The following is a 72,089-nucleotide window of genomic DNA, read 5'->3' as shown; positions in this document are numbered from 1 at the left end:
ATCCTCCTGTATTGGGGTATCTTTTTTGACAGTGATTGTACTCACTCTTGTCTCTCCACCTTGCAGTGAGATGTTCACCTTCTCCTGGCACCATTGGCTCAGAGTCACCACCCTACTTGAAGACCTGTTTAAGGAATAGGCAGACAATTTGCAGTCCAAACAATCACCATAAGCACATGTCTTGGAGCTGCTGCAGACAGTACTGTCAGACATTTCCTCTAAGTTTCTGGAGTCTGAAATGCCAAGCTTGTATAATTTGTCAGCCATGAACTGCAAGTTTTCATGTGTCTTACATTGGCACGTCTCTCTGTCTCTCTCATTTGGTGGAACCACCCAAAATGGTCTCTGACGGCAGAAGAAAGCATAAGAAATGTGTTGGTGCTCAGAAACATATTTCTTGTGGAGGTTGAGCAAGGAATCAGACAGTAGCCTCCTCTGTCTCTTAATCTTCTGAGAGTTAGTGTGTTCTTCCTCCCTGTAGTCAGTCTGCTGATGTCATCCCTGAGAAAAAATTGTCTGACAGATTTTTGAGTCTCCTTCTGTATGCCAGTTTCTTGAACTTGCTTTGTTTTTCTGATGATTCGAGAATCACAACCGATGAGCTTCTTGCAGTATGTCTTGCATTTATATTTTTTGATCACCTTCTCTGATACCAGCTGTGCAAGACTTTGTTTTGACTTTGTGTCTCTAAAACTTTTGTATTTGTGTTTCAGCGCTCCCAAAACAGCAAAGTGATATTTCAGGGCTTTTCTGACACTGGTGTTGACTCGCTGACCTTGAAGAACTTTTTGTGTTTTAACTTCTGGGCTGTCAAGATTTGCATGCTGCAGTCGTACGTTACGTTTCTTCACCTTTTCATATCTTCGTTTCCAACCGATGATCTCATCTTTCAGTTTCTCTATTTCCCTTTGTGCATCTCTCCTACGTTGTCTCCTCCCTTGTTGTAGTTGTCTGTAAAGCAAAAATATTTTCTTACATTTTTTCTCTCATTTTACCCTAGCTTGTTTCTCTCTCTTGCTGCTCTCACTTTATGTGCAAGTATGTGTCTCTCTTTTTCTGTGAGAGAGAGAGAGAGATAGAGAGAGAGAGAGAGAGAGAGAGAGAGAGAGAGAGAGAGAGTAGAGAGAGAGAGAGAGAGAGAGAGAGAGAGAGAGAGAGAGAGAGAGAGAGAGAGAATGTGGAGGCACTGTATGCTATGCACTTTTATAACTGTTTCACCATTTATTTCTGTATTTGTAACAGTTAAGTTACCTTGAAACACTGGGTGATCTATCTGGTGATGATGGGGGGGTCAATGCTCCTGCTCTGACTCTTTGCCTGCGTCTTTGCTGACGGACCCTCCATGCCTTTCGCTCATATCTCTTCTCCCTTTCACTCAAATCACTTATTCTCTTTCTTTTTTGTGTGTCAATGTCACTGACATAGCTCTGTTTCCTTTTCTGCAAATACTCTGCTCTGCGTTCAGGATCAGCATCCCTACGCTTTCTGTATAGTCACTGTTTCTCAGCTGCACTCAGTTTAGCCATACCCTCAATTTAGAAATACCTGACCAAAGGAGAATTAACAATGATAAAGAAAAGTTAGAATCACAATTTTAGTGCTATTTTATGCAAAAGAACTAAATGAATAGCTTTAAACAAAGTTTATCTATAAAATGGAGTCACTGGTGTTACCCATAAGGAAGGTAACACCAGTGACAGTAACACCAGTGACAATTTTAATGAAAACTGCTTTTTACAAAATGGCTGCTGCAAGGTATCAAACCACATGTTGTCAATCATGGTATACTCACTAAATTAAGTAATTTAATCCATTTGTATTCTAGTTTTTTACAATTCCCAAACAATAAAGGAGGTCATACCAGTGACTTAAACTAAAAGCTTCATATGAAATCATGAGATAAATGAGAATATTTTTGATAACTGAAAAGAGACAGTGGACTTACCATGGCTTCTCTTCATGGATCTCCAGGAAATTGGAAGAAGGAAGTCAAGTGATGTCATCAGTGTGATTTCTATTTCAAAATAAGAGCTTTTTTGTTAAACGGTAACACCAGTGACACAACTCCAGGGGACCACTACTTTCATTATATATTTTTTTATTTATTTAGAATTTTGTTTTTTAATGTAATTTACATCATATATTTGATAGTTATGGACACATTATTGTATTTTAAATGGAAGAAAACACTGTTTTTGACCTCTTAATAAAGCATTTTCCCTCTGTACATGACTGTGGGGACGAGCACTTCTGTGGCGCTTGGAATTCTAATTAATTAATAAAAATCAAATATTGCCACATTTATGGCTAAAGAAGGTGTAATTGTTCAAATAACATATTGTTTCATTTTAACATATAAAGAAATTGTAATCCTGAAGTGTTTTTTAAGTGTAATATTTCTGTAAAGGCTAGGGACAGAAAAATGGACGTTTCTGTAGAATGACCCAGCTGTATATGACACATAAACATTTACAAATTACTTCTAATGGTAGGAAGAAGACATTTCATACTGGACTGTATTAGGTTGTGCATGTGTTGTGACCACTGACTATGTGATGCTGTGCAACTCTCTTTTTTTTCGCCTAGCAGTTTTCCTTGGACTAGGGTGGCCCCTAAATCATGGCTGCGGCTGTCGCCGTGGTCCTGCTACACCCTGCTACGCCGTGCAGTTCCCTTCTACGTCCTGTAACGCCCTGCTACGCCATGAACTACTGCAACTACTATTTATAGTCGTAGTTCAATTATCTTTATTGTGACTATTATTGCCACTGTTCATCACACCCCCAACCCAATGTCAGACACCGCCTACCAAGAGCCTGGGTCCGTCCCAGGTTACTTCCTGAGAGGGAGGTTTTCCTCGCCACTGTCGCACTAAATGCTTGCTCCTGGGGGAATTACTAGAATTGTTGGGTCACTGTAAATTATAGTGTGGTCTAGACCTACTCTATTTGTAAAGTGTCTTGAGATAAATCTTGTTATGATGTATTAAAGTTGATAAAGATGAGACTTTATTGATCTGGTGGTGAAATTCACAAGCTACCAGCCAAGTCAAACTTCGAAAAGTAATGCAAAAGTAGTGTAAAGCATTACAATTCAGAGACAGTAATATTGTAATATAATTATAAATTACTTTATAAAGTAATTATATTATATTAATTATATTAAATGACTTAATTAAATTACTCTCAAATGACAGTAACTAGTAATCTATAATGAACTACATTTTTTACAACAAGATACTTTTGTGATTGTGTGTTCATTTTGTGAAAACTAAATATATTTATTGATTGCCTCCCATATGGGGCAATTGGAAGCCTTTGTATGTCCCTCCTTCCTCTGGAAACTGCCTCCTGATTGCGGCCACAACACAAGCTGGTATTGCCTTCCTGATCTCCCTGCCCAGAAACCCATATGCCCATCGGACCACCTGCCTGTAGGCTGTGTATCGGAATTGCCTAGAGAATGATAGGGGTGCAATGTTGATATTGATAATCCTGTTAACGTAGTCAATATGATCAAGAGTGATAGACATATTTGATGTAACATTTTCAGTTATTCTATTCCATAAAGGTATCGGAGTTTAAAAATCTGCTAAACCCTCAGCATCAATAATGCACATTAGATTAGATATTGTCATTGTGCAGAGTACAAGTACAAAGACAACAAAATGCAGTTTGCGTCCAACCAGAAGTGCCAAAAAAGCATAAATATGGCTATGTAGGGGAGACCAGGGACAGTTGTAACACTTTTTGCAATTTTTAGCAATACCTCAAAAACCATTTACACTGGAATAACCAATGTGTTACATCATAAACTTCAATCTGTCAATTGCTGAAAGAATGTATTTAATTGGTTTTATGAAATATGTACAGGTTGCAAAATGGATTTGAATACAGTCTCTCCGCTGTTACAACTGTCCCAGTGTACAGGGACGGTTGTAACACATGTCAGGGACGGTTGTAACATGTCTAAAATATACACAATGAATCAATCATATACTCAAAATGGAAAATATTATTTATCAGTCATGTTATTATGACTATTCATTTCATGTGTTTAAGTAGTGATTACATTTTTTTCATACTACATGACAAAAAAAGAGGTAAAGCCATCAAATTAGAATGCAATAAAATGATTTCTTGGGTAGAACACCAAAATAAAGTTTAAACATGAACTCAAACATTCTTTACAACAGCGAGAGGGCGGATGGGGGGCTCGGTAGGCCTAGTCCGAGTCACAGTTGTGGCAAGTGTAGAAATCAGGTCCATCTGTGCAGTCCTTGTGTGCCCAGGCTTTACAGGACCAGCACTGGAGCCAGACCTCCCTTGGCCTGGAGAAGCTCTCCAAGCACACAATGCAGTATTCATTTTCATCATCAGACGAGTCCTGAATTTTCAGCTTCTTCGGTTTGGATTTTTTGTTGTTGCCGAAATTCACTTTTCTTTTAGCTGCAGACCTGCTTTTCTCAGCCTCCAGTTGTTTTTTCATGGGAGTTTCTGTTAGGACAGCGGTTTCCCTTCTTTTCCTGCCCTTTGTCGTCTGCTTTCTTGGCCCAGCTTTTGGGTGTGGACGGATGGACACGGGTGAAAAAGTTGTGTCCATAGCAGAGGAGGATGGCTCAGGCTCAGACACCATAGGTGTGACAGGGGATGATGCTCTAAGTGGCATGGAGGATGCCACCGTTGCCACAATGGGTGAAGGAGTTGTAGAGGTTGACAGAACCTCTGGTGTCACAGCAAAATATGCAGTTTTTTTTTAGCTTGATAAGTTTTTAAGATATAAATGAAAGTTGGTTGGTGATACTGGGGCGGACGTGGCGTTACAACCGGCCCCATCCATATCAAACCATATCCATGTTTCATCTCATGTGAGCTAGCTAAAATGCTAGTTTGACACTTGTTAGCCATTTCTATTTTTAGCTTACAAAACAGTGATTCTAATAATACTTGTATGAATTCATAGACACTTGATCTCATAACAGCATCCAAAAAAGTACATCACAAAGAAAAGTAGTTTTTTTTACCTCAAAAACAACTTTTGTTGATAAGTCAGTCAGGAAGTTTCAAATGTGGCTCCCTCTTTGGGAGAATGGAGGGAAACTGACAGAGCACAAGCACAGTGAGTGTCATCACTCTAGGTTGTTTCTGATTGGAGGAATTCAAGGTGTTACAACCGTCCCCTGTTACAACTGTCCCTGGTCTCCCCTAATGAACAACATGTACAGATATGTGCAATTTAGTAGGAGTAACATAGTAAGAATAATATAGATATATGCTGTCAGGGCCCCACCTCCCTGAGCTGTCTCCCCTTCCCTTTTGTGTGTCTCCCTTGCCTCTGCCCCTTTTTGTGTCTGTGTTGTTTGTCTCCGTCCGTCTCTTTTTGTTCCTCAGTTTCCTGAATTCCCACTACCACTGAAGGCACCCCGGCACCAAGGCTGCTGCAATCACTACAATCTACTACACCTGCTCCAGTCCACGCACCTGGGGCTGATTGCCACTCTCCCTATATTAGGGAGAGGTCTGCTTTCAGTCCCGGCCAGATAATTGTTTCAGCCACGTAACTATCACTTGCGTTCCTGTGCGTTATTTAGCTATCTCCAGTTCTAGTTATTTTCCTGAGTTTCCCGTAGTTTTGCCTTTTCTTTTCTCATTGTGTTTTTTGTGTTCTACCTCCTAGACGCTGTTCTCCCTCCACCACCGGCCACTGCCTTTTTCCCCTCCTCAACTGGATCATCTGTTTGGACTCCCCGTGCCGACCACTGCCTTGCTCTCCGTGTCTCTGGATCCCCCAGCCTGTTCCCGACTATTCTCGCCTGCCGTTTTGTACTTCTGCTGAGCCACTACCTACCCATACTCATTCCCATAACCTCCACGACGGAACACCATCTACATTATTCATTTTTTAATAAACTGTAGTATTATTGATCTCCCCCTGTGTTCTGCTTTTGTGTCCTACCCCGTCCAGAGCTTGACATATGCAGGGTATTAACAGAATATATTATAAGAAAAACAGAATAAATATGGATATTCAGTATGAACCATATAGACAGATATGTACAGTGTGATAACAGTACCATTGTAGTGCATAAACAGTAACGTAAGAATAAGTGTACTGTATGTGCAGGAGGAATAGTATGAAGAGCAGTATGTACATTCATTTTGATACAGTTTATTTGTGTAGAAAACTGACGACTTTAATAGAAGTATATAATAATAATATAATAGTGTGATAAATTAGTCTTGTCTAAACATACTCTGGTCTGTTGGCTGGGAGAGGGCCATACTCCTGCCTGAAGTTGAGGTATGCTACCTGCAGCGAGAACGGGTTGAGGCAGCAGGCATCAAAGCCGGGATGGAGCGTCAGGCAGGTAATGTCCGTGGCCGGGACTAAATCCTCAGCTAGTGCCCAGTAGGCATCCACCTCTCGACAACACATGCTGTCCACCGCCGACGCCATAGCCTCACAATGTCCGCAGAAGCACCTAGCCAACAAAACGATTATGTGCTAGTGCTAACCTGCTTCTCTTAATACATCCATGGCTTGGATGGACTCCACAGTCCCTGTCTCTGCGTTAAAATCTTAGGTTGTAGAATATCACAAGACAAAACGTTGCTGGCTTAAATTTAGACAATCTACATGTATGTTTAATCTAAAACAAGGTCGAAAGTATGTTTGCTAAAGCAGATTTATTGTATAACACCAATGTACTAGCCTAGATGTACCAGCATTAGCCACCGTACTACACAGTAAGTCACCAAGTCACTTGCCCTATTCGTCACTGGTTTGCAACTGTACTTCTCTCTTCTGCCCATTGTTCCTCCCCCTGATCTCCCCATAATCTCCCCCTGACCTCTATCTCTTCTAGGAGGCTCATAATTAGGCCTGGGGGCATCATAGGCACGCTCGCCAACGTTGGAGAGCTCGGTTTCTTCATCCACGTCCATTGTAATTTGAGCATGAACTTGACCAGACTCCCTCGCGTTACGTCACTTCCGGTCAGTGATAGATAGATGCTGATAGATAGATATCTCAAAATATCGTTTATGGCGGTTATATCTTCCTCCAGTTTTGTAAATTTAGTTGTTTATCATTAATATACACTATGCTGTATAGGGGTGTCCAACCTGCACATTGCTCTTTAAGCCTAGCTTTAGGCACCATCAGGAGCAGCTGGTCAGCTGACCTGAGAGATCGGATAGGAGTGTAGGGTTGCAGCAGCTCAGAGAGGTAAGTTGGGGCAAGGCCATTCTAAGGCTTTAAAAACAAATAAAAGAAAGAACAGTCACCCACGTGCCCGGCTGCTCTGGGTCTGCCGGGGGACTGCTAACAGAAGCTACAGTATGTTGGCCCGCACCAGCTACAGGGCGCTGGCTAGCTACGGAAGCATAAAATTTTGATTCCATGGTGTGGAGCAGTGCCTCAAACTCACTAAGCCTTGCCTCCGAAGCAGCGAATAAACTACATTTATTACATGTATCTTTATCACTAAAGGAGGCAGAGGAATAGCTAAACATTTGACACACAGAGCAAGAAAGAGCAGGAGAGGGAGAGGAATTAGCCATTGCTAATGGCTAAGCTAAAGTAGCTAACATAGGGTGACCAGACGTCCCAGTTTGACCGGGACAGTCCCGATTTTCAATTGTTTGTCCCGAGTCCCGACAAAAGCCTGTCGGGATGCTAAAATGTCCCGGTTTACACCAGGAGCGGCGTCAGCCGATTTTGCCGGGTCTTTAGCCCCGAATTTTTTGAGTTTAGCCCCGAATGTAACTTTGTCCAGTTTATTTTTCCGAGGCGAATAGAATGGGCAGCTAAGTGCGGGGTCCGACCATGCTGTATTTGTTGCTATCACCTAGCAACCTTCTCTCCGTGAGGAAAGCCGGGTGAAGTTTTGGGAGGAATCCTAGCCAAATCAGTCTAATACATTGATGCCATCAACACAAAGTTTAGGAGCGCAATGCTAATGATTTAGTTTGAGGTTCCTGTGACGTGACTTTTCCAGTCTATGGTTCAGACTCAGACACACGGAGCTCTGAAGCAGACCTGCTTGTGTCCACTCTTTCTGTATAATGCAGCACAGCTTCAGGTTTACGGATGGGCTCAGCTGTGGACATGCTGCGGTAGATGTGTTGCGTTTGTGCTCCGTGTATTTCTGTAGTTTCCGTTTTCCACCTCCGATGTAGAGCAGCGTTCAGTTACTTCTCTAGCTAAACTATTTGTCTCATTCAGAGACCAGAGACCCAAACGGGGCTCTGTCTGGTCTGAGATCTGCCGTCTCAGCAGAGCTATCACGTAATGCACAGCAGACTATATGGTGCAGGTATAGATTAGTTTCTGAAATATAGTGACTTTATTCTTGTAATAGCCTACTAACCTAACTTTATTTTTCTCAAAATGTCACGACTCATCGTCTCTTCCAAATCACAGAGAACACAGATATACTGTATTTTGAAGGTGCACAAAGTTTTGGACATGAGCAGATATCTTGCTCAAACACATTTGAAATATTACAGTCCAGGGGTCTATTATAAATTAAAATGAATTAATGTATCATTGAGGTGAATAATTGTCATATGCACATTTAAGGAGGTTACTTCCTCACCAAAAGACGCCAAACAGGAGGGAGGAGTAAATGATGCCTAGGCTACAGATATTTGCAGGTTGCAGTATACATTGATTCAGAATAAGGTAGAAATATGTGCATAAAAATTCACCAGAATGCAGGAAATGAAGTGGTTATGCTCAAAATGTTCAATAAATCATTTAAATTATTTTGGTGTTATTGGAATAAATAACACTTCAAAGAATCTTTTTTAGAAAAAATCTCAACATAAATCTCACACTAAACTGAAAAAGGCTGTTGCTGCAATTTTGTTAATTTTACAGGAAAAAACACTGTTATTATTAGATGAGGAGCCTACGATCAAAATAATGAAGTTACTGTCTGTGTATATGTCTGACCTGGGCTGGCACATGTTCACGTTAAAAAGCGTGTGCGTGCACGAGCACTACGGTCACGTGCAAAGTGTCCCGGTTTTAGCTCCTGGAAATCTGGTCACCCTAAGCTAACAGCGTTTTAACAATTGTGAGATCAGCGGGGAAGTCACTGTAAGAGAAGAGAACTATAAGTGCTTGAGTATAACTGGTGTAGTTTAAGTGCAAACCAGGCAAATAGTCGCTAAATTAAACAATAAAGCAGAGTTGAGTAAGTTTTTGCTGGAGCAGCAAACTAGCGTCCGTAACACGGGAACACTGGAAGTGAGACAATACGCTTACCGTACACGTTAGCAGCATTTTACTATTGTTACTTAGTTTATGACAAATCGTTTCGGCTGTGCTTTCTAACATGTCATTGTGCTAACCTAGCAACATTAGCCTTTACAACAGAGCCTACACTTGTCAGATAATGTTAATTACAGAGTTCTCTGTTGATTTGTGTTTGTCGCTGAGTGCTCTTGGTGTAAAATGAATATAAACAAAGTCAGAAATGCAATCGTTTCGCCATCAAAACAGGAAGTGGGTGTAACTTCAGTGTACATTGTCCAATTGGCTCGAAACGTTTCATGATTCATAAGAGTCCAACCCTGAGGACAAATAAAGGCCGATATTTACTTAAAGTCATAGCGCCCCCTAGTGGCAACAGGAAGTAGGCCTAAAAGTCAAGGTGCTATACTTTAATGAACTCCTCCTAGAGATTTCATCCGATGGACTTCAAACTTGGTCTGTACCATCTCAACACCTTAATGATGAAAAGTTATTAAAAGAAAAACTTTTCATCCAACGGTGTGGCCGTGGCGTGGTCGCCATTTTGAGCATTTATCGATGAACAAATAAGTTGTTATAACTTTAGTGTATGTTGTCCAATTTGGCTGAAATTTTTCACGATTGACAAGAGTCCAGGCCTGAGGACATCTACAATTTTGGTCATAGCGCCCCCCGCTAGCAACAGGACATCAGCTTTATACGACAAACATCATCCGATTTACATTAAATTTATAATATGTGGTCTACATATGATACTGAGCCGCCCCCTATACTTTAACCATGCCCACTTACTCAGACCACACCCCCTTTCATAACATTTGAACTGTTTAAGGTAGAGTCTTATGTGAGGTATCAATGAACTCAACAGAGACTTCCTTTTTTATTGGTAAAGGTTTGCCCCGACCCCTATGCTTTGTCCACGCCCCCTTCCACAGCTAATGAACTGTATGACGTAGAGTCTTGTGCGAGGTATCATTGAACTCAGCAGGGATTTCCCTTTTCATTGGTGACAATATGCAGTGTCTGAGTGCCGCGCAAATGCACGGTCGCAAGGAGCGGCGTCCGCCACTAACCCTGACGCGCGCAGAGGCGCGAGGGCCCGTCCAACGCTGCTTGCAGCTTTAATTTTAGTTGTAGCTCGAAAGTATGTTCAGTGAAGTTATTTTTCACAAAAAACTCAAGCTCACCATACATTGTGTAATCTTGCCGCTATAATTTATCGTTAGCTGAAGCCGGCTCACACCGCCGCACACGTGTAGTTACCATAGTTAAACATCTGGTCTGAGGCATGTGATTGGTGAGAAGCCAGTTTCAACCTGGCCTCCCTCTGTATACGACCCAAAACGGCACCTCTGATTCATAACTTAATAACTTTATAAAAATAACTAGTAGAAACATACCATCTTTTGGAGCTAAAAGCTAACAGTCGCCCCGTTCTGCTGATGTCTTTGGTGTCTTCGTAGCCCTTGCAGAAAGTTTTGTATCCAGCCTGGAAGTCGGGGTCTTTGTGCAATCCATACTGTTACCTTACTTTACCTTACTGTTATCTCAGATTGCCGCTAGCTCTAATGCTAACCATCCATTTTGTTTCCCATAATGCTTTGGGAATGCTTGTTTTTGTCTTGTAAACCAATGGAAGGCAGTCATCTGAGGGAGAACAAAGATAGGTTATTGTGAGTAGAGATCACTAACACAAGTCCGAATAGTCAAATGTGACCAACGATCGTCTATTACCGTTCAAAACCATTCTACAGAGAAGAATAGCATAACTGTTTTGAGTTTTGGCATTAGTTTCGGCCTTTTTTGATGAAATGTAAATAGTTTGTCCTTTTATATGAGTTATAATGTTCATTATGTTTATTTTTGCAGTGGATGACTCCAAATATATAGAACTGTTTTAGACAACACATATGCTTGTGTAGAGTTGCTCTGTGTGTGATATCAATAAATATGACATTATTATTTTGAGTATTGGCATAAGTGAATGTCATGAGGGCAAAAGCTTCTGGACTTCTTTTGAAAAAATTTTGATATTTTGTCCACTGCATCATTAAGTTATAAGTTATAATGTTTATTTTTTCACAGTTTGACTAATATATATGAGAAGTGTTTTAGACAGGAGATTTGCTTAGCTTTTATTGCTGTGTGTGTGATTATCAAAACATACATATATGTATTTGTCTTTTTGGTCCTACAACCTTTCTAACATTCAAGTGACCTCACTGCAGCACAAATATTCTAATAGGGGGCGCTGTTTCGCTCTACAAGCTAAAGAAGAAAATGATAATGATGTTTTGATAAGGGAAATGGCAAAATCAGTAAAACACACAACTGTGGTAATCATTAATTTTGTTTTTATATTTTAAATGATGTTTTATATTTCTATGGGGATGCCAGGCTTTCTTTGGCCTCCTAGAGAACATTGAATCATCATTTTCACCAATATAGGAGAGCTAGCATGAAGTAAACATTAATACTGGCCATTCCTAAACCAGCCCCCAGCAGTTAAACCGAGGACCGAGAGGTGAGCTAACCGTCCTCCTACTGCCAGCACGGGGGGAAGTGCGTGAGAAGAGCCCGCTGGGCCGGAGGGAAGGTCTGTCCAACTTCAAACTAACTTCACCGCAGTACAGAGGCGCTCAGGCGAGAGGAGGGGAACGGGTCTGGGTCCGACAGCGGTGAGTCCAGCAGCTTAAACCACTGGGGTTAACAGTGAATCAAGACTTCAGTGTTTTTTTAGCCTCCCTTTGTTGGGAAACAGTAAAGAGGAAAACGGGAAGCTAGGATGTCTTTACAAAAGCTCCCAGGCTCTTTTGGAGCCATGTTCCCAGCGTTCTCTCTGCCCATTAAAGCGGAGCGCAGTCGGAATAAGGAGCGGCTGGAGGCCAGCCTGGCCGGCCTGTGTGAGCTGGAGCTGCTCAAACAGAGGCAGGAATGCCGGGTGCTGAGCGCTCTGTGCCTCGGGGACTCTCCGGCTCCCCGCCGTCCGCCGTGGGGAGCTCTACGCTCGGCACGCTGCGCCCTGGACGCATCAAACGGCGACGCGTCGGATGTCTACAGCCTCAGGCTCCAGACTGTAAGTTACCGGATGATGTTTTTCTTTTTGATTGATTGAGAGCAGTATAATGGATTGATGTGAAGAACAGGCAGTGGTGCAGCCTATACATGTGATGTTGACTAAAGTGTCGTGGGATCCGTTTCTAATACTTAGCAGATGAAGTAAGGGTGTGCAATGTGATCCTTTAGTGATTTCAGAGCAACAACTTGATAAGGTCCGGTCTTATCAGACTGCTTTTTGTTGTCAAAGGTGACTGACCCATGAGTCTGCTGCAGATGTGAACAGTGTGACTTTGAAGGATGAAATGTGCCATGGGTTTGAATCATTTTCCTGTTCTGAATCTCTTCTTGGAACTCTGAAGGTCCCTGGACCCTTCCATGGAAGCTGGGTCAGATTACCGAGCACTGAGTGTAGGCTATGTGAAAATGAAAAGAACCTCAGTGTGCAGATATGGAAACGTAATGTCAGGAGGCCCCTGAAGTCACACGTTACCATTTAAGGGCACATTTTGGGGAGCTTCATTACTTTAACCATTTCATGCTAAAGTCAATGGATTACCCAGACATTAATTCATGACTCATTTCTCAAATAGGATAAATAATCACATTCATGAAGACTGTTGTTACTCTTCCAGATTGGTTCTGGATTGCATCAAACTTTTTGGAACTCTGAAATAGCCTACATTCCCAAACCAACCAGCATTCTCAGCTACTGTACATTAGCCGCTGGATAGGGCCTGTTCTGCTTAAAATACAAGACAGCAGTTTGGATTATCAGGCAAATGCCAAATATGTAGCATTTAACAACACACTGTTTCCAAAATTGCAACATAATATCCGTATGATTCACACTCTACCGGTCTGAGACAGACGTAAAGCATGGATGCCGTGCAGCGGATAAGAAGATGCACTGAGAAATGTAAGACTGTCCACAAGAAACAAGATAGATTTTTTGGGGCTTTTCCATTTATTATGGAGTGACAGTGGATAGACAGGAAAGGGGGAGAGAGATGGGGGATGACACGCACAAGTTCCAAAAACACAGACACTATAGAAACAAACTGACAAAAGAAAAAACAAGGAGGCTGACTCAGTTTAGGACTTTTCATCTGTCTACAGAATTTAGAAACATTCCCAAGCATAAAGTGCAGAGCAGCAATATATAATGTAATAATATATATAATAGAATGTTGCCCCCTGGATGCTGTACATATAGCTGTCCATTTTACTGTGTATGTTACAAATTATGAATAAAAGTTTAGTTAAAAAAAAGAAGTTTAGTTATAAAGAACTATAGCAGTAACAGTGAGCAGCTGGAACAATAACAGGACGTCATTACTTGTGACGTCATGGCAACCAAATAAACAACAGCGCGGGTCTCAGAGAGACAAACAGCGACGAAAGCCTTGACAGCTAACTTACCATGAAAACAGCGCTCACGCCGTTCCCGTGGAATATGACAGCCACAGTAGCTTGGAAAATGGAGTTATGGACTCTGAATTTGATGAATGTACTGTTTATCAGACCCGAGGTGGGACAAGAAGCTAACGTTAGCGAATCCTGCGGTTGCTCTGACTCTGTGCTGCAGGAGACATTGTATTCCCCCGACGCAACGTCTTTACATTAACTTTACTGTTCAAAAAACGTTTTCCAGGTTAGTGGGAATGCATGCAACCAACATGAAAAAAATGTTTCCTCAGCATTTGTTTTTGCTAAACTTTGTGTAAAATGAGCGCTGACATTAAATCACCCATTTCACTTATCCTAAGGTGTCGTGTATTTGCTGGATTTTCCCTTAGCGGTTGAGAACTTGAAAATAAGCCCACTGACACAACATTATTGATCATATTTTGGCACAATTATGTTAGTGATGACAGCAGTGGTCATATGAAGTGAAAAAAGGATCTGAGATGCACATTGAAAAATGTGTTATGTAACGTTATCTGGAATTGTTCATTAGCTGTGTGTGATATCAAAAACTGAATAAACTCAAACAGATTTTATTCTGATTCAAAGACTATCTGTGGACACTATATACTATAAGACACTACTATATACTATATGGACACCATATCCTGGAACGTAATTATAAGACATTATGCTTTTAAGAAACGATTGCAAATAAAGCCTGCTGCTGGAAAAAATCCTAACGGAAACACTGTATGCCGTGATATTGATATTGTTGGAGGAAACCGGTGCTAGTGAGTAATTTAAGCGCTAAATTTTTCCCTCCCTTATATGTAGACTATTGTTTAATCCCTTAACCATGACACAAGATCTCTGGTGTGCACGGCTGCAGGCTTGTTAACTGTCGACTGATGCATACTTGAAATGGCAGGAATTCCTTCTGTGAGGACTTGACTCCGCCAGTGTTTGGACTATAAATGAACTATAATCTGATGAAGAAAATTTCATTTGCCGCACATTTCTTGGACATAAATTCTGAAAAACAACAAACTAATCTAAAAGGCATAAGCATATAACAACTGAAGCACAGGACTGCGCTCTAATCATCACCAGCTGAATATTTGTTTAGAGAGAATGATTTGAAACCAAGGTTACAATATTGTAACTACAGATGGCGTTAATGTTATTAACGTTTGACTTTCCTGAACCCTTCAGTACTGAAACCCTAGATTGTGAAGTCAGTAACAACACTACCTACATACTGAATGCTCTTCCTTCTTTCCTCAATTATTTATCAATGAATAAATCAAAGATGTAATATGTTTACTAGCGATCACGTGCAGTGAATGGTTAATATGCTTATACGTCTGTTTTGGTGAGCCCAGAGGGAAGATATGGCATTTTAAAAGTTGCCTACATTTACGGTAGCTGGCTAACGGTAGACTACAGAGAAAGGGTGATATTTTTACGTCCGTTTCGGAGAGACAGAGGGAAAATATTTTAGTCGACACATTAAATAGAACCGAAATGAAGATCCAAAATTTGCGTTCTAATCCAGTCCGATTCCTACCGGTTGCATAGTAACCTGTTCCATAGTAGAACCAGGTTTTGGTACCTAACCCTATACACGATGGCCCACCACATCATTTAAATATACCACTATACTGGCACTGAAGACGGTTAGGCTTAGGGCTGGGACAATTCGTCGACATAGTCAACGTCATGGATTATGGAAATGCGTCGACTCTTAATGCCAACAACAACGTGGTAGTCTGTAGACTTTGTAAAATGCATCCCTGATAAGGATCCAGGATAACAGCAGCAAAACACCGTACGTTCTGATCACCTTTTATTCCCTTTCCCTCCCAAGTAGAGTTCAGATTCTCTGCCCGAGCCCGAACTTGACCCACGGGCCGGGTTGGGCCCATATGTCCCGCCACTATCCTCGGGCCATGCCCTTCATCAAGTATTTGTGTTTTTTTAATTATTACTTTATTAGCCTAATTGGGTGGGCAGAAAGCTATGCCTCTCCAGCTTCTCCCGTAGCTCACCGTATCCACTATGTCCTGCTCTGACTGGAGTGGGAGGTAAACTGGGCTGTGTCTCCCCCATCTGGAGCACTGGCTTCCATAATTGCGCAACCAGGCCAGATTGTTTCAGATATCTCACGAGTCCTTTTCTAAGGTCAGTTATAACGGCCCACGTATTAAAAAAATTGTCGGGTTTAAATCGGGCTCGGGCTCATAATTCCCTTAGAAAGGAGAGAGGAAAAAGTTTTTACTGTTTTTTTATTTTTAAGTTTTTTATTTGTGTATTCCTCCTGAAAGTGACTTGAAATGTGAATGTGTTTTATTTTTGGATTTATTTAATACATCTGATTTCATATGTTGCTAAAATTGCACCTTTTTTAACTTTAAGACTAAAGGGAGAAGAGCTTATTTATTATTTTAGCTACTACTATTAAAAAAGGCAAATACAGGCTACTCTTTTTGCACTTGCTCTGTTTACTTGAAGTTTTTATTTCTGTATTCCTCCTGAAAGTGACTTTATTTTGTGGTTGGATTGATAGTCTACATCTGGCTTCAGGTTGTACTACAAGTTCATTTTACTGGAACAGTGCAGTGTTAAAGTATTTTAATAAATAGAGACTTTTGTTTTGTGTAAATTAATCGTTAGAAAATAGGGTCCAAGTTGAAAAATCGGTAGTTACCCTTTAAAACTGCTCCAGGCTACAGTGTACATTTGTAGCTACAGTACTTCCTATAAAGTTTCACCTTTTACCAGGCAACAACAACAAATCTCTTGTGTATACACCTACTGTATGAATACCATAAAGGCTTATAGACTCCCAAATTTAATTTGTAAGCCTATACAAATACTGACATAAAGGAACAGTTTGGAGCGTATGGAACTAGTGCCAGGTGGTGCTAGTTTAGCAAGACAATCGCAAACTGAAATGTAAAAGCACTGTTGGCTGGGCACAATACCTTTCACCGGTGGAGACTGCAGGAAGGATAGAATCATTCTACATCTAGTAATCAAGGTTCTGAGTGTCCACAGTCAGACAGTGTGAAACAAGATGTGGTCTTCTCCCCCTGAGACCCTCTGTGGTGTCCAAGGCACTCCAAGGCCATGGCTGCACGTCCGAAATCATTTCATTTCCGAGGCCAGTTGGTGTTTTAGATGCTTATGCTCTGTGTTTCTCAGCTCATGCTAATCTCACAGCGTCTTCACCATATTCTTCCTCTGCCATTGTTTGAATGTTGGGTTTCCAGTAGTGAAACATTTTTATCCCCTCTTGTTCGTCATTTGTTTCTGAGGAAAGTATCTAAATTACAAAGCATTGTCAATTCCTAATTTTATTTTATTTTCAAGAGAACCATATTTTATAATCTCTTCTGTCAGAGTTGCTTTCTCCATTCTATCTACATACTTAATGTCAGTCCCCTCAAAATCTGCAATGTCAATAAACATTTCCCTTCCCATAATCCTGAAGGACCACAATTAGTATTCATCACTGTTGTTCTGAGGTTTCCATAAGGTCTCCATCATCATAGAATTATGCTCAAGTGTAAATAACCTGATTCTTTTAAAGCAGATTTTGGTCTGTGCGTGTATATATACAGTGTATGAGCTGTATACAAAGCTGGTGTTGTCCCCTTGTTGATATTGCTGCATATGGCATGTGCTTCCAATTGCCTGTCTGAGGGTTTCATGTGACTTATTACTCAGGAACCTTGGAGACCAGTTGAAATGTGTAACTTCTAAAGGTTCATTACGATAAAGTATGATATTATTTATTGAGTGCCGGTTCATCTTAGCCTGTGTATGTTCATTCCTGTGTGTGGATGAGTCCTGAGTCTGTAATGCAGCAGACACAGAGTCCTGCAGAGAAGGAATGCATGTTTGTTTGAGTCTATGAGAGAGAGTGTGTTTATGTATTCCTCAGCTGACAGCCATGTGACAGCTGATAGCAGCTGGGGAGGCGTGGGGGGAAGGGGGGGAGGGGCTCTGCATGGTCAACTAACAACATCATCATAAACTCATATCAGACCATGGAGTAATGTTGATGAGGAATGCTATTGAGCACCAGGTAAAAACTGAAATCTTAAAGGCATAATATGCAGTATTTTACAAAAAAACAACTGTAGACTAATTCAAAAGTAATCTCTCAATCATCAGGGTGCTGGTGTCTGTATCTGCAGAGACCCTGCCCTCTACCTGCATTTTCTCTTTTCTTCTAATATTTCTTAATGTGGGACGTTTATGGGTGTCAGCTAAGCCCCACGTGGGTGTGTAACTCCCAGCCAATAACAGCGTGCAGGGTGTGTAGCCCGTTATCATTACCAGTTACTGCTGCTTTGCAGGCAGCACGGTGGCTCAGTGGTTAGCACTGTGCCTCACAGCAAGACCTGGGTTCGAACCCAGGTCGTCTCAGGCCTTTCTGTGTGGAGTTTGCATGTTCTCCCCATGCTTGCGTGGGTTTCCTCCAGGTGCTCTGGTTTCTTCCCACCATAAAGATCTGCATGCTAGGCAACTAGGACTACAGTTGAATATTAGCCGACTGGCTAACACTGGTGCATTTACAGAAATGTTGATTAATGTGCATTTTCCTAATCAAATAAATAAACAAATAAAAATAAGCTTTGTCCCGCTCCAAGCGTCTCATACAGGCAAACAAGTTTAACCACCACAGACAGGATGAAGCTCTGCTTTCACTCAGAATCCAACAATACTGCACCTTCCATACAAGGTGTGTGTTTCTTTGTGCTTTAAAACATCAGATTCAGATTCACTGCTTTGTTCCACACTCCTTATCTTCATTCACTCTCTAGCTTGCTCGACCACCACTGCTCTACCTCTCTCTTTCTGGCTGTTGAGGAGGGGCCAACTTTAAATGCAATGGCCCTCATTTATCAACCCAACGTAGAAACCAGCGCACATATGAGCGCAGAAATCATCTTACGACAGGCTTCATGTGTGATTCATGAAACGTTCGTATCACACCAATCAGAGCGTAAGAATGGTTGTACATTGATAAATGCAGCGGCTGGAAACGATCGTCATTTAAATATCACGCCACGATATATTCTCTGTTTTGAGGCCTCGCCCCTACAATTTACGACATGGCGAGACGTAATCCGGCTGAGAAGCGGCACTTTTCAGAGGTGGAGATTGAAACCCTGATATCTCAGGTTCATTTGCACTAACGTGTGTACTATTTGGCAGCCTGAAAACTGGTATTAAAGACTGTATAAAGAATGCGGAATGGAAAGAGATCACTGATGCGGTCAACAGTGTTGCCGTAGTAAATCGGACTCCAGCTGAAGTTTATTTAATTTATACATGCTTGACATATGTATTCTATAGTCCTAATATTAATATAGGCTTCTATTGCAATCTCTTAGGCCTACATGTAGGTGTACTTATATTTAAGTAAACACACGGTAGCGGAGTTTATGCAGCGTCTTTTATTTTACTCGTGTTTTTTTTCATGAGTCAGAACGAGGCAACAGCTGTGAGGGAGAGTGCGTGTTCTCCCCCCACCCCTGTGCTGGACTACCACCTCGACCCTGTCTCCTGACAGCAGAGGGGCTGGAAAAACAAGCCAAAATAACTCGGTCAATGGCAGAAATAAATCATTCACTTGAAAGAGAAACGAAAACCTGAAGAATAAATAAAAATGTTGTGCATCGTCATGTTTCCTGTATTGAATATCATTGCTGCCGTTGTCGGAATTAAACAACACAGACGTTCACTTGAAACAGGTAGCCTCGTGGTGCATTCAAAGTCGTTGTAAAATACCCTTTTCCCATCTGGTGGTTGTTTTTGTTGTTCAACAGCAATTTACTGGTGAAATAAGTTATTGTTATGTTATAGTTATTACATTTTTATTAAATCTTTAATTTTGACCATATGGCCTTAGCAATAAACAAGCTGTTCTTCAATGTCGCCGACTGTTGTTTAGTACCCTCCTTTTTTTACTTTATTAAAAAGTAACGGTTTAGGCACCGGCACCGTTTTGCTTTAGCACCGGTATCGGAAAAAACCCAAACAATACCCAACCCTAGTGATAACGGAGGCAGGATTAGTGCAACAGAGTTGCTTCATTAAACAGCAGAGCGGCTGACAAAACATGAGAGTAAGCAGGAACCCTCTCCCTTAAACAACAGCTGCTGGTGAATTGCCCTTGAGCAAGGCACCAATCCATCAACTGCTCCAGCAGCCAACAGTTGTGTGAACACTGTGGCTTTCCTAAAATGAGTGCATATATACATTTAGTTTGGTGGTGGTGGCGGTGGTGTGTGTGTGTGTGTGTGTGTGTGTATGTGTGTGTCCAGTGGAGACCTTTGCAGCTGCGTGACCAACTTGTCACTAAGGCCAACACAAACATTCTCCACTGTAATGGATGTGTTTTGCTTCAGTTTGACACCTCCCTCTGTTGGCAAACACAGCAGCATGGCTGTAGCTGTTTGAGGTCCTGGTGGGGTACAGAAATGGGACTAAGGGGTCTTCATTGAAGGGGCTGCTCACTTGTGAGGTCTCCAAAAGAAAAAAACTACCATTTGGTTACTTTAAGTCACAGCTGTGCAGCTTTAGTTGTGTCATGGAAAAGAGCACGAGTGCAATCCAGGACACAATCGCCACAGTGCCTATCCTATGTTTCACAATTACCACCTAAACAGTTCTTTAATAAAACATAAATGTTGCAAGCTTTCGTGACAAACCATTCTCCTATTACTGTTGGAGGTTAAGATGGTAATCATGCAGTCACACAATAAACAATTCAAACTGTTGAGATTAAAAATGTAACACCCCAACCCCCATATAATGCCCAAGCTGCAATCATTTACTTTAGACTGAAATGATGAGGTGTTTGGGTTTGTTTCCTTAAGGTAGCTACCACGAAGGTTTACCTATTTTGGGTTAGTCTATTGTACTGTATTAAAATAACTGACCCCAGACAACTCTTTAACAAACAAAAAACTGTATTCTTTACTGGACGATAACTTAAAAGTACGAACAATATTCTGCAGTTAAATTGAATAACAAAAAAAATATAACACAAATCACATACTTACAGCAGTTTCAATGTCTAGCTAAACCCTACTAAACTACGGTGGTACCACACACACACACACAGACACACACACACACTGATAGGGAGAGAAAACACGTGGCAGGCCTGATAGTAGCTGGCGTTGCGTCCGTCAGAACGTTATCGTCGGTGAAACAAGCACACCAGCGACCAGTGCAAGAAACACCGCTCCAACACGAGAACAAAAAACCAGCCACCAGCGGCAGCAAAGTCCTCCTCAGCAGGAAACACGCAGTCGTCCTCTGAATCAGCACTCCCCACCGTTGGCTCCAGCTTCAGCCATGAACACTCGCACAAAGTTTGCTTCACAAACCGTTTCCAAAAAAGTAAAGTGCCGTAGTGTTCAGCCCTTCAGCCTCGCCACTCTCGTGTCTCTCGATGTTTCTCCGTCTTTTCTTTTACCTCTCTCAATTTGCGATTTTCTCTCCCTTCTCTCCCTCGTGTGTCAGCTTCATCCTCGTGTTCCGTTCAAAAACCCCTCCCTCTCTCATTCACTTCCTCACTTACAACCATTCACCACATACGACATTGACTGACAACAAAACTGACCAATCAATATAATACACTTCAAAATAAAGGCACAATACATGTAAATATTATTCGGTTTACACCACTGTTAATCTTCAATACCATTTAGAACATGTATATTAACTTCTAACATTTAACGTCTTACAAAACTTACATACAGTAATGTTTAATTTAGAACTAAAGTGTTTTAACTTTTTATTTCTCTTTTAAACTAAAGTACTTTCAGTTAAATTGCATTACTAACATTTTTGTTTCCTACACATACTTTATGTAGAAACTAGCCGGTTTTAATCCCTTAGATTTACACCAGGGCTACAAAAACAATATGCTTATTTCCACAGTGGTCCTCATCGAAAATGACAAATTTTGAAGTCAGGAATAATGTACTGTTCTTCTCCTTGCTATGGTTGGCGGGTGGCGCTAAGAGGAATGTAAAGAAATTATAGGAAAACAGATCATTCAAACTGAAACATGGCATACAGCCCAGTACTTGGGATGCCCCTTGAAACCCTGTTGTAAACAGCAACCGGTTCTAAATGAGTGAAAACTGGAGAATTGATTCTTGTATCGGTACTTAATGAATTAGGGAATGTGATTTCAATGGCGGAAAATAAGGTTGACAAGAAATGAATGGCAGCGTCGCAAACCTGTCTCTCAAATCAATTCATTTCAGAGGGGATTTATTTGCATTAAAGTTTCAATAACAATGTTGCCAGAGCATCAAAATACAACTTGTATTTCAGACAGAACAAAATAAACAGAAATATGAACATTAACACTAGCCTGACAAGCCAGCCCCACATCAAGATGTTGGGTCTGGGAACTCACCATTGACAGGGCTCAATCCGAGGGGCGGGATAAACGGTTGTCTTTTAAATTCTCTCTGCACGCAATAGGATAGCGCCACAACCAGGAAAAAGAAAGGCTTAACTCCAAGTCTTCCAGAAGACAGCTGTTCCCAGCAGCAGCCATAAGCCCCGCCCACCGACTCTATACACAATGTGATTGGCCTGACTTGAGTTTGGTTTTTCCAGCTCTCAAGCCAACAGAGAGTGCCTAGACCCTCCTGGCTGCAAATTACATTTGCTGCCGCTAGGGTGCGTCTAGATTTCTAGGATAAATTAACACAATAACTATAACTCTACATCTATCAACATATTTTTAGACGTTATCATAGAATGCATTTCTTTATTTTAATATTATTTTTACTGTAAGACAGAACACTATACGATATGATCCGAGCTGGGCGCATGCGAAGCCGATATCCCACAATGCAATGCGGGCATTCATATCAGAGAATCGGACAGCGATCAGCGGGTCTTTAATGACAGTAGCGCTTCAATGTATATATTTAATCAGTGGTTTTGTCACCAGCAACAACACGTTGCTCAGTTTTGTTCCAGTAAGTTAGGCACCGTAATAACGTTTAAAAAAATCAGCTGAAGACTCGGAAGTGATATAGGAATAGGATAGGAAAGATTAAAAATACAGAATATTCGTAATATTGATGTTTTTGTCTAACGTATTTGAGGATTTAAACAATAAAGATAACAATAAAATAAAGTTTAATGTATTTGTCTCATGTACTGTTTGCTCAGTCGGCCGGCAGGCAGCAGCAATCTGAAATGGAATGAAGCCCATTCACGGCAGACAGCAGGTGGTGTTTAGGGCCCAGCACAATCACTTCAGTTTTGTCTGAGTTTAACATCAGAAAATTGTAGGTCATCCATGCTTTTATATCTTTGATGCATGCTTGGAGTTTAGTTAACTGACTGGTTTCGTCTGGCTTAATTGATAGGTATAATTGGGTGTCATCCGCATAACAATGAAATTTAATTGAATGTTTCCTAATAATATTGCCTAGGGGAAGCATATACAAGGTGAATGTAAGTGCTCTCATCAATAAATGTATTCCACAATCGGCTATATATCATGATTCATTCAGAGAAACAAAGCAATTCTGTAAAATTGTAATTCAAAAATCAGACATTTGGCACCTGCTCCTTTGTTTCATTACCACGTTTTCAACTATTTCACTCCTATCAGGCACCGGCACAGTTTTAAAAGTAGTGTTTTAGCACGGGTATTGTAAAAATAAAAAAATAAACCCTAATGATGAGTAGGCTGCAATACCAACACTTCAGTGTTGTAATTATTGTAATTATAATTAGTGGCAGCTGTTTTCTCAAAAGGGCAAAACTATAGGAAGTAAAATTAACATCAATTGTGATACAAAAATGTAATTGTGAACAAGGGCCAGCTTCCCCTGATTTCATAGACGTGAAGATGGTAGATGAGCCACAACTAGATAGCAGATGACTACTCTCCTGAAAGTTGAACTGCTGCTCTTCATACTTGAGGGGCGGCTGTGGCTCAGGGGGTAGAGCGGTCGTCTACCAATCAAAAGGTGGGGGTTCCATACCTGGCCCTGCAGTCGCACATGTTCTGCCCCTGTGACTATTCAGCTTTGAGATTGGCAGTAGTCAGGTTCCTTAGATCAAATTAGGGTCACCCCTACTCTACAGGGGGTAATTGTCTGGGAACAATGCTTTAGAGTCTGACCCCTGTAGAAGCACTGAAAGCTCACAGCGTAAATAGTACGGAAGTGTGTACATGTGTGCATGCACAAGTGTGTGCATTCATGCATGACTGCGTGTCTGTCTGTGCAGAGACATGAGCATGTGTGTGTAAGCGTGCACTCACATGAGGAAAACAAGCAGCCATTGAGCAAGTGTGGTCACCGATAAGGAGCTGGAAACACACACATACACACAGAATCCTAGCCGGCATGTGTTGGAGTCTTGTGATGCACAGACTAAGTTAGTTAACAGTTTGAATCTTCAGGACAGGGGGGCATGTTTTCCTGTTTGCAGTTACTATTCTTTACGTGAAATCTGCACAAGACAAAAACAGCTTTATTACATTTATTAGATTCCTATAACTTAAGGCATCTTATGATAAGTGGGTGGAATTTACGTAGATGCAGAAGATTTTGGAGGTATGAGTATGGATTTGATCCAACATAACGACATACTCCTAAAAGAAGGGCTATGTTTTTCACTCTCAGCTTCCTAGTCATTATGCCTGTTATATATTATACATATCAGAGAGCACATATATACATTTTATATATATATATATATATATATATATATATATATATATATATATATATATATATATATATATATATACCAGAGGTGGGTAGTAACGAGTTACATTTACTCCGTTACATTTACTTGAGTACGTTTTTGAAAAAATTATACTTCTAGGAGTAGTTTTAAATCACTATACTTTTTACTTTTACTTGAGTAGATTTGTGAAGAAGAAACTGTACTCTTACTCCGCTACATTGGGCTACAATGAGCTCGTTACTTTTCTTTTTACCTCTTTGGTATTCTACGCGTCATTGTTTGTATTCCCCCGCGTACGCCTCGTTTTAATGTTTTATTTTGAAAGAGAGAGAGAGAGAGAGACTTCCGCCAAAGGCTCTACCACGTACGTGACTGTTCACCAATCAAACGTAGTTGTGCAGTCTCGTCAGCTGGCAACAAAAAATAGGCGACGCTGATGCGTAAATCAACACTTAACAATATCACTTCCCCATCAGTCAGGACCAAGATCTGACCATAATTACACTTGTGCTTTCCATAAACTGCCGTAATTAGCCTATTATTTCAGTTGCAATCCTGCCAGTGGAAGCGATCGTGAGAGCAAATAAAAAATATAAAAAACATAATTCAAACCGCTGTGCGCATTGGCTCAAGAAGATAGCCGATATGTAATTCCCTCCCATTCAAATCTATATATTTCATAAATATACCCATCAGGGAATGTTTACGGCGTTGTCGGTCTCTAAATGTTTTAACTTTTATGAGCGCACTCTTCCCCCGTCTCTCTCTCTCTCTCTCTCTCTCTCTCTCTCTCCGCACCGAGCTCCGCCTGATCTTCTATAAGAACGGTGATGCCGTTATCAATTGAGTAGGCCTATTGATTGGTCAGTAGGCGGTGCTTTTACACCGGTTGATCTCTGATCTCCAACATAACCTGCTCCTGACCAGGTTAGGCATCCAGCATGAGTTACCATGGCGATTGAACCCGGTATCAAGTGATCCACCTTCGTGATAAAGAAAACCCTGGGTTGAACCTGAAGTTAGCTCGTTAACCCCAAATCTTGCTTCATAGTACAGGCATCTGGCCTCATAATGAAAGCATGGTTACCTTAGTAAAAGTGCCAAACAGCAGCTCCATTACCTTGTTCTAGTTCTGCCTGCAGAGCCTGGTAAAAAAAAAAGTAGGTTTGGAAATTTGTGTTACTTGTGCTTATTTATTTTTATGTATTATTATTTTATGGATTTAATTTTTTTCGTACTTGAATTTACCTGGATTATTTTAATGTAAACTATTTTGTAATTAATTAATTTTTATTTATTTTATTGATTGGATGAACTATAATTTGCCTAAAGATGATTATTTAGTATTTTTGTCTGTCTGATTGAATGCTTATGTTAAAAAATAAATCAGATGTTACTCAACAGTTACTCAGTACTTGAGTAGTTTTTTCACCGAGTACTTTTTTACTCTTACTCAAGTAATTATTTGCATGGCTACTTTTTACTTTTACTTGAGTCATATTATTCTGAAGTAACAGTACTTTTACTTGAGTACAATTTTTGGCTACTCTACCCACCTCTGATATATACACACACTACCAGTCAAAATTTTTAGAACATCCCAATTTTTTTTGTTTTTTATTGAAATTTTAGCAGTTCAAGTCCAATGAATAGCTTGAAATGGTACAAAGGTAAGTGGTGAACTGCCTGAGGTTAATAAAAAAGTAAGGTTACCCAAAACTGAAAAATAATTTAAAAAAAGACCTTTTTCAGGGAACAAGAAATGGGTAAACAATGTAAAGCTGTTCTGCAGCAATGGAGGTTGATCAAGCTTTGAAAGTTGGTGCTACCAATTCCCACAGGTGTTCCAACTTGTCTGGATTACTTACAACCCCTTCTGTTTGTATAAAAGTATTGTTGGAACACACTGTGGTACCATACCCTCGTGAGCATTATATGAACAGTATTGTACTGCAGAAAGTAGTGTGTTGCTATAAAAATGGCGGGAAAAAGGCAATTAACAATGGAAGAGAGACAGACCATCATAACACTTAAGAATGTTGGTCTTTCCTACAGAGAAATTGCGAAGAAAGTCAAGGTGTCAGTGAGTGGAGTATTCTTCACCATCAAAAGGCACTTAGAAACTGGGGGAAACTCTGACAGGAAGAGGTCTGGCAGACCCAAAGCCAGAACAGAATCAGAAGACAAGTTTCTGAGAGTCAACAGCTTGCGTGATAGGCGGCTCACAGGACAACAGCTTCAAGCACAGCTTAATAGTGGTCGTAATAAGCAAGTCTCAGTTTCAACTGGAAAGAGAAGACTTGGAGCTGCAGGTTTGATAGGTTGAGTTGGAGCAAGAAAGCCATTGCTAAGACGTGAGAATAAGAAAAAGAGGCTTGCCTGGGCCAAGAAACATCGTCAACGGACTACTGAAGACTGGAAGAAGGTGCTATGGACTGATGAATCAAAATTTGAAATCTTCAGTTCATCACGCAGGATTTTTGTACGCCGTCGAGTAGGCGAAAGGATGGTTCCTCAGTGTGTGACATCAACTGTCAAACATGGAGGAGGAAGCATGATGGTCTGGGGCTGTTCTGCTGGATCCAGGGTCGGTGATTTGTACAGAGTGAAAGGCACCCTGAACCAAAACGGCTACCGCAGCATTTTGCAGCACAATGCAGTATCCTTTGTTGCTAACGGCAACAAAGGATTCCATTCATTACGCTAAGCATGCATGCATGTGAGACAAAAGTTAAAGTTAAGAACTGAGTTTAATTAAGGACTAAATGGATACTAAAATCAATGCTGAATCTATTTTCTGTTAAATTAAATGAATAGGCTATATTGCCTTGAATAAAAGTACTAATCTAAATATCTAAAATGTATAATTTAATTTTGTTTATTTTGAGTTTTTCATGGAGTGAAGGATAACACGAAATTCAAAAGTGGAGGTCGGCTAACTCTAGCTGGCAGATATGGACGTGTTAGGTGACAATGTAAGTGTATGTTTATTTGTGTTAGATACATACACAGTTAGGGATGTGTATGTGTGGTTGTTTGTCTGTGTGTGTTTTATAGTTATGTGTATGTATAATTGTGGGTTAGGGAGAGCTCTGATGCAGTCGATATTAGATAAACAGCAAGATAACAATTACTGCTTGAAACAATTATGAAGCAATCTAAAATGCCAAGAAAAGGTCTGAGGATAGCTCACATTAACATCTGTAGCATCATTAACAAATTCATTGAAATTTCTGGAATATTGATGTTGTGTATTAATCAATTGCATATTTTAGCTGTGTCAGAAACACATCAGAATTCTACATTTGAGGATGCCTCTTTGAATATACAGGGATACTGTATTGTAAGGAGGGATAGAAATACATTTGGTGGAGGAGTTGCATTTTTTATTAGAATTGTTTTAATGCCAATGGAGGTGGAAGCACTATGGCTACGAATACAACTGCCACATTTGAAGCCTATGCTGATTGGTTGTTGTTATAGACCACCAAGTGCGAATAGTGAATATTTAAATAAAATATGTGAAATGCTAGAAGATGGGTGTGATAGCAGTTATGAAATCTATCTATATGGGAGATCTGAATATAGATTGGAATGCATTAGGTTGTTCAATGAAAAAAAGGAAAACAAATCCTGATGACGAACTGAAAAATCTTGTTGATATTTTTATGCCTATAGTTGAAAAGCATGCTCCAGTGAAGAAGTTTACGGACAGAAGCGTCAGTACACCATGTTTAGATAAGGAGTTAAAGGAACATATGGTGGAACGCGATTTAGCAAAATTAACAGCAATAAGATCTGATTATCAATCAGATTGGCAAATCTACCATAAACTAAGAAACTTTCTAACTAATTTAAATAGAAAGAAAAAGAAAATGTATTATAAAGCCAGGATTAATGATAGTAAAAAATTATGGAATACATTTAACATCTTAATGGGAGTGACCCTGCCCGGAGGAAGCCCGGGGCCCCCGTCTGGAGCCAGGCCCAGACGGAGGGCTCGTCAGCGAGCGTCTGGTGGCCGGGTTTGCCACGGAGCCCGGTCGGGCACAGCCCGAAAAAGCTACGTGGCTCCCATCTCTCCAGCCCTTGGGCCCACCACCTGTGGGAGGAACCGCTGGGGACGGGTGCGCTGCCAAATGGGTGGCAGTGAAGGTCAGGGGCCTCAACGGACCAGACCCGGGCGGCAGACGCTGGCTCTGGGGACGTGGAACGTCACCTCTCTGTGGGGGAAGGAGCCGGAACTGGTGCGGGGAGGTGGAGCGCCACGGTTAGATCTGGTGGCGCTTACCTCTACGCACAGTCTCGGTTCTGGAACCATACTCCCTGGATAGGGGTTGGACTCTTTTGTTCTCCGGAGTTGCCCCGGGGTGTGAGGCGGCGGGCGGGTGTGGGGATACTCACAAGCCCCCGGCTGGGCGCCGCTATGTTGGAGTTTACCCCGGTGGACGAGAGGGTCACCTCCCTACGCCTGCAGGTTGTGGGGGGGAAAACTCTGACTGTTGTTTGTGCATATGCACCAAACAAGAGTTCGAAGTATGGCCTTCTTGGAGACCTTGACTGGAGTCCTGCATGGGGCTCCAGTGGGGGCCTCCATTGTTCTGCTGGGGGACTTCAAGCCGCACCGTGGGCAATAATGATGAACACATGGAGAGGCGTGATTGGGAGGGCAACGCCTCCCTGATCTAAACCAGAGTGGTTGTTTGTTGTTGGACTTCTGTGCTAGTCATGGATTGTCTATAACAAACACCATGTTCGAACATAGGGATGCTCATAAGTGTACTTTGTACCAGAGCACCCTAGGCCAAAGGTCAATGATCGATTTTATAATCGTTTCATCTGATCTGAGGCCGTATGTTTTGGACACTCGGGTAAAGAGAGGGGCGGAGCTGTCAACTGATCACCATCTGGTAGTGAGTTGGGTCAGGGGGTGGGGGAAGACTCTGGACAGACCTGGTAAGCCCAAACGGGTAGTGCGGGTAAATTGGGAACGTCTGGAGGAGGCCCCTGTCCGACAGACTTTCAACTCACACCTCCGGCGGAGCTTTCGTGCATCCCTGTGGAGGCTGGGGGCATTGAACCCGAGTGGACAATGTTCAAAGTTTCCATTGCTGAAGCTGGCGAGGAGCTGTGGTCTTAGGGTCTTAGGTGCCTCAAGGGGCGGTAACCCACCGAACACCGTGGTGGACACCCGGTGGTCAGGGAAGCCGTCCGACTGAAGAAGGAGTCTTTCCGGGATATGTTATCCCAGAGGACTCCGGAGGCAGTTGCAGGGTACCGGAAGGGCCCGAAGGGCTGCAGCCTCTGCCGTGAAAGAGGCAAAGCAGCGGGTGTGGGAGAAGTTTGGAGAAGACATGGAGAAGGACTTTCGGTCGGCACCAAAGTGCTTCTGGGGAAATACTGCTCGGCACCTCAGGAGGGGACGGGGGAACCATCCAAGCTGTGTACAGTAAGGATGGGACACTGTTGACCTCAACTGAGGAGGTAATAGGCGTGGGCCGGAGCACTTTGAGGAACTCCTGAATCCGACTAATACGCCCTCTGTTAGAGGCAGAGCTGGAAGATGATGGGGGATCATTGTCAATTTCCCAGGCGGAAGTCACTGATGTAGTCAAACAACTCCACAGTGGCAAAGCCCCTGGGATTGATGAGATCCGTCCAGAAATGCTCAAGGCTCTGGGTGTGGAGGGGCTGTCCTGGTTGACACGACTCTTCAACATTGCGTGGATGTCTGGGACAGTACCAAAGGAGTGGCAGACCGGGGTGGTGGTTCCCCTTTTTAAAAAGGGGGACCACAGGGTGTGTGCCAATTGCAGGGGTATCACACTTCTCAGCCTCCCTGGTAAAGTCTACTCCAAGGTGCTGGAAAGGAGGGTTCGGTCGATAGTCGAACCTCAGGTTGAAGAGGAACAATGCGGATTCCGTCCTGGTCGTGGACAAACGGACCAGCTCTTCATTCTCGCAAGGATCCTGGAGGGACCCTGGGAGTATGCCCAACCGGTCTACATGTGTTTTGTGGATCTGGAAAAGGCTTCTGACCGGGTCCCCCGGGAGATACTGTGGGAGGTGCTGCGGGAATATGGGGTGAGGGGGTCTCTTCTCAGGGCCATCCAATCTCTGTACGACCAAAGTGAGAGCTGTGTCCGGGTTCTCTGCAGTAAGTCGGACCCGTTTCAGGTGAGGGTTGGCCTCCGCCAGGGCTTCGCTCTGTCACCAATCCCGTTTGTAATATTTATGGACAGGATATCAAGGCGTAGTCGGGGTGGGGAGGGGTTGCAGTTCGGTGGGCTGGGGATCTCATCGCTGCTCTTTGCAGATGATGTGGTCCTGATGGCGTCATCGGCCTGTGACCTTCAGCACTCACTGGATTGGTTCGCAGCCGAGTGTAAAGCGGTTGGGATGAGGATCAGCACCTTCATATCTGAGGCCATGGTTCTCAGCAGGAAACCGATGGAGTGCCTACTCCAGGTAGGGAATGAGTCCTTACCCCAAGTGAAGGAGTTCAAGTACCTTGGGGTTTTGTTCGCGAGTGAGGGGACAATGGAGCGGGAGACTGGTCGGAGAACCGGCGCAGCGGGTGCGGTATTACATTCAATTTATCGCACCGTTGTGACGAAAAGAGAGCTGAGCCAGAAGGCAAAGCTCTCGATCTACCGGTCAGTTTTCATTCCTACCCTCACCTATGGTCATGAAGGCTGGATCATGACCGAAAGAACGAGATCCAGGGTTTCCTCAGGAGGGTGGCTGGCGTCTCCCTTAGAGATAGTGTGAGAAGCTCAGTCATCCGTAAGGGGCTCGGAGTAGAGCCGCTGCTCCTTCGCGTCGAAAGGAGCCAGTTGAGGTGGTTCGGGCATCTGGTAAGGATGCCCCCTGGGCGCCTCCCTAGGGAGGTATTCCAGGCACGTCCAGCTTGGAGGAGGCCTCGGTGAAGACCAAGGACTAGGTGGAGGGATTATATCTCCAACCTGGCCTGGGAACTCCTCGGGATCCCCCAGTCAGAGCTGGTTAATGTTGCTCGGGAAAGGGAAGTTTGGGGTCCCCTGCTGGAGCTGCTCCCCCCGCGACCCGACACCGGATAAGCGGACAAAGATGGATGGATCTTTTTTGGAGATTCATGGAAATTTCCTTACCAAACCAGCGATAAATTTTTCGATTAATCTAACAATTAATTTTTCTATTAGCGATTATTTACCCATTGCTCAATTATTAACAATTTACACAAAACAAATTTCAATAAGGTTCAAATCTCTATTTATTAAAATAGTTTAACACTGCACTGTTCAAGTAAAATGAATTTGTAGTGCAACCTGAAGCCAGATGTCAGGTTGACTGATTTTAAGGCATTTTTATGAACGCGAGGCGTCTTTGTAGGACGAGCAGCTGCTTGCTATATGTCCCATTCATTACAATGGGGAAATACCGCAGCTAGCTAGCTACACTTTCGCCATAACTAAATTATATTTACAGTTTGAATTTCGTCACGCCACTTATATAACATCATTCCCCAATGTCTTATAAATCTAACCGTTGTGTCCGATTTGATTTTAAGGCATTTTTATGAACGCAAGGCGTCTTTGTAGGACGAGCAGCTGCTTGCTATATATCCCATTCATTACAATGGGGAAATATCCCAGCTAGCTAGCTACACTGTCGGCATAACTAAAGTATATTTACAGTTTGAATTTCGTCACGCCACTTATATAACATCATTCCCCAATGTCTTATAAAGCTAACAGTTGTGTCCGATTTGATTTTAAGGCATTTTTATGAACACAAGGCATCTTTGTAGGACGAGCAGCTGCTAGCTATATGTTCCATTCATTACAATGGGGAAATATCGCAGCTTGCTCACTTTCGCATAACCAAAGTATATTTACAGTTTGAATTTCGTCACGGCATGAATATTACAGGTTCCTTAAGGTCTTACAAAGCTTAGCTAACACTTCAATTGAATGTATTTTTGTGAATGTCAGAGTTAGGAGGAGGCTAGCTAGCTCTCATTGATGGACTCCATCTCACCGCGGCTCTATCAATGAGACTCGCGGACAAGAGGCGTTTATTTCCCCGATTGTTTGTTTAAATAACTCAACACACATATCCATTATAAGATTAACTGGAACCTGCGGGCTGCGGTAAAAGATTGCGGGGTAACAAGCTCGCTGACCGCACTCTCAGTCACTCACCGGTAGTAGGAAGAGTGGAGGGAGAACAGCGAGAAGCAGGACCTGGAGCTGTCAGGGCAGCGGTGTGTGGTAGTTCCAGTCACCCAGGAAAGGGTGAGTTTGCGCGGGTATTGAGCACCAGGCCGCCGGCCGAGCTCAATCGAGCTTACAGCAGGCCGGGGTCTGTGACTGAGGACAGGCAGGGCGGCGATGTAGCAACCCAGGCAGCACCGGCGCTAAACTCCGACACACAGTCGGACAACATTTGCAATTAGCCATCCATTTTCGTAAAACGGCCCATATTTGAGCTTTATATGGTTGATTTCTCGCATAAAAAAGTTTCAGAAGTGAATTTTGTAATGGAATAGCAGAGATCTGCGTGACCTAGATTCAGAAGACTACCTGATCTCAGGTCAGTTGTGTAGCCTATGTAAATGTTGGGGCGTGACTGTTCTCTTAATACACCCACGGCTGTGACAAAGGTTCCGGATTTTGAGATGCTTACATAAGCAACTAGCTTTGTTGAGATTCGCCCGTTTTCAGCGGCAGTTTCAAAATATGAGATTTTCATAGTAAAGGGGTGTCAATGGGATTTTGAGCTTCTATGTATGTCCTATTTACCCACCGAACTGTCGTTATTCAACTATGACAGGGTAAAATCGGTTTTGCATTCTATCACCCCTTTAAAAGATGTGCACCATATTTGTCACAAAGTTCAATCAAAGTAGTAACTAAAGCTTTAATATTGTCTATTCTTGACTATTGTTCAGTAGTACGGTCTAATGCAAATCAAGAAAAAATAATTAAATTGCAAATGGTGCAAAATAGAGCCGCGCGTATAGCGTTTAGGTGTGGATATCGGACAAATGTTGTTACAATGCACAAATGTTTAGGTTGGTTATTTGTAAGAAATAGATTTTTCTATTCATTATGTGTTTGTTTTTTAGGAATATTCTTGTTACAAAGAAACTATCTATTTTGTATAATAAATTACCTTTCAGTTTAGATATTCACGACTATGCGACTAGACATGCCACAAGAGGTAACTTTACTTTACCAAAAGCAAAGACTAATACTGTTAAACGCATGGTCATGTATGGAGCAATGCAAGAATGGATGTGCTGAACAAATAACACAAGAAAGCAGTAAAAGGAGATTTAAAAGTTAACATATCTATTGTTTAAAGAAGTTGAGTAGACAAAGAAACAACATAGGTTGAGGTTTAACAATATATGTTTGTTTAATTGTGAGATGTGTCCAGAGAGGATGAAAGACATGTTATAGTACGATAGTATGTGGATCTTAAAAATGTGTTCAACCTAAAAGTAAGGAATGCCCAATGACTGCACTGGTGGAGCTGTTTATGTGTCTGTCCTTGTCTTATGTATGTGTATTTTGTTATTTTTGTCATGAAATTATAGTGTATGTTTAGTTTTTGTTTTATAATTTTTATTTTTTATTGTTTATGATGTTATGTGTATTTATTATTGCATTGCCACATTTTCAAGTGAGTTGTAAGGACCTCAGGAAGAATAGCACCTGCAATGCAGGAGCTAATGAGGATCCTAAATAAACAAACAAACACAAACCGTTTTACACACTTAAATAGCCTTTTCACAGCACACTTAGGTAGCTTAAACCACACATGAAACACACATGCAGGTTGGCTCCACCGCCAGCTAGTCCCCCATCTAGCACAGCAGGAACCCAACATAAAAAAGCAAAACAAAATGGCCCAATCAGTAGCTTAGTTCAAATCAAAAACATGTTAAAAACTTCTCAAAACAATTGTAAAAGATATGCAATAAAGTAGGCCCCAACTGGATAAAATATCTTGGTATAGTAGTGGACAATAACTTAAGAAATCTTTATAAATTGAATTACGGTCCACTACTTTTGAAGAAGAAGAAGATCTACACAGATGGATTAGCCTCCCAATCACTTTGATCGGGAGGACTAATTGCATTAAAATGAACATTTTGCCGAGGCTGCAGTTCCTCTTTCAATCACTGCCTATTCCATTACCTCAAATTTTTTTTAAAACTCTTAATAAAAATGTAAGACAGTTCATTTGGAATAACAAGGTGCCAAGAATATCTTTGGAGAAATTGACGTGGGAATATAAATCAGGGGGACTTCAGCTACCCAATTTTAAAAAATATTACTTTGCAGTAGTGATGGTCAAATGAAGCTTCATGAACCACTGTCTCTATTTTCTGAGCCCACTAGATGGTGCTCTCTGTTCAACAATGGGTTGAAAGCACATTGAATTGCCATTCATTTAACCTTTTTCTTTGAACAAAGAGCACCATCTAGTGAGCACAGCAAATAAAGACAGTACATGTACATAAAGAGGAGGAGATAGGACTGTCACCAAAATCACCTTTAAAACAAAACTACCTTATCCCTCTAACTGTAAACAATAGGATCCTGGAAGCATGGTATCATAATGGGATTCGTAAATTGGAGTACTGTTATGAGAACGGATTCTTCATGACTTTTGAACAATTAAGAAGAAAACACAATTTGTCTAACAATACTTTCTTTTGTTACCTCCAACTGCGGTCATTCCTGAGAAGTACTTTGAACAATACCATGGCTATACCCAAACTCACGGAAATGGAAAAATTGATGCATGATGGTGGTCCATATAAGTTCATCTCTAAAGTATATTCTTTGTTAATATCTGAATGTCCTAAACCGGCTCTGTACAGGTCTAAGGAGAGGTGGGAATCGGACTTAAATATCACGATTGAAGACCAACGTTGGTCAGAGTTGTGTCAAGACAGTTTATCTGCCACGATTAATGCACGGTACAGGCTTGTCCACTATAATTTCCTTCATCAGCTGTATTTGACTCCAGAGAAAGTCTAAGCCTAATCTATCTGATACATGTTTCCGATGTGCTGCAGATGTGGGCTCTTTCCTACACTGTGCTTGGTTGTGTGTGAAGGTGAGAGATTTCTGCATTGACTTTTGTGACGTGTCTAAGATTAATCAGATTTCATTACCTGTTAACCCAGAATATTGCTTGTTGCGGAACGTTATGAAAATTGATAAACCACTCAATAAATTTCAAATAAGATTTTTGGAAATAGCCCTGGCAGTGGTCAGAAAGTGTATTGCCGTCACATGGAAGTCTGATTCCCCTCTATCCATGACTAAATGGTATTTAGAAATGAATAACTGTGTGCTTTTTAGAGAAAATAACATATAATCTTAGAAAGGGATACAACACCTTTATTAAAATTTGGCAGCCCTATCTAGATTATGTGGATAATGTGTTGTTGGAATGTGACTGACCTCGAAACATCGTATACCTATTTTAAAACATTGGAGCATCCCTTTGGGGAGAGGGGATGGGGGGTTATTTGTTTGTGTTTGTTCCTGTTCTTGTAAACTGGAATATGAAAATAAAGTATTCCAAAAAAGATATGCAATAAAGTAAAATCAATATACCTTTCAAGGAATAATCCCTCTGCCCTATACAGAGAAATGCAGGTGACTAGAATCTACATTTATGAAAAACAAAGTTAACATTATATAACAGATACTAAAACCCACTTAAAAACATCTACATTCAGCATGAGCGGACCTTTTTTATTGGCTTCTGTCATATCTGATGATAGACAACATACTGTACCGGGACGTATTGGTGCCTGAGTTCCTTGACCTGCTCACTATTCCTTTCAAAATATTAAAGGTTTTTGAACATTATGTCTTCAATTCTGATGTGTTGTATGCAAGCATTTGTAAAAAACACAAGAAAGATCCATAATTTTGGTATTGGGCAAGCTTGAACATTAACATTTTAGAAATAGGTTATTGACTGCTTACTTTGTGGAAACAACATGAATTGTGTTAATGGTATGGCCTGAACAGAACGATGTTGGGATAATTGTGTTTAAAGTTTTGAAACTGTGACTACAGATTGGACAAAAGGATGTAAGCGATTGTAAAATAATGAGGTAAACGTATTTCAGAGAAATCCCCGTGATTAAAAACGTTCAGATTTTCAACTGTTCTGAACACTCTGGTTTCAACACTTTGCCAGCCTTCTCCGGCCTTCTATGATTGGTCTATGATTGGTCATCTGCTGGGAGTTTTTCCTCGCCACTGTCACACTGAATGCTTGCTCTTGGGGGAATTACTAGAATTTTTGGGGCTTTGTAAATTATAGAGTGGTCTAGACCTACTCTATCTGTAAAGTGTCTCGAGATAACTCTTGTTATGATTTGATACTATAAATAAAATTGAATTGAATTGCTCCAGGTAGGCAGGACTGGAAAGAGCTACTGCATTGTTAACATTGTCGCATGAAGCTACATGCTAACGGCAGTAAAAGATGTCGTCTTGGCTGCCAGTGTTGTAAATTCTCCCCAATTCCGGGTCACATTACTCCTAAACATTTCCGGTTATGTAGAATTTGGTTTAAAAGCCTTTATCTGTGATTTTTGACTGTAGAAAGTGCTGCTATATTCTATTAGTGTCCACTGCTAACTATAGTAGTTACATGCTAACGGCAGTAAACAATGTCATCTTGGCTTCCAATTTCTTAAATTCTCCCCAATTCTGTGTCACATTACTCCTAAACATTACATTACATTACATGTCATTTAGCTGGCGCTTTTATCCAAAGCGACTTACAATTAAGTGCTTTCAACTGTGAAGGTTCCAACTCGAGACAACAAGTAGTAAGTGCAAGTACATTAGCTTTAAATAAGCAAAGCTACAAAGAGACATATGTTTTTAGCCTTCGGCGGAAGATGTGTAGGCTTTCAGCCATCCTGATGTCGATGGGGAGCTCGTTCCACCATTTGGGAGCCTGGACAGTGAACAGTCGGGATTTTGTTGAGTGATTAGTTCTCCCTCGCTGTGAGGGGGCAGCAGGCAGTTTGACTGATGCGGAGCGAAGTGGACGGGTTGGGGTATATGGTTTGACCATGTCCTGGATGTAAGCTGGGGCTGATCCGTTCGTGGCCCTGTATGTAAGTACTAGTGTCTTGAAGCGGATGCGGGCAGCAACTGGTAGCCAGTGAAGAGAGTGGAGGAGCGGTTTAGTGTGAGAGAACTTGGGGATGTTGAAGACAAGTCGAGCTGCTGCATTCTGAATGAGCTGCATGGGTCGGATGGCACATGCAGGCAGGCCAATCAGGAGGGAGTTGCAGTAGTCTAGATGTGAGATGACTAGAGCCTGAACCAGAACCTGAGCCGCCTTCTGCGTTAGAAGGGGATGTAACCTTCTGATGTTATGCAGCATGTATCTACACGATCGGGTGGTTGCAGCAATGTTAGCAGTGAAGGAGAGTTGGTCGTCAAGTGTCACACCCAGGTTTTTAGCAGTCTGGGTGGGGACTACCACAGAGTTGTCAATTGTTATAGTCAGGTCTTGGATAGGAGAGCCCTTCCCTGGAAGGAAAATGAGCTCAGCCTTGTCAAGGTTGAGTTTCAGATGGTGTTGGGACATCCAAGAAGAGATGTCAGTCAGACAGGCCGAGATACGTGCTGCTACTTGAGTTTCAGAGAATTAGTTGGGTGTCATCCGCGTAGCTGTGATAAGAAAAGCCGTGCGACTGAATGACAGACCCGAGAGAGCTGGTGTACAGAGAAAAGAGGAGGAGGACCAGGACTGATCCTTGATACAATCAAAGTAGAGGGAGACAGGCCAGTACAGCCCAATCCGTTTGGGGAGAGTTCAAATCCGACCAGGCTCCTCTCCTTAACCAGTCTCTCTCAATTGTGCTATTCTAGTTTTACACTGCCCAGCATGTTTCCTTGGATTAGGGTGGCCCCTAAATCATGGGTGCAGCCTGTCGCCGTGGTCCTACTGCGCGCCCTGCTATGCCCTGTTACACCTTCTACGCTCTGCAGTGCCCTGCTACGTCCTGCTGCGTCCTGCTACGCCCTGCAGTGCTCTGCTACATCCTGTGACACCCTGCAGTGCCCTGCTATGCCATGAACTACTACAACTACTATTTCTAGTCACTGATCCATTATCTTTATTGTGACTATTATTGCCACTGTTCATCACACCCCCAACCAGGACCGTTAGACACCGCCTACCAAGACCCGGGGTCTGTCCCAAGTTTCTTCCTGAGAGGGAGTTTTTCTTCGCCACTGTCACACTAAATGCTTGCTCTTGGGGGAATTACTGGAATTGTTGGGTCTTTGTAAATTGTGTGGTCTAGACCTACTATATCTGTAAAGTGTCTTGAGATAACTCTTGTTATGAATTGATACTATAAATAAAATTGAATTGAATTGAATTGCATGCTAACGCAAGATGGCAGTAATCTTGGTGGCCAATGCCAGTCATTTCTCCCCAATTTTGGGTCACATTACTGCTGGGACATGTCCGGTTGTGAAGTATTTGGTAGAGAACTCTTGGTTACGTTTTAACCTTGGTTATCTGAGGGAAGAGACTCTCTCCAGCTGTAGGCTGCTCAGAGACAGTTCTGATGAAACTATCAGTGATTCCACACCAGACAGGTGCTTTATAGATAACTATAGGGCGTGGCTGGGCAAGCCAGTGTGTCTTATTGAAGTGTCCACGTACCTGACTTCATCCCCGTATATATGGAATATGTAACAGTGGAGAGATAGTCTCTTCACTCAGCTTTCGGTTTCTTCTGTTAAGCCTATAACTACAGATGGTTTTGGAACTTAAATGTCTGATTATATAAGCTGCAGTGACAATAACTGTGCGCCTGGAAATGTTTACAAGCCTCTCTAATCATTACAGTAAATTGTTTTAATTCAATATTCAATTCAATTTTATTTATAGTGTCAAATCACAACAGAAATGCGGGTAAAGGGGGAGGTTGTTGCTCTCTGTCTTTACTGGTGGCTGATATTTTGATGTGATTACCGCTTAGCTGTTTTTTCAGACCAACAGACAGCGCTGTTTGTTGCGTGTGTGTGTGTGTTTGCGTAGGTGTAACAGAGCAGACTCAATAGATATCGATACACAGACAGACAAGACTCATCACTTAGTTAGCTTCCATGATTTAGTGGTTGTAAATAGACCAATCTATTAATAATTGAAAAATAATATTAGCAATCTGCAGAAAGAAGGGGAACAGCAGGGGAGTGAAAGAACCATCAAACAGCTGTTTCTAAGGCTGCTGATTCTGACAGAGAACTGTTCCATAAATTAAAAAAACATTTAGCTCCCTGCTCATGCTACATTCTTATGTGAGTGCTCAATTCAATTCAATTTTCAATTAAAATGTATTAGTCACATACAATTATACAGAGTATATGTAGTGAAATGCTTTTTCAACTGTCTACATGGCTGTGCAATGTGTAAATAATAAGGAAATGAATAGAAAAAGAAGAGAAGAATTAGAAGAAGAAATGTCTAAAGTGTATGAGATGTTTCTAGCATGCTTGTGCTCCTGCTACAGTCCTCATTCAGTGTCCGAATAGCTTGGGGATAAAAACGTTTCCGCATTCTCTCTGTGTTGGCCCTCAGGCAGCGATAACGTTTCCCAGAGTGTAGGGCAGAGAAGAGGCAGTTGTTGGGGTGACTGGGATCTCTGGTGATTTTCTTTACTCTGGACTTTACTCTCCTGATGTATATTTCCTCTAGGTTGGGTAGTGCACTCATGGTGGTACGTTCAGCTGATCTCACTACTCTCTTTAGGGCTTTACGGTCTTGCAGAGTTCTGTTTCCATACCAAGCTGTTATATTTCCAGTAATAATAATTTCAATGGTGGCTCTGTAAAAGTTCTTAAGTAATTGCTGAGGTAGCCTAAAGTACTTAAGGCATCTGAGGTGAAAAAGACGATGGCGTGCCTTTCTCACCAGTGAATCAACATGTTTGGTCCAAGTCAGATCTTCAGAAATATGAACACCAAGATATTTAAAACTCTCTACCCTTTCCACCTGAGAGTCGTTGATCTGGAGTGGTTTCTTAACTTTCTGCTGATCACGCCTGAAATCTATAAACATCTCCTTAGTCTTGGTAACATTTAAGAGTAGCTTGTTGTCTTGGCACCAGTTTGAAAGTCTGTCTACCTCATTCGAGTAAGCTTGCTCATTGTTCTTAGAAATGAGGCCATCTACTGCTGTGTCATCAGCAAACTTGATGTTGGAGTCATGTACTGCCTTACAGTCATGTGTGTAAAGGGAATACAACAGTGGACTTAAAAAACAGCCCTGTGGTGCTCCTGTCTTGAGGGTGAGGGATGAAGAGGTGTGGCTACCCACCCTCACCACCTAGGGTCTACCAGTCAAGAAATTGAAAAACGATTTGCACAGAGATGAATGCAGACCAAGATCTTCCAGCTTAGTGATGAGTGTAACAGGTTTGATTGTATTAAATGCCAAGCTGAAATCTATAAACAGCATTCACACATAATTCCCTCCCCTGTTATCAAGGTGGGCTAATGCAGTGTGCAGTATAATTAATGGCATCATCAGTAGATCGATTAGATCAATAGGCAAACTGCAGGGGATCTAGATTTTGGGGCAGTGAGGAGCAAATGTAGTTTTTGACTAACCTCTCAAAGCACTTCATAGCTATAGATGTCAGTGCAACAGGGTCATTCAGGCCAAAACTTTATTTTAAACAAAAATACTTAAATTGCTTTGAATAGAAAAATAGACAGTTACTGTTACAAGACCCAGAGTTAGATAGGAACATAGGGAACCAGTAATGAGCTTTCTATGAAAAACCTGAAGATTTCTAGGTATCGGCCATCTCCAAAGCCACTAGGGTGTCTTGAATCAAAGTACTGCATAATCCTCAGTCTTGGCTTGAGAACCTGTTAAAAGTTTTATTTCATGGAATGGCAAGGTAAGGGTTGGTCCCAAATATTACTTAAAACAAAATTACAGTTATAGTAAATAGTGCATTTATAAGGCTATATATATATTATTTGAGGCTGAAACAAAAATAACATTCAAATTCATGTTCAGCATGGCCAAAAACATTGGGAAGTGGGGGTGCATGATAAGACCCTTCAACACACAAACCAAAATAGGGGGCAAGGAGAGGTTGGAATTGATCCGGAAAAGGTTGGGTTAGATTCTTAGACCTGAAATTTTTATGCATATCAAAAATGTTGTGATGTACGGCATAAAATGTAGGATTCAATAATAACGCCACGTCAAAGTGGGTTTACTTACACACAATGTCCAGTGCCCAGGCTGCCAGGCAGGGAGAAGCAACACGTCTTTGGATGCACAGTCACACTGAGGAAAACAAAAATAGTTCAAAGAGAAAATTGAACCTGAGGTTAAAGCTGAGGTACAAGTTCTGTGTTCTACTCACAATCATTTTAGCAACAGAAGAAGCCTCATATGGAGGAAGCCAGGTGACCACCACGTAGGCAACCACAGCCACGGTTACAGTGTCCTTTATTTGAAAACTATTTTAACGAAGTGTGAAACGCAAAACGCAAGTAGCTTTGTGGGCGGATCTTGGGCGCTGTTGCTATTATCCCGGCGGGATAAATGACTCTTGCGCCCAACGCAAATCTTAAATGGGTTGGTCTGAAGTAGCTAGGTGTGGTTTGGGCGTAATGTGAAAATAACAAATCAGAGAATCATCTCACATTCCCTTTAAGAGCAGGCGCGCTTGCTCCATGGCGGATTGCTATTATGACGGCGGATTTGCCTGGTGCACGCCAGCGGGAGCTGTCCGGATGCGGCAAAGTAATAAATGCCCGTCTTGTCCAGGTGGCGATGTTGCTGCGGCCTCTTGGGCGCGTCTCCTCAAGTCTGGAGAGGATTGCTGCAGCCATGGAGCGTGGGCCTCCAAACGCACCACCTGCTCCTGTTGTGCCCCTTCCTCCTCCCCCCACTCCATCTCCGTCCACCCGCTCCACCAGGAGCGCATCGCGCATTGCCACTCCAGGAACAGATTCCCCCGGAGTGTCCAATCCCACCGTAGTTCAACATCACGTCTCCTTAAGTCCTCTAATATTTCTTCATTTATGTCATCAACACATCCATGATTCATGGAAATGTTGTGTAAAACACAACAAGCCACAAAGAATGCTGGGACTTTTTGAGGATTGTACTGTAAAATGCCTCCTGATCTATCCAAACACATGAAGCGCATTTTCAGTAATATTTTTCTTTGTAATTATGTATGGTTTTCAAAAATGTGAACTGCTGCATCCGTGTAGATAAGAGAAGTGTATGCGCGTTGTGCACACGCTACATTATGGCCAAGCATTCGTCCCTAAAATAGCATCTGAATAACGCGCTACTGACCTTAGACCAGGTTTTTCCTGGTCAGTGGCGGAATTGTTTTCTGAAACGGCAAAATAGCACCAGGGAACGTTTGCGCCGGAACACGCCTCCTCTTTTTGCTGAACCATTCCCTAATTTACCGACGTGCGTCTGTGGAGGGAAAAGTCCGCTGTGCGTCCGGTGCAAAATAGGAATGATACATGCATCGGTGTACAAAGGCAATAGCGCTGAGTGCAAGATGGGCCCTTTGTGTAGGCAACATAAAAGTATACAGTCAGGAAACATGAATGCACAGATTATGTCAAATTTAATAAATGTAACTTACATGTGCATTTGCAGTCTCGACGATAATGTTGAAACAACAATTTGCAATCTAAAAGGAAACAATGATTAGACAATTAATAATCCCATACCATGAGGAAATACAGTTAAAAACACTTGGTTCAGATATACCTCCTATGCCAACATCTCGTTCTAAGCCCAGGTTCCAAAAGTAAGACCTTGTGAGGATTGAGTTGTGGGCTTGGACAATTTCCTCCTTAGGGTCCCCCTTAGTATCCAGTACACAGTCCAGCTATGGGGAAATATACAGAACAGTATGAATGCAAGCATATTTCAGCATATTTTAATTCAGAAAAACTAATCTCAAATTTACTAATTCACAGAGTCTTGCGTCTGGTTCTCGTTTCCAATCAGCAACCTTAAAGTTGGGATTAGTACGGTCAACAGCTGAGGAGAGCAACTCTAACCTTGAGCCTAATTCAAATTGAAGAGATGAGACAAAAATGACAGGAAATGTGTTATTGGATACATATACACAATCACTAATACAATGCATAAAATACAGAAAATGTCTAGAGGGTGGTGAAAGATCTGGTTCTGGCTAGATGTAGCTATAGATTAGAGATAGATAGAAAACATTAGTCAAGATCAACTTACTTATCTCACCCTCCTAGCATTAGCTACTACCTGCTGCGTTGAATCCAATGAATCCTCACATAAGAAAGCTAAAACTGTGTTAAAAAACTAACTACGTGAAAACGAAGTTAGTAAACAATGTGCATTTATAAATTCTGTACCTCTAGACTAAGACTATGTTACACAAAGTTACCTACCACCGAAACGAAGCAACGCGCCCACGCTAACACGTTAACATCCAACTTAACAATGTACTGTGGCAATGTTAACTACACAGTAAAATAATTGACAAAGTCTTCGATGCAAACTCTAGCTTCTAGCTACTGTCTAACAAGTTGCTGTCTTCTGGCTAGCTGCTATGGCTATTAGCTATGGCTAAGACGAGATAGCATGACATTAGCTGCTACCGAACCATGCGCTTGTCGCGATTATTAATTATCGGATTCGGATACCGTATAAGATTAAGACGACATAGCTATATCAGTGATATAAATTAGAATACTTCCCATTCAATGTAGTCGAAATAAACAATAGCCTACTTACTGACATAATCTCTCATTGAGTGACCACTTGACTACATTTTCTTCATCTTCTTCTCTTGGTAAAATTTCCAATATGGAAAGGGAAATGACATCATACCCAGTATGCCTTGTGAAACTCTTCACGATTGGTCAATGAAATGCTACCAGGAACGCCCAATGGGTGTTCTTGTGTCATGACGGGAACGCCCAAGCTGCAGTTGGACCCTCCTGGGAAATTCAGGGTCCTCAGAACACAAACATGTTCCTCTTTTGTCTGCATGAAAGCTGTTACGATCATGCTTTTGAGAGTATCCCTAAGTACCCCTCTTTTGACTGGCTCTGTGTGTGTGTGTGTGTGTGTGTGTTTCAGTGCAGTCTCCAGTGTACGCCCTGCGGTATAAAGGCATCTTTAGAACAGCAGGTGGCAGAGCTCAAGGCGAACACTGAGGTCCAATCAACAGATTCCCCTACAGATCTAAAGGACAGCCAACTCATTTCAGGTAAAATAATCAACTCTGCTTCTCCCAAACAAAAAACTCAGGTGGACACCATGTAAACTTATTTTACAACATAAAAGGTTTCAGTACTGTGTGGCCAGGCTGGCTCAGTGGTGGAGCAGGCGCGCATGTGCTGAGAGGTTTGTGCCTCGGCGCAGGGGTCCAGGGTTCGAGTCCGACCTGTGATGATTTTCTGCATGTCTTCCCCCTCTCTCTTCTTTCTCACCTAGCTGTCCTATCGAATAATACCCCTCTCAAAGTACTGTTATATCTCAATTTTGTGCAAAGCTTAGTCTTGTTTTTCTTCTTTGCAATTTCTCTTCATGTGACCCAGGCCTGAACAGTTATTACAACACATTTACATTATGGCCTCTCCCTTTATAAGGTGTGTGACAGGGACTGGAAGACTCAGGTTTCCAGCTGACTGCTGGGGACGCTGTATCAGTCTTTAATATCTCCTCTTCAGCTCCCTCTCTGACCACAGCAGCACGGGGCCTGCAATCAACCATGCCATGGGCTCCTGAGTGCATGAGACTGGTGACATATGATGCCGCTCACCTGGCGACGGGCAATGTCATGGTCTTGGGCTAGTGTGTGGGGGTGCTGCTCTGAAAGTTTTTGCACAATTACTGCATCCCCCAGAGCAGTAGTTTTTTAAATTTTTATTTCAGGACAATGCACATTTGATGAACATGTACAGCAGTACACGTAAAAGTGCCAGATTGTAGCCCAAGGGCTAATTTCCATCTGTAGTCCATTAGGCAAGTATAAATTACAATAAAAAGGACAAAAGATATACAGTAGTAACATTTGCTATATAAAACCGAGTAAAACAGGACGAAAGAAAAGAAAAACAGGACAATTCATTAGTAAATGTTAAAATAGAGACACAATTCATAAATATGCTCTACTGAGCTAATACGGTACAGCATACAAGTAGAGGTGACCCACGCTTGGTTAGCTCTAAGACAAAATATATACAGTAATAACATTTGTTATATAAAACAGGGAGAAACAGAATGAAAGAAAAACAAACAAACAAGACAATTTATTAGTAAGAGTTAAGACGAAGACGCAATTCATTAGTACACTCTACTGGGCTAACACGGTACAGCATGCAGTCAGAGGTGATTGCACGTTTGGTTAGTACTAAGCCACACCTTTATCTGGATTTTAAAGGTGGCCAAAGTGGGATATTCCCTTATAGTTGGGGGTAGTGTGGTCCATATTGCACTACGTTTAATAGCTAGTGCATTATGGCTGAAAGAGGTCTAAAAGGAACCTCACAGTCCCTGTTTACAACAGCTCTAGTAATCCGAGTCTGTCTGTATTTAATAAATTCTTGCAATGGGGGTGGCGCCAAGCCATGTAGTACTTTATAAATTATGCATATTGAGGAAAATTTACAAAAATTATCAAAACTCAGTAAGTTGTATTTCTCTAAGATTTTGTAATGATGATAAGAGAAATGTTTTTTTATCTAGAGTTTTGAGTGCCTGTTTGTACAAAAGCTCAACTGGTTTTAGGATAGTAGAACCCGACAGACCAGCTGGTGATGCAGTAGTTCAGATGTGAAAATATCATCGAGTGCAAGAACATCAGAGCAGCTGCATCTGACAGATCCTCTAATTTGCTTAAAATTAAGAGATTGAATTTAATTCTTTTGGAAATCATTTTAACATGATTTTTGAAAGAGAGTTTGGAGTCTATAATCATGCCCAAGTATTTAAACTCATTAACAACTTCCAACTCCTCTGTGCCCAAAAACACCCCAGATTGAGAAGGCGTAATAGTAGAAGGTTGCTTTGACAAATATATACAAATTGTTGTTTTTGCATTTCAATAAAAGTATTGTTTCAGCTGTAAATCATTAAAAACCCCAACAAAAAAAAAAAAAAATGCATTGTTCTCTGTGAGACAGTTACGAATGAAATCAATCAATAGCTTGAATCAAAAAATCTAAACGGGACAATTTAGATAGCAGCACGTTGTGATTGACGGTGTCGAAAGCTCTTTTTAAATCTAGGAACACTGCACCATCCATTTCTGCCTAGCTCACATTTGATCTTTTCCATGAATAGAGCCAATGCATTCTCAGTTGAGTGGCGTGGCCGAAACCCAAACTGCACGGGATGTAAAGATGTTTGGCTATTGCTAAGGAATTCAATGATTTGTTTAATAACCCATTTTTGAATTATTTTAGAAATTATAGGTATAATACTAATTGGTCTATAGTTATTTATGTCAGATTTATCCCCAGCTTTAAATACTGGGATAACTGAGGCCAATTTCCACGCCTTAGGGACAATTGAGTTTTTCATAGATAAATTAACCAGGTGCATGAATGGGGGCGCTAAAGCCTCCTTATGTGATTTTGTAAATCACATAGTGAAAACTTCAACTCAATTTGTATGTTGTTTAGCAACAGTCCTGTCACTGTAAGCTACTGACACTCATAAATGTCATCCCTCAAAACATGGAGAGCCTCAACCGGTTTACGGACACGCTGTCTCAGTTCAAAGGCCAGCGCAGCTGTGTGCTCTGTTTCCATCCGTGGATTTCTGTTGATGATGGCTCCAGCTGCACCCACCAGGCAGAACTTTAACTGGATAGCCATTGTCTTTGTGGACCAGTAGTTGCTCTCAAACCTGTACAGGAACTCTTTCCAGGGAGCGGTACCATCATACTGACCAGGTCTCAAGGTAGGGACTCTCTCTCGATGATCATAGTCATCCTCACTCTCAGATGAAGGATGGTATTGTGCCGAGTGATGCTGGGCTGCATGTGCTGTAGGCTGCTCACCTTTGTGTAAAGAGCCCTTTACTTGTACACTCTGCTCATGGCCAACCTCTAGTAAATGACAATAGTTAGTGCAAAATTCTTTGCCTCGAAGCTTCGTTAAATCAAAGGTTGTACGGCTCACTGTGTTTCCACACGGAGGATTATTACTAGCTCACAATAGGTTTGCGTTTCTGCGGACACAACACAAGCACAGACAGTATATAAACACAAGACTGACGGCCCAGATTACAAATGAAGGAAGACGAAAATAGCGAGGGCCTAAGAGAAGAGACAGGCGAGACAAAACGACAGAAAGTTTGGGATCATTTTAGGCTGCAAACATGCTGCTACATCATCTCCGTAACAAACCTCCAGTTTACTCATCCATTCCACGGAGCCAACCCAACACAAGGTAGCTAACGTCTGCTGCTCTCGTCCACTGCGCTGTTTACACAACTAGCCTACAGCATGCTACTCTGCTAATAGCCATGTTTTACACAACTAGCCTACAGCATGCTACTCTGCTAATAGCCATGTTTTACACAACTAGCCTACAGCATGCTACTCTGCTAATAGCCATGTTTTACACAACTAGCCTACAGCATGCTACTCTGCTAATAGCCATGTTTTACACAACTAGCCTACAGCATGCTACTCTGCTAATAGCCATGTTTTACACAACTAGCCTACAGCATGCTACTCTGCTAATAGCGATATTTTTCCAAAAAGCTAAAACGAAAGCTGTAGAAAACTGTTTATTAGTTTGCTCCTCCCCCCAGCATGGCTACTTAATATGCACATGAATGACGTCATCATGCATTCTTTATTCTTTCTCCTCACCATAGATACATCTATGTTCCTCACTGTGTATTAGGCTTCTGAAAATGTGTCCCCCAGAACAGTGTAGTTGAATGGCCCTGTAAGCTTCATACAGTCACATTTACCCTCAGGTCAGTGAACAGCTCTTTTGCATATCCAGTGTAAAGAGCCAGAGGCAAGAAGGGGAATGGGGTGAAAAGTATTAACATTTGGGCCAACAAAAATGTACTATTGTAATGTATTTTTTTTTTTAAGGGTTTTGGAATTTGGCAATAAGAAATGTTGCTTTTGTATATAACAAGCGACAGGTTTCCTTTTTTTTAGTAAACAGCAATAATAAATATTTACTATTGCTGTTTACTAAGTATTTCTTACTAAGTATTTCTTATCCGATTACTCAATTAATCGATGGAATAATCGGTAGAATATTCGATTACTAAAATAATCGATAGCTGCAGCCCTAGCTGTGGATGTAACTCTCCTGTTGGGCCGAGGAAAACAGGTTTGCATGGGGCGTTGCCATGGGAACAGTTTGCGGCATAATGTTGTTTAATGATTGCGCGTAAGGTTGGTGATTATGCACGTGGAAACATGGGTTACTTTGTCAGCCTCACTTTGCTGAATGCAGTCACTCTCCTCCGAGTTAGCAAAGGGTTTTGTTCTTGAAAGATTGGTAATGGGACCACATGGCGCTTCATGCCTTGTTTTATTCATCCTAACAGGCTCATTTTCATATAGGAACGGGTTATAATGTCCATCATTTTTATTATTTTACATGACCATCGTTTATTGTCACAAACGGGTTGTGTGGAGTAGCCGACATTGTCTGTGCTATGGTTAGCGGGCGCCATCTTAGCTTAGCCTAGCAACGCAGGTAAACATTTAGCTCCTTCTGACTAACTCTCCGGTTTATTTATTATTTCTTTCACTGCTGTTTTGTTTGTGTGAGAGAGTCCCTTCGTGGTCGCCAGTGTTACGCCTTTCCTGTTTCGGGCTCCCAGACTGTAGTCGGGAAGCACAGGGGAGAAGTTCCCTCCAGGGCCGATGCTTTCGGGGGTAACACCCTTCACTTTACCGGCAGAATAAAGAGCAGATGAAGCCACCATCTTGAGAAGCTTGTTGTTTGTTTTCAACTGTAGGCTCACTTCACAATGTCTATGCTAAGTTACTCTCACCAACCCTGCTGACGCTCGCTCTAGCTTTTCTCACTCAACCACTCACTCATTGATGTCACTCATATAACGCACCTGGCATTCTCCCTCTAACTTACGCTACTCTCTTAACACCATGCTGCATGAAGGGAGCAGTAGCTATTGTGTGCTCTCCTTGTACCCTGTGACACACAATGATTATCAAGAGCAAGGATTCTTTCTCCCTACTCTAGACACTGAAGTCATTAAGGATGTAGTTTGTCTAGCAAACACACATCCTCAGTGGCTTAGCATACTCCATTGCACAAGTCTCACCACATGTAAGCCCTTACTTCATGTTTGTAAAGCAGCTGAGACACAAATCTGAGCCCATTGGGATATAAAATAAACTAGAACTGCAAGCAGTTATGACGGGGTCCAAGACTCCGGGGCGCAAGTCAGCGAAAGCGGAACCCAAACTACGACGGCAGCAAGGTAAACATCAGGGAATACGTGTGAGCTGCAAGGTCTGTAGTAATTTGCATATTTCCCATTTACATGCATTGAGTTATAGGTCAAAATGCGTCTATCTTCATTATAGCACCCCCTAATGGCCGACATGCTAAATTTGGTACAGTGCCTTGGAGTGGCATGTCACACAATAATCTCAAGTTTATGAGATATTCTAAAGTGTTTGGTATCTAGCTTTAAAATTTACTTTGTTCGTAATTCGCGCATCTTTTAACGTAAAAACATTCTTTTCTTTTTTTTTTCGTGCAGATTGGACGCAGGGACTAGGAGGAGTTTGAAAAAGTAGATTTACGATAAATTGCGATTTTACTGCGATAAAAGTCTAGGTGGAAATGGGGTGTGGCCTAGAGAGAGATTCAACTGAATTCATTCAGGGAATTCGTGGATATAAGGTATTTACGCATATTTAAAAAAACCTTATCTTATAGGGCATTGTTTTTTGCTATAGTTCCACCTTAGAGGCGTAAGTGTGCCCCAGCAGGGCATCGCCTCACCATGCACAGTTTAGGCTGTAGCGACACTTTTAGTGGCAGAAGAATAAAAATATGGAAGAAGAATAATCTTTACGATGATAATAGGGTTCCCAGCACCGGTACTGGGATCAAATTATCTAAACACTTTATCTATGAGCAATTGTGTATAGTAATATTCACAGCTTAATTAAATTGAAAGTAAAATCATGAATCAATTATATCAAAAGACATACGTTAAGGTTCCATAATACTGGACTTTCAGTTGAACGAGCACCTGTGACGGATGCCTAAATGAGGAGGTTTAAGTTCTGATTGAGTTTATCTTCTCTTATAGCTGTTGCACACCAACCAGACGGCCGACCCTCGGCAGAAAAGCCAGTCGGACTGATCAGTCACCCCATGTTGGTCCAAAAGGTGCCACAGAACACACCAAAGAGACGAGACGTAATACGTCTCCATAACAGCAGGCGGCGCTACTCTGTATTGTTGCCCAAAAAATGAAAACCGGCAGCTGATTGGACGAACGCGTCACATGGGTTTGTTTTCTCCAGAAATTCAAAGCCAGACTGTCATGGCGGCCGTTCAGAATACGATCTCATATTGTACTAAAATAGTCACTGAAACGTGTTTCTGAAAACATTTTAAACGAGAAATAGACCGTGCAGTTGCTGAATCTGTCTTCATTTCAGATCAACAAAGGTCAGTTTAAAAGATTTTCGTCAGATTTTGAGAGACTCTAGTCATCTCATTCCGCTCGCCATTTCCGGGTGAGTCCCGACTGCCCTGCCTCCGACTGAACATGTCAGGTCGGCCAGAATGAATGCCGACAGCCCCCCAGACGGAGGACGGCACGGAACACACCAAACAGACTCGAGTCACTAACCTCGCCTGACTGTCCAACGGCCGATTATCGGCTTGGTGTGTCTCGGCCTTTAGAGTACTACATCTGAACTGACCAGCATTAAATCTATTCTGGAGAATCTTGCTAAAGATCTGACTGGGTGAGAATCAGCCTAGATGTGCTAAATGAGATGATTAAGAACAAGTGCTCCAGAATCAACAAGGTTCAGACCAGAATTTCACTGTTGGAAGATGTAGAGGCAGAAAGAGGCCCAGCGGTGGAGGAATGGTCTCATGTGTGACCGGGTGACTCCTCGATAAGGATTTTGTAATTGTCAAAATGTCTGCATGTTGGGAATTAAAGAAGGCACAGAAGGGCAAGTCTAGATGACGTTCTTAACCCTTGTTTTGACAAAACGGGTTAATACAGCACCTTAGTGCTCGTTTGTACAGCATTTTGGTCAGCTTAAACTGTGTTTAAATGTGCTCTAGAAATAAACTTTACTTACTTACTTTACAAGAGACAGGGTTTAGAGAGTAATTCTCAACAAAGTAAACGGAAGTACATAACCCTTGTTTTGTCCTTCGGTTCACCGGGTCATTGCTCAGTGGAGCTTTGGATATACAGTAACTATGGCTATATAACTATGACTATATAAAGATGGTGGCGTGGCTACACACAGCCGGTGTGCAGTTGTGTTTTCTTACTGAGATAGCTCAGGATTGCGGACAATTTAGACTTCATATACTCTAAGGACTACATTCCTCCAGAGATCCAACGCTTTCCCGAGCCCCGAGGAATAGCCATCCTCCCACCGCTACTACCAGCAATAGAGAAGCTTTTGCCTGTCTGGAGAGTCTGAAGGAAATTTCCCGCTCCTTTGTTTCAATGGAGTCAAAGCTCTCCACCGTAATCACCAGAATGGATGCAGTTGACAGTCGCATGGAAAGTCTTGAGACAGCCGAGAAGGAAAGACGAGATAATCCGGGATATTAATCTCTCCAAAAAATTTTTTAAAAGATTTTGAAAATCAATCCCGACGCAATAATGTTCATTTTGTGGGCCTTTCCGAGGGGAAAGGAGGAAGAGATGCCATGATGTTTTTAGGGGATGTGATTCGGGAATTGCTGGGGATTGAGGGAGAATGTGATATCCAACATGCACATAGAACCGCCGGCCGGCAGCCCCAGGCAGGTGAATGAATACATCTCTCATGCTCTCAGCCACAGACTTTTCCTTGGTAGTAGTTTGCCTCCTCTTTAGGTTTTCTTTTGCAAAATTTGAAACTTTTCTTCTTTGGATGAGCTTCAAGAACCTTTTCTTGTCTGCCACACATTCTTCTTAGAACTTTACACAGTTCATGGCCAGTAGAAAGGCTTCCAGTCTGGGTCTCCTGTGATGCTGCTCTTCCCGTAGCTAGGTATGGAGATGTTGTTGCTGGAGAAGAAAAGAGATCACATGAGTGTGTAATTGCATTGATCAAGGCATCCCTATGGTGACTGTCTTTTGGTATTCTGCTGGCCTGAAGCTCTGCCTCCAATCCTGTCAGACTCCGTAACTCTGTCAGACATTCCTCGTTGACCTGAAGTAATACACCATCTTCTTATTGCATTGTGTGAATGAGTGAACCTCACAATGCCCCTCATAGGTGATGCTGCATCTCTATTTACAGTCTGCTCCAAAGTTAAGTATGTGGGGACTGTATTTCAGGGGTGTCTGGTAGACCTTAAGCTGCAGAAAATATGTCTGGCTTGCTGATGGTTGTACTTTGTAGATGTGCACAATTGGTTCAGAAACTGTTTGAAGTGGTACTCTCAACGTTTAATCTAGGTCACAATATGATAGTGTATATTGGGGCCGCATTTGAGGGGCGTCTGGCAGACCCTTGGCAGCAAGTAATTTGTCTGGCATGGTGATTTTCGGATTCAGTGGTAAGTGCTTTGTCATTTGAAGGTGGTTTCATCTAGGCCATCTCTGAGGGGCCCTTTTTTGGTGTCTGCCGGCCCCTTCGCAGCGGATAATTTGTCTGGCAGGCGCCATTCAGTACTCTGTGTGACCTTCCTGTTCATATCAGATTGGTTTGAGATGCTACTTTTGAATGTTTGATTTAACACATTTTTTCATCCCTCTTTGAGGCCCCCCAGGGGCCAAACGCAGCAGTGGGGCTCTGGCAGACATCCATATCTGCATTTGAGAGGTCATTCCCTGGATGCCCCTGTGCTCAAATGTTGGTACTCTTTTCGTTTGATCCAAAGGCTCTGGGCTGCTGGACTAAAGGGAGCTTCCTGACAGCCTGGTAAATGAAGCTGTTGGCCAGTCTGGTGGAACAGGCTTCCATGCTCCGGTACCTTCTCCCAGATGGCAAGACGTTGAAGAGGCTGTGTGAGGGGGGGCTGAGGTCACCCAAAATGCTGGTTGCTTTGCGGGTGAGGCGGGTTTGGTAAATGTCCAGGATTGAGGGGAGTGGGATACCAATGATCCACCCAGCAGCCTTCACTATGCGCAGCAGGGTCTTATGGTTGGAGGCGGTGCAGCTCCCGTACCACACAGTGATGCAGCTGGACAGGATGCTCTCAATGGTGCCGCTGTAGAAGGAACACATGATGGGTGGGGGGGGCTCTCGTTCTCTTCAGTTTGTGGAGTAGAGGCGCTGCTGGGACTTCTTGGCCAGTGATTCAGTGTTTGTTGTCCAGGGGAGGCACCCCAAGGAATTTGGTGCTGCTCACTCGCTCCACAGCAGCACTGTTATCTTATGTTTTAATATCTTCTTATCTCATGTCATGTATGACCCTATGTTTTAAGTACATTGATATATAAATAGACTTGATTTGACTAATGTTAACCTCTCTTTGTCTTCTCCCTCTATAATATAATTTTAACTTCACTCCTAAATAACTATATGAGGTTGTGTTTCAATGTATTTATATTTGATTTTGTTACAGGAGGTATATTAACTATCACGCTTACCACGAATCTCTGGTATGACATCATGTGACTGGAATACAGGACCTATGTAGTAATAATATAGCTCTTTTTGAAGACAGGAAACATCCCCTGACTAGGTTTTCATATATTTAGTAGCAATGTTAGTGTAAGTAAAGTGTGTTTTTCAAAGATGTGGGTCTTTTAGCAACATTGGTTTTTTGCTTGTTAATGGGAATGAGCATGTCAGCACATACACCTTTTTGTTAACCTAAAGATATGTGACTCTCTTGTTGATGCACCCACACCGTAGTGTATAATATGCAGTGCAATAAGAAGGATTTGTAGGCTTAGATTGTGTTTTGTAAATTCATTTTACTGAAGTGGTAACAGCAATACTAATTCTGATCACTTTCTTTGTCTTTTTTCTGTTCATCAGGAGAGGTCCTTGTAGCCAGAAAAAATGTATCTCCTGAATCAAATGACCACCTTTTGGTCCCTTGTTCCCTCTCAGCACCTGAAGAGACAGGGGAGACAGAGACGGGAGATACATGGCTGTCAGACCCAACAAGATGGGCTACGGTTACTGATGCTTTGGGTGAGATGCGGGATGTTGACCCCAGTCAGGAAGAAGATCAACATGCCCAAAAGCTTGAAACTTATATATTTGGATTGATCCAACGTCGAGCTCTACCTACACGCTCCTCAAAGCCCCGCACCAGCCTGGCACATGATGCCCGAGCTGTCAATGTGGTGAGGCAGAGTAGTTTATGCCGCAAGGAGGAGCAACGTTCTCCTAAGCAGGTGTCTGTTCAAGAGATCTCTACTCCATCCCAGTGTTCAGAGGGAACTGCTCCACAGGTTTGCCATAACCTCGATCAGGAGCCTTACCTGGGGTCAGGTTTTACTGAAGATGTCCCACGCCAGTACCACCACAATCTCCAGCAAGGTATCCAGCATCAACCAGGGCTTTATTGCAGGCCCAGGCAGGCTCCCATAATTAACACCTCCTGCTCAACATTGCTGGACTATCCATCTTGCAGAGTACTGCAAGCTCAACCAGACTCTAGCAATAGTGAGTCTGATTCACCCCAACATTTCCACAACTACCCTTCACTTCCAGCTATGTCAAAACCTCATCAACCACTTACAATTGATGAGCAGCTGGTCAACGCAGAGTATATTCCAGCCCAGCCTTGCCGAGCCTCCACCAGAGCTTATGGCCATCACCAGTCCAACCCCCACAAGGGCTCTGGGGTGCCCAAACCCAACCGAAGCACCTATTCTCCGGAAAGAAGCCATCATCAAGAGCAGCAGCCCACAGCATCTCAGATCCAACCCTCCAGATCCCGGGGGGGCCCAAAGAAATGTCGCTCAAATGAAGACAAAAATGGGGCCAGCAGGAAGCCAGGGAAGAAAGCATGTAGGTCTCAGTCAGAGAACAGCTTGCAAAGGGTTCCAGAACGCAAGTACAATACAGTAGAGAGGGATGGTGGAGGAAGTGGAAGCGGTGGAAGGGGAAGCCGCAGTAGTCAGTCCAGGAGCAAGAAACAACAGCAAGGTGGTAGCTGTCGCCGCTGGCAGTCCACCCTGGAGCTCAGTCAAGACGAGGCCGACCAGCCACCTATGCAGGTACCCATGCAAGGCTCTTCAGCTTCAAATCAAAGGGACAATTGTGCAAGGCGCACACGCAAAGCTCGCCCTACACATGCATCATATGCCTATCAACACCAGTCCCACCATCATCAGCACATGGAGTACCAGTTAGAGAGGGACCAAGTACCACTGCGTCAGCCTAGTGAGGACTACCCTCACCCACGTCTGGGTGAGTCTGAGTCCAGCATGAGCGAGGCTGACTCTCCAGATTCCAGCTCTTTGTCCAGTGATTCAGATGAGAGTGGTGGTTTGGTTTGGCCCCAACAACTACCCCCTCAACTTTCCCTTCCATCACCTTCTGCCCCACCTGGGGCACCTCTGCAGCCCAAGGCTTTCATCAAAATTAAGGCCTCACATGCCCTTAAGAAGAAGATCCTACGCTTTCGCACTGGTTCACTGAAAGTAATGACCACTGTATAAAGTGGAACACTGGCCAAACTGAAAGAACATGAACTGCAGAGCTTTGGTATATGATGGACCACGAACTATAGAGAATATAAAAATCACTGTGTACATTAAAGTTCTGCGATCTTGGTCGTCTCAATGGATTGGATGGTTTTAGAATAGCCTTAACAACCAATGAAGGGGCCTGTTTGGTAGTATCTCCGGCTATAAAGTAAATGATTCAAAATAATCACTAATGCTGTTTAACGGAAATGAAAGACAATATATAAACCAATACTTATTTAGTTTCAAACTCTCATCTAATTTTACATAGTTGGGCATCAAAATAACACCTCATTTAGAAACTATAGCACCAACAAACTATGAAGTAATAATAAACTCAGTGGAAGGTGAATACCTTACCTATATCCATGATAGGGAGAATAAATATATATAAAAATTAACATATTGTCTAAATTCATGTATTTATTGCAAAACATCCCTCTCGCGCCACCTGCAGGAATGTTTAATAAACTCACAGCGCTCTTCAGGAAATTTGTATTAAAAAAGAAATGTCCTTGAATCTTCCATTTGATACTGGGGGGCTGAAATTTTCAAATCTTTATTGGTACTATTTAGCAACACATTTGAGAACTATAATCTATTTTTCTTCTGGAGATGCTCTGTCATGGATGTGCACAGAGTCATGCTCCTTTAAGGTACCATTGCATTCATAATGTATCTGTATAAGCTAAGCAAAAATAAAAAAAAAAAAAAAACCCCCCACTTTATATTTTTAAAAAATAAAAAAAAAAAAAAAAAAAAAAAAAAAAAAAAAATTGTAATTGCAATGACAAATTAATAAAAACATTGTTATAAAAGCAGGCAATAAGGAAATGACCATCACCATATTAGCTGTTGTTTCAAAATTGGGATGTAAAATTATATATTTGTGTTACATTTTACTAAAAGCTTTATATGGATGACTCATGTTTTGTCAATGGGTACCATCTTTGGCCACATTGGCCCCTAAATATTCCCACCCATCTACATGCACACACCTACTGATAGAGTATGTCAGAGTCCATGCTGGCATTGTCTTTAAGGTCACGGTAAACTGTATTTCATGGTTTAAATTTTCGACCGGGCACAGATTAATCCCCAATGTACCTACCATTGTAAGGGACTATGGGCCTCATGCAAGACTATTTTCGTATTCTTATCGTAAACTCTTCTTACTTTTGTGTGGCTTGTTCATATGGGTTTTCAAAGTCAGATTCACCAAACTGTCTTAACCGCACAAATCCTTTGTTTTAACCTGACAAATGCCACCTGTTCAAGAGTAGCTGTGTATTTGTTGGATTTTATCATGAGAATAACCAACACTTGTATGTAGAGATATCTGTTCTTTAAAAAGTATGTTTTGGATGACATGTTGTCAGCCTCAATTTAAAATAGGAACCTTTGTCTCAATGTTTTTCATATCTTTCTTTATCCTATTTTAAGCCAATTCTCCAACAAACAGTTACACGTGCACATTGAAAACTTATGTTGAAAAATATCGTAGCCTACCATGCTAAGGCAGGCCACAGTTTCCTTATATTTGGAATGTGAAATCCTCTTTTGTTGCTGAATTGATGCATACTAGTTATTTTTTGATTTTTATGAAAGAGATAATTTGCTGTTTTAAATCCAGCTCTGTGTCACAGTAGTGTGGGCAGTGTGTGTCAATGAACAGTGTTTGGCTTTCCTCTGTGGTGCCAGTTTTTTAAACACACTGCCCACACAAAGATGACAGAGCTAGTTAAAAATCAACAAAGTATCCCTTTACGTCATGCTTTCAAGGCGTCAACCAGGGACAAGAGTTGAGAATTAGCATTAGCTATAAACTCTATATGCTGCGCATCAGTTACAGGCTTTTTATTGTAACTATGTTTGCATGTATGGTCCCTGTTAAATAAATAAATAAATAAATAAAATATTAATAAATAGTAAGATATCTTAAGGCAAACCACGAAAAGCAAATGTTTTCTACATATTTTCTTCATAAACATACAGCAAATATGTTGTGGGTGGAAGTAAATGTATCTGTTGGACATGGGGAAATGTGACCAAAGTATATAAAAGGAATAGTTGTGAAGGAGTAGATTGTTTTTACAGTACAACATGCTTGCGAGACATTTTGTCTGGAACAGTGAGATAGTAAATCTCACTGTAAAAAGAATTGACTTTCAGCTGAAAAGAATAATTTTTGAATCTTTGACAAATTACTGTTTTAGCAAGGAACCGCAGTAGCAAGATATGAATCGCCTTTAAAATATTTTGGAGAGATCAAATGTCTCACTCCCAGTCAGATATTCTTAAAAGACTGTTAAACTGTTAAGTAGCAAATTACAGTTTCCAGTGTTTTAATGTTAACAGTGGGCTACTGGCAGACTAATATAAAAGTGCCTGCCCAAAGAATTTAACAATACAATGTCACTTTAAGTATATGACAGTATTATCATTTAAAGTGCACTAGCCAACTATATGCTTTTTTGTATGAAATGTATATGAGAAAATGTATTAATGAAATAAAAGTTTGTTTTGAATATACCAAAACATCCCATGTGTTGTTTTTTCTAACTTATCCATCTTCATCTGCTTATCCGGGGGCCGAGTTGTGGGGGCAGCAGTTCCAGCACCCCAAACTTCTCTTTCCTGAGCCACATTAAAGGACAATTCCGGCGCAAAACGAACCTAGAGGTTATTAACTGATGTGACCTACTCTGTCGCTCTCTTGGACATGTTTTCATGCTAATCGAATGAGTTTGGAGCTTTGACTAGGCTACCGTGGACCGCTGGTTAGCTTACAATGCTAGTATTTGGGGCATGGGGACACTCAAATTAAATTGTTATTTAATACCACTAAAAAGGCTCGAAATATCACAGTCGCGTTCATGTTTACTTGCGGGAGCCATCTTGGAAACCAGTCATGACTAGTCGAAAAACGAGCGCCGTGCAAATGAGTCTGAGATTCCCGGCGTTCGACTAGTCATGACTGGTTTCCAAGATGGCTCCCGCAAGTAAACATGAACGCGACTGTCTTTATAATCTCTTTTTAATAAACTATCTGTACACTTACAATGTTGTCAATGCTTCAGTTCACATTTAGGGACCCTCATTATGCTAACGTTATGGTGTGGTGATATTTCGAGCCTTTTTTTAGTGAATTTAATGGTAAAATAGCATATGAACAATGTATACATTTTCTGAGATCTGCACGACCTAGATTCAGAAGACTAACAGATCTCAGATCAGTTGTGTAGCCTATGTAAATGTTGGGGCGTGACCGTTCTCTTAATACACCCATGGGCTGATAAAGGTTCCGGTTTTTGGGAGGTTGACGTCAACTTCCAGCTTTGTTGGGATTCGCCCGTTTTCAGCGGCAGTTTCAAAATATGAAATTTTCATAGTAAAAGGGTGTCAATGGGATTTTGAGCTTATATGTATGTCCTATTTACCCACCGAACTGTCGTTATTCAACTATGACAGGGTAAAATCGGTTTTGCATTCTATCACCCCTTTAATAGATTTAATAAATACTCAACAAAATAATCAATTCACAGAGAGACTTTTTATTATTTACCCGGTTAATCAGAAACAGCAAAAGAAACTCTGTCACAATGTTCTCTATGCTACTGGTTTCAAGTTTATGGCATTTAACAAACACAAGACATCTTTGCCTCGAGCTGCTGTTAAAAGTGACGTCAATTAAACATGACGTGCAGCACATCTGTATCAGCTGTTTAGCAGCGGAACGGGAGCGGGTCTTACAGGTCTTTTATACTACATGAACGGTAGTGGATGGTGGGCAGAAACAAAGCTGTATTCGCAGAAATTAATAAAGGGTCTTTTGAATGGCAAGTTGAGTTCCAAAGCTCTTCCAGATTAGTCTGGCGATCAGCAGACCAAGCTCAATCTTCTTAGATTGAACATTAGTCTGGGGAGTCTGCTCTGTATCTTCTACTGCACAAGAGGCGGGATCAACGGGCATAGTTCAAATGACTCTGTACGCAATTGGATAGTCCTTCAACCAATCAGACCAACGATCTAGGTGACGTAGCAGCGACAGTGGCATCAACGGGTTGCTGCGCTTCGGTGGCCGCCATGTTGAATGTAAACAAGAAGCTGCTTGGTCGCTTCTCTATGGTCATTGTGTTAAACCCGCCAATAGCGCGCTAGGTGGATAAGCTAGTTTGTGATTGGTCCCCGCTAAATTATAACGGAAGCAGGATAGATAAACGTACAGGTTTCCAGTCTGAGCTGATGGGTTTACCCAGTCTACTTCCAGATGGTTCTTCCACCAGACTAAAGTTATTTGCAGCTGGTAACAGGATCGTATTCATGAAGGTCCTTCTGAACAAAACTCAATATCACTGTCCCATTACTGTCTGTGGCCTCGCACTCTCTGGACCACCTCAAATCAAAATGGGAGGAGGATTTTGGTAGAAGGGAGAAGGTTATCAGAGGAAAGCTGGAGGCCAGCTGTGGTTGGGATTCACTCAGCCTCTATATGTGTTAGACACAAAGTTATTTAATTTTAAATTCTGCACAGACTTCACCTGTCTAGGAGCAGACTTGCTTCACTTTTTCCTGAACTGGATCCAACCTGTCAATGGTTTGACAACTCGTTTTGGGCATGCCCAAGGATGACACAATTTTTCACATACATGTGCAATAAGGCCATAGACCCAGAACTGCAGTTGGTAATATTTGGTGTGGCTTAAAGAGATCTGGGTCTCCCAAGACGCCTCATTCTATGAAACTGTAAGTCTTACCTACACACCTCTGTCTGTGCTCGCTAGTCTCCGGGGAGGGAGGGGTGGATTATGTGGGATGATTGTTTATGTTTGTGTTTCTTATTTGTTCTGAAGAAACCGACAAAAATAATTGAATAATAATAAAGTAATCTGCATGTACTGTCGATGTGAAACTGAGTAGTATACCCACCATGATTACTTCTTCTAGTGCTACTCTTAATTATAAACCTACCAGTAGAGTTCTAGTACCAGTTAACTATGTATACATTATCAAACTTTTACTGTCTGTAAAAGTAACTGAGCTCCTACACTGTGTGTGTGTGTATGTGTGTGTGTGTAAGGGGATTTCAATGGGCTGGGCTGTTTTATGGCATTATGATTGAGTTCCAGCTGCCTTAGTTCATTTAGGTGGAAAAGAGGGATCGAGAGAAAGGAGAGAAAAAGAAGATGGAAAAAAGAGGAGGAACGGCTCATATAACCTCTGCTTCGATGGGAAATAAAAAAAACTCCTCTCACTTCTGCAACATTTGAAGCTCTTTATAATCTCACTATCTATGTCAGTATTTCCAACATTTTCACTCTCATATCCATTCCTTCCCTTTTCATCCCTCCATCTGTTAGTGGTTAGAAGAAACATTCTCCCTTCAGGGCCAGGAACCTGTAGTATTTCCTGCTTTGCCAGAGAGCAAGGGGGAGAGAGGCAAGGGAGGAGGAGACAAAGGGGAGAACAGAGAGGCACTGAGTCTGAGGAGGAAACCCACATAGAGAAAAAGAAACAGAGAGACGTTGAGAGGGAGAGGGAGGGGAAAAAAAGGAGGAGGTTGAATGAAGGCCTCATGCGCATACATCTGGCTTCGATTTGCCAGACAGAGAGGGTGATGGTGAGAGAGAGGAGACAGAGGGGCTTTTATTTTTGGCACTCTGGGGATACAGAGTGATTGACCTATTTTTTTCTCCTTCATCCTCTTAGATTTTTCCTTCTACACAGTTCATTCACATTTCAAATCTCTGGAAGCAATGTTTTTAGTCTGCTGTCTCTGTAGACAAAGAGGCAGGAAGGCAATCTAGGCGCGGCCCATTTTATTCTCTATCTTTCTTCTCGCTCCACTCACCTCTGTTAGCCTCAAGAGTCAATGAATATCCAGTACCTCCCTGTCACTGTCTTCATCCTTTGAAAAATACAACTGATAAGTGAGCATGGAGGTGTATCAGCCAGCGCTGGTTACTCCTCCTTTTTCTGGACACACATGTTGGGATGTTGCTTTTAGGTTTCTATTCATTACAACTGTGTACATTTGAGGCCCAAAGTTTGAAAAAAAATAGATCTAATCCTGGTGCTTGTGGGCATGTATCCTGTAAATGAAGATCATTTACCATTATAGCTCTTAAACTACTGACTTTTCCACAAGGTTTTAAGCAGCAGTCTTCCAGTTGCCTTGCATTTTATAGACCGCAGCAGTTGATGTTTAGTCTAGGATTAATATAAAAAACGGTCTTGAGGACATCAGAGTAGACAACATTCGAAAAAAGAGAAAACTGAGTGTTGCTCAGTGTTACTGTGGTTTCTCCAAACCCTGGGAAATGTGAAGCAACTAGTGACGGCCAAATGAAGCCTCATGAAGCTACGTGAATCATTTTCTTTATTTCCTGAGGCCACCTGATGGCGCTCTCTGTTCAACAAAGGGTTGAAAGTTAACTGAATTGCTATTCCCTGAGCCTCTAGCTCACCCAGTAGAGCTGAGTCCTTTGCAGTGGCCTGGGTTTGAATCACTGGGCGTTTCTCAATCTGTGTTCTTCTATGGACTTGGGTTCTTGTGTCCCTGTGAAACGTCATCTCGTGTTGCCAAAGTACTGTCCCAATACACAAGTTCGCATTTTACCAAAAACAGATAAGATTCCCGGAAATGTTCTTGACATGCCCATTTTACCGAGGATGCATTGGTTGGTAACTTGTATGAACTTGGCAGCACCTGTATCTCAACATTCATTTCGGCATTCAATGATGGTCGGGTTTCCGGTACATAGACAGCCCAAAAACTATTTTCGCCATCATATTCATCATTAAATCCACTTCTGAGAACATTTTAGGCGAGAAATGAACGGTTTAGATTTCGAATATAGGCAGAAAATCTTTGGCAAATTGACAATTTGCTCCAAAGTTTTCGGAGTTTTCGGAGCTCCATAAAGTGACGCGACCGCCAGCTTGCGCCTGCCGGGGCCACTAGCTCGTTGCTCGGACAGTCACACTCGGAGATCCCGCTGTAAGACGGAGGTCTTTTAGACCGGTCCCGTAAATAAGAGGCTTTTATTTCTCTGTTGACGGATCGTTCACGTATCACAACACATGTCCATCATAAGGTTAACGGGAACCTGTGTTTGTGTGAACTGTCTTTTTGGAGTTAAACTCCAAACGCACACACACACACACACACACACACACACACACACACACAAGCGCAGCAGGCAGAGGAGAGAGATATACCCGTTTCTTTTCGGGAGACTTGTTTAAATTATGCCATATGCTATAGCCTACATTAGATTTTGTATTTAGTTCATATTTTTGGTATATTTGTTTTCTGATTTATTAGAAGTTGAGTTTCAGTCTGTATGATAAATGAACAGTTGTACATAAAGTGGTAACATGCTATGACATGTTGTGTAGACTAAAGGGGAGACACCAACCTTTATAATTTGAATTGCTAATTTCCATCTCCCTGGCATATTCAGTGCACTACAATAATATAGAAATGATAATTCCACATAACACTAATAGGAACACATAGGACACACCAGTGCATATGCCTACTTATTTTTTAATTTAAACTGACTTAAACTTATACACTAATAATGGTAGGGATCGCGTTCCATTCTTTTGAATAAGTAAGGGGTGTTTGAGGTAAACCATAAACAATAAAATTAAAGCTCAATTAGTTTTATTTTTCAATATTATTGCAATAGTTGTAGCATTATGAGGTTTTCTTGTCCGGAGATAGTTTTAATACAAAGTGGTTATATTGTTGTGGTTTTTATTTCTAGCTGGTATTTTGGAGCCCTGCAGGCAGCCTCTGTGCTGGGAGTGTTGAGCAATAACAGGAAGAAGGCATCGTCTCAAACTGTTAACAGCGTTTTCTGTGCTTGTGAACTTGCGAGTTCATTCTTCCAAGAACAACCAGCAAGAACGTTCTCCCCAAGAACACAAGTCAGTTCTTTGCATTCTTGAGATTGAGAAACACCCACTATCTTAAAGTGTAACTTTGAGTTTTTTCAACCTGGACCCTATTTTCCCATGCATTGGTGTCTAAGTGACTAATGTAAACAAAATCTTTGAAATTAGTCCAAAATTAAGTGAGAACGTTGTAACCAGCAGCCGCAAACTGGGCTGCAATTAGCATCCACTAAAAGTTCTGTTTTTGCCGCTGACAGGCTCAGAAACCCACCAGACCCCATTTAAATAATCAGTACTTTTAGCATTTTTTAAATGGATTAACTAAGGAAGCTACTGTAAAGTGATTTGCTGAATTAAAAACAACTGGTTCAGGCGGCGTATTGAGATCTGTTTTTGATTGACAGAGGATTGTATGCCTCTGATGGCCATCACTAGTATACATGAAGCACTGGACATTATACTGGTATGTGTATGTGTGGCTCTGCTTCCCTCTAGAGGCTATGTGCTGTAATCACATGGTCACATGGTCCTAGTTAACACTGGGGTGAAATGAGCAGCTACAGACCTGTTTGACTTGTGAAGTTGTCAATCAGTGGAAACATCCAGAGTGAGTCATGAGAGTAAAAAGGTTTTAGTGGTGTGCTGCTGCAGTGTGTTGCGCTGTTTATGTTAGGGCTGTCAAGCGATTAAAAAAATGAATAATTAATTACAGGCTTTGTGATTAATCAACATGAATCAGAACTACCCCTATTTGCTTTGGGAAGCATTTAAAAAAGTTTGAATGCAAATGGATTTTGTTAGATGAGTGAATGAATGAAAAGATAAACATTATTAACTTGAAAAGATCAACATCTTTATTTTCCAGACATTCAAATATCTTGGTCACTTTATAACATGTATAAGGCATATACAGACAGTGCTGTAAACTGGATGCTCAGGCCAACATATTGCTTCATAAAGTTTAGTATGTGTTCTCCAACTGTAAAATGTAACTTATTTAGAGCTTTCTGTACCCCGATGTATACAGCTCATCTCTGGTGGAGCTACAGGAAAAGTAGTCTGCACAGACTCACTGTGGGATTTAATGATGCAATGAGGCTGCTGCTTCGAGTCCCCAGAAGGCATAGTGCCAGCCAGTTGTTTATAAATGCTGCTGTTTCTACATGTGAGGCACTATTGAGGCAATTAATGTATACATGTATGTGTTGTTTGGATGAGTCAGAAAATAGCATCATAGAGGCTCTAATAAGCCCTAGGAAGAGCTGCTTTTGATTCTCATTTGAACTCAGAAAATATTAGCATGACAGCTTGCACACAAATTCTTAAAATGATAGATATATATTTTTGTATATTTCTTTTATGTATGTATTGCTATGGACCTACCTGAGAGTCTGAAATAAAAACCTTAATAACATGTGAGAGGAGGTTTTGTTATTTCCCATCGAAGCAGAGGTTATATGAGCCTTTCCTCCTCTTTTTTCCATCTTCTTTTTCTCTCCTTTCTGTCGATCCCTCTTTTCCACCTAAATGAACTAAGGCAGCTGGAACTCAATCATAATGCCATAAAACAGCCCAGCCCATTGAAATCCTCTTACACACACACACACACACACACACACACACACACAGTGTAGGAGCTCAGAACATGTTTGCAGTCACGCCGAGGTCCAGTCAAGGCAATCACTACGTACTGTCCTCCTGTTCTCACAGAGCTGTAGCCGAGCCAAAGTGGCAAGATTGCACCTGTGTCAACTTTTTCTGTTTGTGCTCGTCTTTTTTTCGTTAACTAACATCACTTGGCATGCAATTTATCTCCTCCCCATTCTTGGTACTCCTTTAGACCTATGACATTACAGGACATAGTCACTTTGCCAGATAAATTGAAACCATTGCCTTGTCCTCCCTAGTAGTCTAGACGGATTTCAGAAAAAAGGCCTTCTATAAGACGTGAGAAGCATTTATGGGTACAAGTCGGGATCCGGCCTACCTTATATATTTCAAGGGTGCTGAGTCCCAAAAAATGGTACCCAAGCAAAATTTTGAGTTTTTGACCTTATAATTTGCATATCAAAATGGCCACCAAATTGACCATCTTGCATTGTCATTGGACCATTTCCCCCTAGTTTTTTTGTAAGTAGGCAATCAAGATGAGGAAATTAAGTTTCTAGATCTATAGTCTAGGGTCAGAGCAAGGATATAGTGTTTATAGTTTATGTATATACATGCAAATGTACAACTTCTAAGGTGGAATTAAGCATTATATGTGTCATTTTTAAGGTGGACATAAATATTCAATAAGTTACTCTGAAATTTCCCCTGTTGATATGACATATGATGTACACCATATTACATGATAACAAAGAAAAAAATCCATTGCAAGTTGTCTGAGATTTCATGTTTTTATGCAAATTAAGCTTTTATTCTCTAAATTCTAAGACGGGAAAAACTCAGGTGAATAGGGAAAAATATTCAAAAAGAGACCACCATGAAACTTCCCAAGTTGAATATCTAGATCAGGACATAGCATGGTCAGTCCCATTTCTGAGGACCCTTTGTCTGAGGTGAATGTAACAGCAAAGAGGATCGTAACAGTTTCACACGCTTTGATAAGTTTCCTGTTTTTTGATTTTTTTAGACAAACAATGTCAATATTCCTTAGTTTTTGATTGAACTTGTTACCCTATTCATCCAAAATGATACTTTTTCAACCATAGTGGGTCAAAATTGTGTATTTCAATGATATTGAGATGGCTAGCAACTGGGAGAAAACTAGCTAACAGTTTTGGAGGGAATAGGGTTAGTGGATATTGCTGAGATGCATCAACTCCCAGAACCTGTACTATCGGAGTTCCAAAGGGGCAACTTTGTTGTGAAGCGGTCCGATCAACGATTCAACCAGGTCGATCCAGACCAAGCAATGGAGTGGATCAATGGAACAGGGAAAAAAGGAGGGGGGATCATTGGCATTACTAAGACACTTTCAGCCCTTTCCAGATGGACACTCTCCTACAACATGAGGTCCCATGTAGCAGAAGAGACACATTTGATGTTCAGCAACACATATGAGAAAACCTACGTCCACAATGAAGCTACCAAATCCAGTGAAAAGAGAGACAACAGAGACAAAATGGCATTGGTTTTAGTCTTCAAAGGATTCAAGGTGTTTGATTCAGTCTCACCAGGCTCATTGCAAAAAAGACGTTGCCACAGAGGCTATCCAAAGCTCATTACTTTCTGCCAAAGACCTAGGACAAGAAAAGGTGAATTCATTCATTGAGAAAAGGATGATTGTTCCTGAGGACAAAGATAACCAGAGGTCCCAATCCATGCAACCCTACATAAGAGCAAAGCTAAAACATTTGCATCTCTGTATGAAGTGGCCAAAAATCTTAAAATCAAAGACAACAGAACCATCGTAAAGGCTGACCGAAACGTCCTCAAACGCCTTGTTACGGCCTATGAGGCAGGTCGTCCAGTTGACTTACCAGCTGTCCTAAAACATGAGCTTCTGCCAGTTCCCATATCCCTTGCTGAAATGAATGGGACACTTCGCACTGGAAACAAGTCTGTATTGGCAAATAAGTTAACTGAAGACATAGTCTGTCCTGAGGCTATTGAACTTCCCGACATGTCATCTTGCCTCATCATAGATGGACAGGCACTGGTGGTTGCCCTAGGAAAGCCAGACAAAGCAGTAACATTTGGGGATTTGGCCGACACATTTGTCAGAGCAGTATTGAAAGCAGGATGTTCCTATAAACGGATAGACGTTGTGTTTGACAGATACAGAGAAGAGACCATCGAGGGTGCTACCAGGACATGACGCACAAAAGCAGCTCAACCAATCAGACGACTTGTTGAGGGTCGTGATGTGCCTCTTCCGAAAAACTGGACCAACTTCCTGTCCCTCCCTGACAACAAAGCTGATCTTGCCAATCTACTCTCTGAAGAACTATGTGCTCAGGCACCAGATAATAAAGAGATAGTTGTTGCTGGTGGGTTCAGAGACAAAGACACGGAGCTTAGGTCATCGAAAGCAACAACCAACCTGACTCATCTGAGAGCCGATACCCGATTGGTATTACATGCAGTGCACTGCCAGTCAGACACAGTAGTCGTGTCATCTAGAGACACTGATGTGCTTGTGATTCTGGTTTCCCATTTCCCGCACGTAGCATGTAAAAAACTCTGGCTGTTGTCTGGTACCACAAGGAAGCCACAATATTTACCCATTGATGCTGTTTTTAACAAACTGCCAAAGGATTCAGCACCAAGCCTTTTAGCATTTCATGTGCTAACCGGTTGTGATACCACATCATACATTGCAAGTCACACCAAAAGTACATCGTGGAAAGTCTGGAAAATGCACCATCAATTGCTCAGCAACCTCGGAATTGGTGATCTCACGTAGGCAGTGTTGTATAAAGTACTAAAAAAGCAATACTTGAGTAAAAGTACAAGTATCGTACTAGAAAAAGACTTTGGTAGAAGTGACCTTTTAGAATATTACTTAAGTAAAAGTCTTAAAGTATCTGATATATACTGTACTTAAGTATCAAAAGTAATTTTCTGATATTTAATGTACTTAAGTATTTGAAGTAAAAGTAAAAGTTTTTTTTTTTTTTTAAAGCAAGCGGTTAGAACTTTTATTGTGAACTTTATTGTGGCTTTCTTATAGTAAAGCATAAAGCATATTCAGGGTTCCCATAGCTTCTTAATCTCACTCATCAAATCAAAATCACATTCTTTTCTAGGACTTTTCAGGCACAATTCTCTTAAGTTCAAAGAACAAACTGACATCAATGTAATAATAATAATAATAATAATAATAATAATAATAAATTGAATTTATATAGCGCTTTTCATGGACTCAAAGTCGCTTTACAGGGCAGAAATGTACAGAAACATTTCTTGCAAATACGGCCACGCTGCCCTGCAAAGGCAAAAGACCTTAACTCGCTAGAGTGTGAAACTGAGAAAAATGACTTTAAAGTTTCTGTTTTGTCCAGACAAAAGTATTATAGGTAGGACTCCCAAAATTTGACAACTAGTTGCTATAATGAATACATGTTTGTATGCAAAAAATCTTGAGCTCAAAATTGACCTTTGACCCTTGTTTGGCAATTACTGTACTCTGCCTTTGTATCATGTGCCAAAAACAAACAGTCATGCAAAGGCAAAAGGCAGTAACTGACATATAATCAATATTTGCTTGCTGTTCACCATACTTGAATCCATTATAAGAACACCTAACCAAGGTCTAGTCATCATGGTATTGGTTTTAAATTATATAGAAGACCTTTGGTTGTTCCTATTTAGTGCTATAATGATCAGGATAGTGTGGCAATACTAACACAGTAGAACAGTATGACAGATAAGTTACTTTGCAGTACAGTATACAATATGAATAAATACAATAAATATTTTCTCAATAAAGACAATTTAATTATAATTGCATACAAAGGTATATTTATTGTTTAACAATAAATATATTATGTTTAACACTTCTGCAAGGCACTGTATCCGTGTCATATTCTCATTAGGGGCTGAGCCCCCCTAAAGGTCTGATCCTAGAATCGCCCCTGGTTAAGGGTTAAGGGCCACCAAACTGCGCAAAATGCATAGTCAACAAACTCAACTTGGATTACTACTTTTTAATTCTGAGATAAAATTCAGGTTAGCCTACTTTGTACGGACGTTAGCGATAACTAGCTTAGTGTTTTTATGGATTTGTGTAAGATTTGACATGAACACCTGCAAGAAGGAAATATGGCAGATGACGTGCATTGCTATGGATTATATCTTCCATGGATTATATCGGATTGCATGGAAAGTTAGGATGCCAGCTGTGTATTTAATAATTATTTTTCGGCATCTGATGTGAGGCTCCGCCAAGTGAGGAGGTGTGTCAGCATCACCGTTAGCGCTACGTGACACAGATTAAATTTAGCTAGCTCTGGGCTGTCACTGACAGATCTGAACCATCGGCACTTTATTTTAAAGATGTGTCGCATGTATGTTACGTGGTTTGGTGACAATTAAAAGCGGCAAACTTTGACAGTATGCCGAGGCCAGAGTACAGTAACATCACGGCGGTACAGTAACATCTCTCTGGATGCCTGGCTAAACAAAGTCAGAACACCTGAACTCAACTTCAGCGTGCCGTAACAGCTGTTAGGGCGTTCTGCTGTGGTTTCTCGTATGGTTTTGGATGTTACGGTTGTCATAGCCCTTTATTTTCTCGTTAAAACAATCAAATTGACTCACGATATTTATTCACATGATAAAGGAGGTTTCCAGTACCCCAAAAGTGACATTAACTAATTTTTGCCCAAATATGATGTTACGGCGTTTTGCATTTGTAGGGCAGCACGGTGTATGACGTTATCTTCACCACTATCCTGTTCACCGAGTTCACCACTATCGTCGGGGTGGTCGTCTACGATAACGGGAGGTCCTCCAGTAGGTGCTCGTGCTTCCGTGGCGGTTTCAGTTGTGCGTCCTCCTCCTCCTTTAGCAACAAACAAGCGCTGAAATAGAGCGCGCGGCGTGCAGAGTGTGCGTAATGCAATCTAGGAGCAGTGATTCGCCAAACCTCCCTTATTGCAGTCGCACACATTTCTTCTAATTTTATTTTTTAGTAACGAGTAACGAAGATGCTTAGTGGAAATATAACGGAGTAAAAGTATACATTTTATCTAGGAAATGTAGTGGAGTAAAGGTGAAAGTTGACATAAATTTAAATAGCGAAGTAAAGTACAGATACGTGAAATTTCTACTTAAGTACAGTAACGAAGTATTTGTACTCTGTTACATTACAACACTGCACGGAGGAGACTCAAAGATCTTCAGAAGCTTTTGTCTGCAGAATATATGATGTGCATAAAACAGACTCTGTTGATGCAGCAAGGCATATACTTTTCTCCAGGACAGGTAAACCAGAAGCAATGCCGGCGACAAGCGATGCGCTCCACTTCCATCTGCTGAGAGTACACTACCAGTCAATGGTTTGGAGAAATGCTCACTATGCCACACCTACGGTGGCCCTGAAGTGCAAATCACGACAGCAAATAGGAAAACACGACAACAAATCACAAAACACAACGGCAAATAGGAAAACAAAACGGCAAATATGAAAACACTTCAACAAATCATAAAGCACAACGGCAAATATGAAAACACTTCAACAAATCATAAAGCACAACGGCAAATGTGAAAACACTTCAACAAATCATAAAGCACAACGGCAAATAGGAAAACACTTTAACAAATCCCAAAACACAATGACATTAACTTCTACCGACAGGGCCTATCTAGGAGAGGACTGACCCTCCTGATTGGACAGACGGACTGTCTGTCTTTCGCGCTCCCAAATCACCCACAATCCTGTGCGCGCGGCTTTGCCGGCTCGTTAAAAAAACAACAATGGCGGACCTAAGCGGGGCATCCATGGTTGGAGTGGCATCGCTGATGGCACAAGTATCATTTAAATGTGTGTATATTTAGTGTTTGCAGTACATGTGTTATCACAGTTAATGTGTTACATCAATGTAAAGCTTAACGCTTTAATGCTGGTACAAATTGCAGTTATAATTAGGTAGATACACCCCGAGCTAACGTTAAGCTAACTGAACCTATCAACTAGCTAACATTTAGGCTGTTAGCTAGCTGGGTTGCTGTCTTTAAGCCATTTGTGTTCGTAAAGTTTAATGTCCGGTGGCATTTTCATCTGTTTTTATAAGCCGTTACTGTATATGCGTAACGTTAGCAGAGATTTAGAAATCGGTGTGTTTATC

At 41.6% G+C, this 72,089-nt stretch overlaps 1 protein-coding gene and 1 long non-coding RNA gene across 4 annotated transcripts; both read left to right on the top strand.

Moving 5' to 3' along the window:
- Positions 1 to 4,867: 4,867 nt before the first annotated feature.
- On the top strand, positions 4,868 to 5,924 carry LOC120575667. Of its 2 annotated transcripts, none has more exons than XR_005642036.1 (2): positions 4,868 to 5,556; positions 5,677 to 5,924. It is a non-coding gene; the product is annotated as an uncharacterized LOC120575667 (long non-coding RNA). The 2 variants fall into 2 exon arrangements; XR_005642035.1 differs by having other exon boundaries at positions 4,868 to 5,577.
- Positions 5,925 to 11,763: 5,839 nt separating this feature from the next.
- dact3a (dishevelled-binding antagonist of beta-catenin 3a) lies at positions 11,764 to 56,475 on the top strand. Of its 2 annotated transcripts, none has more exons than XM_039826474.1 (3): positions 11,764 to 12,337; positions 44,662 to 44,791; positions 54,800 to 56,475. In XM_039826474.1, exons 1-3 carry the CDS (start codon positions 12,047 to 12,049, stop codon positions 56,359 to 56,361), a joined length of 1,983 nt encoding a protein of 660 aa, XP_039682408.1. In that variant the 5' UTR covers positions 11,764 to 12,046; the 3' UTR covers positions 56,362 to 56,475. The 2 variants fall into 2 exon arrangements, with proteins under 2 accessions (XP_039682408.1, XP_039682407.1); XM_039826473.1 differs by having other exon boundaries at positions 54,725 to 56,475.
- Positions 56,476 to 72,089: the final 15,614 nt, after the last annotated feature.

This window comes from Perca fluviatilis, chromosome 16 (genome assembly GCF_010015445.1).
Source record: "Perca fluviatilis chromosome 16, GENO_Pfluv_1.0, whole genome shotgun sequence".
NCBI classification, from domain to species: domain Eukaryota; kingdom Metazoa; phylum Chordata; class Actinopteri; order Perciformes; family Percidae; genus Perca; species Perca fluviatilis.
Note: the sequence above shows the minus strand (reverse complement) of the source record. Positions and strands in the feature narration are given on the sequence as shown.

What these genes read in the sequence shown, in the direction of transcription:
- dact3a (XM_039826473.1), top strand. Translation starts at nt 12,047, where the DNA reads ATGTCTTTACAAAAGCTCCCAGGCTCTTTTGGAGCCATGTTCCCAGCG. An exon ending in ACAGCCTCAGGCTCCAGACT is followed by an intron (nt 12,338 to 44,661) that starts GTAAGTTACCGG and finishes TGTGTGTTTCAG; the next exon opens with TGCAGTCTCCAGTGTACGCC. An exon ending in GGACAGCCAACTCATTTCAG is followed by an intron (nt 44,792 to 54,724) that starts GTAAAATAATCA and finishes TCTGTTCATCAG; the next exon opens with GAGAGGTCCTTGTAGCCAGA.